The 72,089-nt window shown below is 43.2% G+C and overlaps 1 protein-coding gene across 1 annotated transcript; it reads left to right on the top strand.

Moving 5' to 3' along the window:
- Positions 1 to 18,338: 18,338 nt before the first annotated feature.
- CD96 (CD96 molecule) lies at positions 18,339 to 68,363 on the top strand. The gene is given in 15 exon segments (XM_074983518.1): positions 18,339 to 18,432; positions 22,061 to 22,492; positions 27,319 to 27,431; positions 29,518 to 29,743; positions 33,135 to 33,190; positions 38,469 to 38,559; positions 38,912 to 39,094; positions 40,631 to 40,678; positions 43,225 to 43,269; positions 44,511 to 44,585; positions 57,951 to 58,025; positions 63,576 to 63,656; positions 64,261 to 64,350; positions 66,234 to 66,357; positions 67,060 to 68,363. Coding segments are annotated over 15 exon segments (1,842 nt in total). The 3' UTR covers positions 67,169 to 68,363.
- The last annotated feature ends 3,726 nt before the right edge of the window (positions 68,364 to 72,089 follow it).

Below are 72,089 nucleotides of genomic sequence, written 5' to 3'. Positions count from 1 at the left end.
ACTCCCCCCCATGCCAACCCCAGCGAGATCATGGGGACCTCGCCCCAACTGCACCCCTACCTCCCCCTGCTGCCGAACCCAGCCCAGCCCTTATGGGGCCCCAGGACATGTGGGGGTGAAGGGCAGGCAAGGGAAATGGGGATCCAAGCTATCAACCCCTGTCAAGGGGGTACAGCCACCTGCCTCATCCACGCCCCACCAGGGCACACAAGGTGCATGCCTGGGGCCACCATGCCCCTGTACTTAGCTCCACCCAGACCCACTTAGCTGTTCCTCCTCCACCCTGTACATAGTTCCCTCAGTCATGCAGAGGCAGACAGTTATGTTCCAGTAAACAATTTATCGTGTTTAATCCTCTGTGTGTGTGTGTGTGTGTGTGTGTGTGCAGGGTGGGGAGGTCGCTGTGGCTCCCACTCAAAGGCCTGCAGTAGGGCCTCCCACACCTGCACCCCATCCTGCTGGACCTAGTAGCGGCCGTGTCTACACTAGCCCCAAACTTCGAAATGGCCACGCAAATGGCCATTTCGAAGTTTACTAATGAAGTGCTGAAATGCATATTCAGCGCTTCATTAGCACGCGGACAGCCACGGCACTTTGAAATTGACGTGCCTTGCCGCCGCGCGTCTCATCCTGACGGGGCTCCTTTTCGAAAGGATCCTGCCTACTTCGAAGTCCCCTTATTCCCATCAGCTCATGGGAATAAGGGGACTTCGAAGTAGGCGGGGTCCTTTCGAAAAGGAGCCCCGTCGGGACGAGACGCGTGGCGGCAAGGCACGTCAATTTCGAAGTGCTGCTGCCGCCCGCGTGCTAATGAAGCGCTGAATATGCATTTCAGCGCTTCATTAGTAAACTTCGAAAGGCCATTTGCGTGGCCATTTCAAAGTTTGGGGCTAGTGTAGACGTAGCCAGCATGGGCAAGCAGGGGGCTGTTTGTACCCGTATCCTGCCTTGGCAGCCCATCGCTGCACAAACAGCTCTTGCTTCACCTCCACAAGATTGCACAGGGTGCAGCAGGTCCTGACTACTGCCAGGATGCTGTGGAGGCCCACCTCCAGCCTGGTGTGGAGGCATGTAAAGTGTCCCTTCAAGAGGCCGAATGCCCACTCAATCATATTGCGGGTCCAGTTAAGCTGCTCATTAAATAAACATCCTGGCTAGGCCGTGTGTGCCCTGTGTATGGCCTCCTCAGCCAGGCCTCCAGAAGCTAGGCTGCGTCTGCCATGATGCAAGGTGGCACTGTGGTGTCCCCAGTGGGGAGGTCCCCCTGGGGGATGAAAGTCCCTTCGGCCAGGTGGCAGCCCAGCCTTGTGTTGTGGAACACCCCGACTTCATGGGCACGGCTGGACCAGCCCATGCAGATGTCCTGGAAGCGACCGTTGGTGTCGACGAGAGTCTGCAGGACCACAGAGTGTTAGCCCTTGTGGTTTACATAGGCCCCACCGCTGTGCTCCAGAGCCCAGATGGCAATGTGTGTGCCATCCAGGGCCCCGAAGCAGTTCAAGAAGCCCAACTTGTCAAAAGCCCGTGGATCAGATCAGCTGCCCCAGGAGCACCTTGTTGATGGCCTGGAAGACCTGCAGGCAATGGGGGGGCACACTTGTGAGTGTGGGGTGGGGTGCGGCATGTCCGCCCTTCCCCGCCCCGCCCTCTGCATGGCAGGCATTCCTGAGACTCTCGCACCCTGCCCCCTGTGTGCTCACCCATCCTCATCCCTGCCCCCGCCCCGCCTCTGTCTGCAGTGGGGGGGCTGCACCCCCAGTTCCCAATGGTGCCCCTTGACAGGGTGCCCCTTGCCCCTTGGCCCCCGCATGTGGTGGGGGTGTGACCCAGACATAGCTTACCTTGTTGAGGACGGCCACCAAAGTGGCCCTGATGACTTCTGAACTGATGGCTGATGGATTGGTGGCTGTCCGGTGTGGCCTTTTCTGAAGCGGGAGTGCCGGCCCCGTGCAGTTCTCACGGTGCTGGAGGGCTTGGGTGAGCCAGTGGCACAGCTCTAGGAATGTCCCCTTGGGAATTCTGAAGTTCTCTAGCTACTTGTCATTACTCCAGTCCTCCAGCTCCTGCTTGTCCCACCAGTCGCTGCTTGTGGGGAAGCCTCCCAAGTGGCAGATGACCTGGGGGGCCGGGTTGGAGATATCGTGCCCTAAGGATGACCTCCAGGAGGGTGGCTAGTGGGGTGGCCACCTAGAGCTGCTGGTGCACAGTGTCCAGGACTGCAGCCAATGTGCCAGCCACAGCCTTGACTGAGTGGGGAAGCTGCTCGGGGTCCAGGGGGACTCAGGGTGCCTCCTCCGCTCACTCTCCCTGCGTGCCTGGGGACACGTAGCTGGCCCTTGGCATGTGCAGGCTGAAGCTTGGGGTGGTGGGCCCTTTAAAGGGATGGCAGGCAGCGGCCCTGGAAGGGCTCATCCGTCATGTGACCTTGCTTGTGGCATTTCCTGCGCCTGTACTTTCAAAAGAGTGCCCTGAGACATGTGTACGCTCTCTTTCGAAAGCATTGTAGGGGCCATTCGAGAGGGCAGGTCGAACCGTCGGTCCCCGTTTGCCTGTGTGGATGCTCCGTTTTGGAAGGCCGTCTTTTGACGTTCAGTTTTGAAAGCCATCCTTTCTAAAGAGAGCTGTAGTGTAGACACAGCCAGACTGAATAAAATTGAGGGGTGGTGGGGCATGGATTTACAAGTGCATTTTCACTCAATGCATACTGAACCAAACTGAGGTGAAGGTGCTTCTCCTTTTGCTTGGGCAAATTAGGACAATAACACCAGCACCTACCATTGTGGAACTGCTCTTAGATTGTGGGTGCCGGTGCAGATCCTCAGGTATCTGTGGGAGGGGCAATAACATGCTGACTGGTGCTTCCAATTCATTTTGAGGATAAAAAACGTGCTGCAGCTTTTACAAGTGCTGTTTGTTCCCTGCAGAAAAGGTAACCTAACTTCAGAGAGTCTGATAGGCATGGAAAATGTAAAATTTCCCAACTGTGTATTTCCAACTGCAACCAATATTTATCTAGGTGGGTGAGTACAGGAGTCAATTTTAGCCTTAAGCTGCCGTCATTTATGTAAGTCGTTACTCAGGTCTCCCCGACACGCAGTTTACTTTGGCTGGTGCATCACAATGAGTTGAGCTGATCTTTTGCTCTTCCTCTTGCCCATTGTGTTTATTACAGCCATGCATCAGGCTATGTCAAGGGCATGTTTTACCAGGTACATGAGAGGAATCCAGTCTGTCATTTACTCTTTGTCTCCAATATCGGAGGGGTAGCCGTGTTAGTCTGGATCTGTAACAGCAACGAAGGGTCCTGTGGCACCTTATAGACTAACAGAAAAGTTTTGAGCATGAGCTTTCGTGAGCACAGACTCACTTCATCAGATGCTGGTCTTTGTCTCCAGACTACTTTGAAATTTGGAGGTAGGTAATATTTTGTATATGATACAATTAGGTGTAGTCAATATACAACCCAACCAAAAGGTGAAATGAAAGGCTAGGGTGACCCCATTTTCAGGGTATGCAAGTACAAGGAATGGAGCGCCATTACTGCTACTCCTCATTCTGTCATATGTAACTTCTATTCACTGGGGGAAACAGGTTCTGCTACGAAAGGTCGCCACTTCCTAAGCAGGATCCCCAGTTTATTTTGTATCACAGATTATGATAACATTATAAAACTCCACCCAGTCACTCTGGGTCAGAGTTCAGCTTGTTTGGTCTAAAATCCTGTACGGTAATTCAACCTATGTTCAGTGCTAACTGTCTTTTTTGGGGGATGAGACCGCAGATGTCTTCATTTGTTAAATGGAGGGGGCGATGTATAAGACACACCAAGCCTCTGCTTCAAAGATATGCAATGCAGGAAATAAGCCCTGTGATTTGAACCTCAGCTCTGGTCACAGAAGCTATAGGTCCTCAGCTTATCCCTTGGTTTACTGTCTTGCTCATAATAATAATAATGAATAATAAAGTTTGTCATAAAACATGCACATTGACCATCTGTGATAATAGACTTAATGAGGCTCTGCCTTTAGCAGATTCTCAGTGATGAGTTAATTGAGGGAATTGTTTATAATCTGCCTTTAGAGTCCTGATCTTCTGTTCCAGCATAACTGAGCAAAGGCTGATTGATTTTAGTTTCTTGAAAGGAAATAGCTGCACCCTCTATCACCTGGCAAGCCACCACTTGGCTGCTTCCCAAAGACACAGGACTAACATTTGTGTCCAGACAAAACACCTTTCTTGTGTTTGAATGTGGGATGTGAAATCCTGCTTGCTAAAATTCTGGCAAATACATGGCCAGACCTGTCCATGCTCCACTGAAAATCGTTAGTGACAGCCATGTCTTGATGTGATTAGCATGGCATTCACAGGATTCCCTTCACCCTAGTTGGACAAGAAAGCTGTTCTGAGAACCCCACGTTAAGGTCTTGTCTGCATTAGGATTTCCAGGTGTGGAAGTGTGATGTGTGAATCTGCACTGATTATAGGGCATTTTAGTGTGGTTGAGACTTGGAAGGGGAGTTTTGGATGTGAGTAGTCCCAGTGCTTCAGTTCATGTGTAAGTGGAAAACAATACAGTAATGGTAAAGTCTTACGTTAAGTGAATTTCCTCAGACTTTCTGGGCTAGCTGACCACTAACCCAAAAGGAAGAGTCCAGAAGTTTGTCATGTGCAGGTTACAGTTTACCAATCATATGAGTCATGCAATAATTAACCAGCCACCTCTTAGTACTTATTGTTCACAATCTCCTTTGGCATTTCTGATTCCGTTTCCTCACTAGGCCCTTGTTACTTTCAGCAGGTGGCATATTACGCAGACACTAGTCACACCCTCATAGTTGTGGCTGACTTTTGCAGTTTAAGCAGGGATTCAACCTTTTTGCTGTATATAAAGAATGCAACATAAGCACCTTTAATTATGTAAACTAATGTAATCAAGTAACAGAGAGAAAGCCGTTCTAGTCTATATACTATCAAAACAGAAAAGCAGTCAAGTAACACTTTAAAGACTAACAAAATAATTTATTAGGTGATGAGCTTTCGTGGGACAGACCCACTTCTTCAGACCATAGCCATACCAGAACAGACTCAATATTTAAGGGACAGAGAACCAAAAATAGTAATCAAGGTGGACAAATCAGAAAAAAAATATCAAGGTGGGCACAAAACAGACATAAAAGCACTCCTGATCCACAAACCAGTCAGCCAACATTTTAATGGAGTGGACCATTCTGTTAATGACTTAAGAGTTTGTGTCTTACTGAAGAGGAATTTTCACACTACTTTGGAAAGAGAGGCTGTTGAACTCTCTTTTATATTCAAATTCGGCACATTAACATGTGGTTTGAACCAGGATGAGAATTTTCTGGGTCATTATAGGGGCTCTTTTGCATACTTGGCTTAATCTAATTCTTGACTTCCCCCCCCCCGCCCCTCTCCTCTCAGATTTGCTTACCTTGATAATAATTTTTCTGATTTGTCAACCTTGATTACTGTTTTTGGTTCTCTGTGCCTTAAATATTGAGTCTGTTCTGGTATGGCTATGGTCTGAAGAAGTGGGTCTGTCCCATGAAAGCTCATCACCTAATAAATTATTTTGTTAGTCTTTAAAGTGCTACGTGACTGCTTTTCTGTTTTAATGTAATCAATAATGATTAGCAATGGTGCTCCAGATTATATTCAACTGATTTTTCTCTCCATAAAGATATTACTTGTATTGCCTTCTGATGTTACTACTAGGAGACAAATTGACAGAGAAGATGTTAGCTAGTGTTTTGTACACGAGGGATTGTGAGGCATGGGATATACCCCCGCCCTCAATAGTTATTTGTTCAGGCTGAAATATTCACAAGAGCCTAATGGAATTGAGTGTACAACTCCTTTAAAAAGTCTTTGTTGACCTCTCTTCAATTTTGCTGGGTTCTTTCTGATCACCTAAGCTTATACAAAGGACAGTACCTTATTTTGGCCTGTCAAATCTTTTGTGTTAATTACATCATCAGACTTACAAAAGTCATTGTCTGATTGCAAAACACTACTTTCTATTCTGTAATACAGTAGACCCTCAATTTATACAAAGGTTCCATTCCCACACACCTTCACGTAACCCAAATTTTGCATAAGTCAGGGGCAGTTCTTTTCCCCCGGAGGAGCACAGGAGCACCTGGAGCTCCTTTGCAAACCTAAGTCCTGGGGTTGGGGTGGCAGCTGGGGAGGATTAAGCCTGGCAGTGGGCTGGGGCTGTGGGAGGGGGCAGCGGGGTTAAGCCTGAAATTAGGGTTAGGGATGCAGGGGGTGGGGGGAGGTTGAACCAGAGCCACACACGAGGCAGGGGGTGGGAATTGAACCAGGGCCAGGAGCGCCTGTGGCTGCTGCTTCTCCATGGTTTAGTTGCAACTGGGAGGAATCGTCCGCCCCCGGTGGGGGGTGACCTGGAGCCATGTGTGTGTGCTAAGCAGCAATCCCTAGAGGTATGTGAGAGCTGTGTTCCATATACCCCTTGTGTACTTTGAATTTCATGTAAGTCAGGGAGGGCTTGCGGGGTGGGTTGAAGCCCTAGGGGGCAGCAGGGGGTGAAGCCCAGGGTGAATTAGAGGTGTGGGGGGATTGGGAGGGTGCAGCTGAGCTGGGGCTAGCAGGGAGTTGGAGCTGGGCAGCAGGGAGTTGGGGCAGGGGTTGAGCCTGGCCAGGGGGTTGGAGCCAGGGCCACACGGGTGGTGGGTAGAGGGGTTGGAACTGGAGCCCCCGCTTACTCAAGGTCTATCACTGTTGGCAGTGAGTTTATCACAAAGAAGTCAGTGCCAGAAACAGAATTTAGGGTGATGGCTTTACCACAGCTGGAGTAGAAGAGAAGCATCTAACAGGCAGGGTTAATTTTACAGACACCTAGTTTGCTTTGGAACATGACTCTTTGCAGACTTTAATTTGCTGGAAAGCCTCTGTCTGACTCTGCTGTAGTAGTTTTCCATTGTTAGTGCTTGGTGGTGGTGGTGAGTATATTGTTTTGTTTCAAATAGCATTTGCGTTTCCAGTCAACTGTACTCTGCCATAAAGCGTTTAGAGATTTTATTGGTTCTGGCATGGGAGAAGACGATGATCCAGAGCTGACTGTGCGGTAAGTGAGAAAGCTAGTTGCTTTCACATATTACACTTGGAAATCTACATTTCACTCTAGCGGCTGAATATGTGGGTCCATAATAGCTGGAATTTCTTAGAGACCTCTCAACTTTTGATTTGTTGACCATCAATGCTGCCCATTTTTAGCTAGGTCATGAAATTTAAAGCCTCAAATTGACTCTTGGCTCTTTCCCACAATGATAATACTTCCCAGTAATGTCTTGAAAATGGCCTTTGTTTAATCCAGGAAATAGCTAAGATAACAGTGTTTCTAGTAGTTAGAATACAGGACAGGTTAGACAGGATTCCTGACTTGTAAACCTAGCCCTGTGATTTTACTCAGTTTGGAACTTTGGACAAATCACTTCGCTTTCATGCCAGCTTCCATATTTCTTCCATGAAGAAGTATTATTTATCAGCTATATAAGGATGGCTAATAGACTTAAAGGGACATTGTCAGGCTAAAACTGGCCCTAAAGCTTCTACAGGACTGAAGGCTAAATGAAATAAAAGGGTTTGTCTTTAATTCTAGTAGACACTGTATTTTTAAAAAAAACTAAGTAATTAACTTAAAAAAGCCCCTCAAATCTACTGTGTGAGCGACCAGTATACAGAGCTCATGCAGGCCAGACAGGAAGTTACATGCTATGGCAGGATCTCCGGCCCTGCCTTACTCCTGAGGGTTTGTGTGCTATCTTCAGGCCTCAGCAGCCTAGTCCCAGTCCACAGGCCTCAATGGCCTAAGTTCCCCCTGCCTCAGGCTCACGGGGTAGGGGGTAGAGGAGCTTGGGCCCTCCCCGCTCCACCAAGCTCCCGCCCAGGGCCCTGCTGGCGGTGGGTATGTGGCCCCAGCCACCAGCTCAGTGGGGATCCTCACCACAACACACTGAGTGCACCGGAAACCTTCATGGTTCTCCACCCTGGGCTACTTCCTACCTGGCTCCTGCTGCAGACTGCTACTGCGTCAGTGGCTGCCACCACTCCTGCTGCTGCTCCGTGGGCAGCTGCTGCTTCTGTCACTCAGTTGGTTGCTGTGCCCCTTCCTCAGGGGGCTGTTGTGCCCAGGCTCCAGCGGCAGCTCCTTCCCCGCTACTGGCCAGTCCCAACTGCCAGGCTTCCCCAGACTTTATATTGGGCTGCAGCCAGAGCATGCCCACCAGGGTCTCAGGGGTGGGGCCTTTTCCACTCAAGAGGCCTGGCTCTCACCCCCCTACTCAGTGCAGGGTTGGTACACCCTGTCACACATGCAGAAGAAATCTTCTTTCATGATCCAGGCCCGAAAGAAATGCTAATAAAAAAGAATGAAAATTAGATGTAAATTTTAAATAATTTTTGTTTCAGAAACAAATTTGCCTTTGGAAAATTTTTTTGAAATAAAGATTTCTAACTTTATTTGCAAAGGAAATTCAACCTAAGATACGTAACTCCAGATATGAGAATTGCATAGCTAAGGTCAGTGCACCAGCACGGCCTCATAGCGGGAGGCTGAGGAGAAAAGCTCTCACATCAACTTTCCTTGTTCATTAAAACAGTGAGGAGTGCTGTGTTTAATCGGGGCACCCTCAAATGTTGATTTAGTGCATTCCTACTAGGCATGCTAAATTAAGCCCTGGAAGATCAACCATGGCAGCATCGATCTTCTACTTAGCGTAGACAAGCCCTCAGTGTCCTACTCTTTTAAACTAAGCTGCCTCCCCAACATAAGTGGTCCTTTAATCAGTAATTCAGGGAGTTGCATTGTTGAAAGTTACCTGATAACAGCAGTTACTAGTATTTTCAGTGAAGTTCAAAACCAAAACAGGGCAGCAATGTCAGACTATTGGTATTAAACATCAAGCAACTATAAAAGGTTAGTTTACATTTTAATGAAATTCCTGCTTCAAAGTACATATTCCTTTTTTCACCTGGGAGCCTCCTTTACACAATGTTTGGAGGATGCTAGTTTGTAAAGATAATAATTCCTTCCCTCCAGCAGAACCAGTTTAGGCCCTGGCATTTCTGAAAAGGATCTCTTGGCTGCATGTACACTAGCAAGTTCTTTTGAAAGAGCCCCTGGAGCGTCTACACACAAAAAGCATTCTTTCAAAAGTAAATTGAAAGAATGTGGCGCTCATTTTGAAATCACTCTTCCTTTCCCATTTCAGGAAGAGCACCCCCTTTCGACACTCTGCAGGGCCCTTCTTTAGAAAGAATAGTCTTCATTTTCATGTCTATCAGGGATGGTTTAAACAGTACTTGGTCCTGCCATGAGGGCAGGGGACTGGACTCGATGGCCTCTCGAGGTCCCTTCCAGTCCGAGTATTCTGTGATTCATTTTCGATCTTTGGACCATTTTTTTGAAAGATCAGGAGCTGTGTGGATGCTCTCTTTTCAAAAAGCAGATCTTTCTTTTGTTTTGAAAAATCTCTGTAGTTCAGACATAGCTTTTGTGAATAATTGAATTTGTCTTTAGAGTTTAAGATTTCTTTTTTCTGTAGGACCGACTGCATTTCTTCTTTCTTCTTGGATGCTGCTTACTGTAATTGAGAAAGAAGAATTGTATTGCAGTTGAGGGTGATGTTTGCGTGTGTCTGTGAGAACATGAAATATAATGGAGAACACTGGCATGACTTCCATGGAAAAAGTCATTTTTATCATACAAAATGCCTGCTTCAGTGGTGAATGCCTCTGCAGAAAATAATTGGAGGAACCCTACAACCTCTCCATCCCCCTCCCCCAGTTGGATACACTTACTGTCATGAAGTGGATGAGATGCATTCGAGTTGGTGGAGTCGTGTTCTACTGATATGAATTGTCACTGCCATCTACTGGCTGCAAATAATAATTGGTCTTCTAATTTAAGAACATCAAACAAATATAAAATCCATATAAGAGAGTTCTTAGGGTGCTTGAAAGTACAAATACTTTGCAGAAAGAAATGCACATTATACAATCCAGTGATCCCATCTATGTGGTGGAAAGTAGTAACGATTCATAAATATAGCAACACTATGAATTTGAGGCAAAGAGTAAAAAAAATTTAGACCAAAGTGGAACATAAGAAGGAGCTCAGAGAGCAAGAAAGTAATTTCTCTACCTGGAGTTTGGACAGGCCATTGGAGCTAACGCTTACAAAAGAAGACGTCAGATCTTTAGTGACTGAACATCTGTAGTATGGTAAGTCTTCCCCAAAAGACTCTGCTAGGGAAGCCGCCTGAAGCTGTGCAGCACAAGTCCAAAAATCCACTATCTCAAGCCTTGCCCAGGCAGGCTTTTTTCTTAACCTTCCACCTTGCAGCTCGATGATCTCTCAGTGCACTTACTTGCCTTATGTTTTGCCAGCACATCTTCTAGAGCAACATGGTGATAAAAACTTCAGGACCAAAACACGAGGACTAGCACCCAAGGAACTGCATCTCCAACATGCTGTCTTCAGAGCTGTCACCTTGCAGAAACACTCTGTTCAGTCTCCTGGCACAGCCTTATTTACTTTGTAAAAAGCTCATAGGGTCTCACAGTATTATGTGTTATGATGTCAGAGAGCTCTAATTCCTGGGGGAAAACAGTCCTTCAGTTCAAAAAAATATTGGTGGTTATGGATGGCTTTCATGCTCTGAAATCATGAGTATTGCAAAGTATGCGGTGCTAAGGCTACACCTGATAGTTGAAAACAAGTTATGCATCTCAGAACTGAGGATTGCATGTACATTGGCAGTTGTTACCTTCTGATTATGATCTATCACTTCAATGGATGGGATGTTGTGCTCAGAAGAATACTTGTAATATTTGAAGGGAGGGTGGGGCAAAATGGCTTTTTAAGAGACTTCTTGGTGCTCATCAGTAAGTCAGAAAACGAATACTGCCCAGCAGCACTCAACTTGTGAAGCTTGACATAACTCCGTATCATCATTAGACACTCTCTCACTGGAGGAACAAGCTCAGAGGTCAGGCCAAATGATCAGCTAACTGCTAAGAGCTCCTGGTGACCCTTGTATGGATGCTTCCTACAACATATTAACCATAAGCTGTCTTTTCAAATTGTAATGCGTGTTTTTGAGATAAATAAAAGCCACTAATATGGCAGAGAGGTGGGAGGTTATGGTATAACCCACACAAAACTTTTCCCACATTTCAAATATTTGTAGCTGGGAACTATTCACCAGAGGCAGAAAAGGCCTCTATTCATGGATTGTTTTCAGAAGTTTAAAATTAAATTGATTTGTCTAGAACTCTTCTTTTTGCAGCTGGCTATCAACTCAGCAGTTTATCCATTCCCCTTTCCTTGTTGCAAGCTGGGGAGTGCACATGTCAGAGTACATTTTAGCTCCTCCGTAATGACTGCCAAAAACTGTGGTCTTCAATACATATTGTTGGCTATACAGAACCCCATTACTTCTTGATCTACAAGTCTGTGGTATTCATCAGAGCATAGTGATGACATTAGTATGGTGGTAGCACAACTTTCTTAAGAATGGGGTTGTGATTTAACGTAAAGAGAACAAGAGGTGGTACTAGAGTTGCAAACCATGTCACTGATCTGTGTTTAGGAATGGGAAGGCCAGAGTCAGACTTAGGCTATGTCTACACTACAAAATAATATCAACTTTAAGTCATTTATCCTGATTTTACCAAGTGCCTGTCTTCACTGTAAATTCCATTAGCTCTATTTGGCCGTGTCTACACGTGCCCCAAACTTCGAAATGGCCATGCAAATGGCCATTTCGAAGTTTACTAATGAAGCACTGAAATGCATATTCAGCGCTTCATTAGCATGCGGGCGGCAGCGGCGCTTCGAAATTGACGCGCCTTGCCGCTGTGCGGCGCGTCCAGACGGGGCTCCTTTTCGAAAGAGCCCCGCCTACTTCAAAGTCCCCTTATTCCCATGAGCTCATGGGAATAAGGGAACTTCGAAGAAGGTGGCGTCCTTTCGAAAAGGAGCCCCGTCCGGACGCGCCGCACGGCGGCAAGGCGCGTCAATTTCGAAGCGCCGCTGCCGCCCGCATGCTAATGAAGCGCTGAATATGCATTTCAGCGCTTCATTAGTAAACTTCGAAATGGCCATTTGCATGGCCATTTCGAAGTTTGGGGCACGTGTAGACGTAGCCTTTATGATGCACTAAAATTGACATAATAAAAATATCATAATGTAGTAACCTGATGGGTGTAGCATTCAATTCAAATTTAAAATTCCAAAGAAAGAGTAGTGAGGAAATGCCGTGTCTTTAAATTGAATTCATTAGCCTCCAGACATATCCTGTATGTGATCCACAATGCCCCACAGTTCTCTGCTGGAGCCTGTTCCATCACCACTGCTCTCAAGTGTAGAGGAATTAAGCAACAGGAAAACAGTTTCATTTTGGCACCTGGAAGCCGCTGGCTTTGGAGTCATGAGAGGCTGAAAAATCTTCTTTCTTTTTGTTTGCTAGTAGCATGGCTGTGGGGTCGGTGGTTCTGTGTATACCTCTGCTAGCTGCTTTTTTTTCTGTGCTGCCTGGCACTAGCTGCTGCCTCCCCATCCCCCCACAGCACCAAGTGTCAGCTGGGCTGGGGTGGGGGTTGTGCTTGTATGATAGGACGAGAAAATTCTTTTCATCTGTTTACATGGTGTCCCACACTCCCATCCACACCCCTCCCTCCCTCCCTGAGAGGTACCACACAGTCTGGAACTTTCCCTCACCCACATCACATGGCAGCTAGGCTGTGGATGGGGGTTGTGCTTGGATGAGAAACTTCTTTTGAGCCGCTTACATTTTGCCGTGACCCCCACGCCCTCTCTCTTCCCTCTCCCTGGAGGCATCACGCAATCTAGAACTTTCCCGTGCCCAGCTGCGTCACGTGACTTGACACTAAACCACTAAATGGGTGTTCTGTGCAAGGTGCCAGGCAACTTGTGCATGGTGAGGGTCCTGTAGCTGGCCAGGGGAAGTGTCCCTGGTAAGTTATGTTCTCTGGGCAACAGAAGAAAATACTTTGTCACTCGAGTGGCTGTCCTCTCAGGGCAAATTCTTGTATGGGCTTTATCCAAAGGCCAAGGGTCTGGCTGTAGTCATCTTTTAGCCACCTGGGGGAAGTCTCCCTTGGCAGTCACGATTTTCGGGTGCTGGCTATAGCTGGGCATCTTTTAGCCTCCCCGAGCTGTAGCTGTTTCAATCATTCAATCATTGAAGTTTCAGTGTAGCACTCGTGTGTACCTAAACAAATGGGTCTTCTTTGCCAGGGGTGGCCTCATTCTGCCAGGATAGTGGCCGTCTGGCGTAGGCTTGGGCATTACAGTGCTTCACCTTGGGGTCTTGGAGTAGATTCTCCAGAGGTCCAGAAGGTTCTGCACCTTTTGCCAGTCCAGGAGGGACCTGCCTCTTGGTGTTCAGGGCTGGCTCTTGGGCTTTTGAGACAAAATTATTGATCTGAGGATCTTCTTTGCTGGGAGGTTGAAATCCAGATCCAAGCCTGCAAAGATCCAGTGCTTTTACATCCCTGTCAGTTGGGAAACCCAAAATCTTTTTTCTAACCATTCCTAAGCGCTTTACTACCTCTCTCCTCCCCTCAATTACAAAAAAGCACATCTTTTATACAGGCAAGCCTGATCCCGCCTGGAAAAATGGACATTTGGTTAACATGGCAGGGGAATGAAGGAAATAAAATACAGGAAATGAAATGTGGGAAGATATAATCAGATACCCACAGCCACTTGTGGGGCATTTTTTTCCCCATGCTGCCCCAGTGAAAATAGCCAGAATGCTAGAGGGCACAGAGAACCATGGGATAGGTTCCTACAATACACTGCTGCAGCTGTCAATTTAAGCTACTTGTGTGTGGCAGCAAGAAGTCAATTTTGTGGGGAGCATGTGGGAACTGAGGATGCTCGAAAAGCAAATAGATAAAATCCAGCTTTAATAACTCAATTTTAATAAAAATCAATTTTAGCTCGTAGCATAGACACAGCCTCTGCTGGGGTGCAGTTTCACTGAAGGCCAGTTCCAGTTTGGTAACGGGGCAGATATTGGCTTCATCTGAAGGTATTCAAGCTGCTTCTGTTCTGCTGAATTGCTGCCATTGCAGAAAAAATGCTCTAAAGCTGAGCAGAAGAAAAGGCTCAAAACAAATTTATTCCACTTGAAAGGGCATTTCCAGAGCACTGGATCTTGAGCAGTGTAGTAGGAAGAGGACCTGAACCATAAGGGTCTGTATAACAGGCCAGGCAGGAGACCTGAGGTCTGGGCTAAAATAGTGGTAAGAGCTTTGCTAACATAAAGCACAGTTAAGTTGTGAACTAGAGGCAGGAAAGTCACTCAAGTCATTGAGCTGCATCCATTGTCACAGGCATATGACAGTGATCCAGGGATTTAGGGTTGTGTTTTATCAGTAAGAAGGCGGGCTGGGTGCTTTGGTGCCATAATGGATCTTATTAGTGGTCAGTTTGCCTGAGGTTGCTGTAGCAGCTGTCTGTGCAGAGCTGGGATAGTATACAAACAGCCAGTACTGCTGCCTATATAAAGTGTATAAAAATTAACTGTGTATAAATAAATAATTGCTCATGGAAAGTATACAGCTCAGAGTCAACCTGTTGCCATGTAATAAAATGAGGCTGGTCCTCAGAATATATTGAGTTACTTGTTAGGCCTTATGTGCATGCAACCAGTAAATCGTTTATCTGTGTCTATGAATCTTTTCAAAGGACCATTGATACTGAATGATTGAAGCTCAAGCTTTGAAGCTCAGCTTAAACCTGCTTTTACATTATTAAACAAGCACCAAAGTCTATTTAATGCGGAACAGGCAGGTGTATGAAAAGGAATATCCATAATTAGTCTATCATGTGAACGAAGGGTACAAATCAAACTACTGGAGGAGAAACTAGTAGTGCTAGAAAATCCTTGCTTATTCTTGTTTTGGAATTTGTCTCTTATAAGAGCATGGCACAGTCCTTTCTGGAAGAGAGTACATTTTAATTAAATGATCAAAAATTGACCTAGTGTGATGGGACCTAGATTTCTGTGGTTCAGTAGTAAAATTAGTGATCCACCTTACCCCCAAAAATACAGTAATGTGAATTCATTGCTTAATTTACTGTCTCTCTCTAAACACACACACGCAGTTTTCTCAGCAAAATGACTGGCCAAGTATTCTAACACAGTAAAAGTATCCTAATTACTAGTTAGTAATTAAATCAGTGTTTTATAATACCATATCCCTCAAACAGCCATAGTAGATGGAGAATATGTCTACACTAGACGGTTTTGTCAACAAAACCCGGGGAGCATCCACATTTTGTCAGCTGCCTTATCCCTCTCCTCATGAGGCATAACACCTCTTTTGACAGAGATCTGAAGAGAGAAAGCTGGTCAGGATGTTCCAGGGGACCCTCTGTCAACAGACAGGGCTTCTGAGACACCAGGCAGCCCCCTCTGCTGTGCTTCCAGTTGGTCATTTTGCCAGTAGACTGGCCAGGAAGTGTGTCTGCTCTCGGACAACAGATCAGATTGCTCTTGCAATCTGCTTGGCAGTTTGGCTGAGATCTGTCAACAGAAGTTTTGTCAGAAGAACGCCAGGGTTCTGCAAAGTGAAATTAAGGGTTCCACGAGAAAATTCCATTACAATGAAATTTTGTTATTTTAAAAAAATTAATATTTAAGCATTTATGAATTTTATTTTTTTTTCCATTTGTGTTCGCTGTGATGTGTCCCTGTGTAATGCCAGTTTAGCCAGAGAGTGGGGATGATAATATCACTACTCAGCCCTGTGCACATAGTCAGTGGTACAATTGCGTGTTACATACCACTGTAAATCCCTACACTCACTCTTAGGGAGTGTGGATCACGTGGGTGACAGAATATGAGTGTAGTATAGCCATGGGATTTCTTGTATTTAAAAATTTAACATGACATATATAAATTGATTATGATCAGGGATTGGCAACTGAGGCTCTCGAGCTGCCTGCGTCTCTTTAAGGAGTCATTTGTGGCTTTAGATGCTGCCGCCACCGAAACAGTAGAACTAAATTTAATTGCTTTCATGTCCAGCAGGGCAGCTGGAGGGATCCAACCTTTAACCAACTAAATTTCAGTGGCGGCAGGGCAGGGAGCCTCAGAGAGCCCCTCACTTGCAAAGTAGTTGGTGTGTGTGCTCTGAGCAGAGGTTGGGAAGGGGAGTCAATGGCTAACCTGAAGGGGATCCAGGCAGGTCCAGGGGTTCCTGGTTTGTCCTTTCCTTTCTTTGGCTGCTACTGGCCTGTCATTTTGCCATAGGAAGCTAATGAAATCAGCCCCTTGAGACCAGAGTCGGAGAAGCAGCGGTGGCTAAGGTAGGGTTTGTCTGGCATGTTGGATAAGGTGACAGGAGGCTGTAACTCAGGCAGAGTTTGTTTAGACTCGGTTAGGCTGGGGGGCTCTTTGGGTGGATGGGTTAGTCCCGGGAGCCAGTTATGGGGCTGAAGTGGGTTAATCCTGGAGTTGCAGCAGGGGGAGGGGGTTTGGGGCTTAGCATTTGTTAATTATTATTCTTACTTATTTGTGGCTTACTTTTTGGCTCCTTTAAGACTGTTATTAGGGGTTCTGCAAAATTTTTTCAAGTTTAAAAGGGTTCTGTGGCCAAATAAAATTGGGAAACTCTGATCTAGACATAGCCATATTGAAGAGCTACTTGCAGCCCCTGAGCCTCAGTCTTAGTATCAGATCTTGTTAAACCAGTGCAAACTCTAATATATGTGTATGTAAACTGCCTTGAGCCTTGCTAAAATTGTATTTCTTTTTATTGGTAATATATCAGTTTAATATATATTATTTACAGAGAAGGGTTATGACAGTTTACATGCTCTTATGCTATGGATTTGCAGCAGTTTAGATAGATTTAAATTAGTAGGGAACAGAGCCCAAGTGTCCCCATTTGTAACAAATGGCAAAAATTACCTTACCTGATTACCTTACCAAAATATGTATTAAGCAGACCAGACATGAATTGTTGAGAGGAGCACTAAACAATAGGGATGTTGTACAAACTCCCAGAAACCCAAAACACTGTTTTAAGGAGGTGCTTCAGCAGCAATAGTACAGCTGGTTCATGGCTTTGCACATGTGGTGGGGAAGTCCCGTGGGATTTTTGCTTCTGACATGGTGAAAATGGAGGCAGGATGTATACACTCTGTCTGCTCCGTCTGCAGCAGTTGTAACTTTCAGGAAGCTGACAACGTCGCTCTGCATGGTTTTAAGTTACACGGGGTTTACTATGCTAATTAAAGCATTCGCCCTCTATTCTGCAGTTTGTGATATTGTGACTAATAATTAACCAGGAAACAAATTAAAAAAAAAATCAGTATAACTGGAAATACTCCAGTGCACTATTGTGGCAGATAGCTGCACACCAAACTTCTTCGGAAGCACACGGGATGGGAAAAAAAGCGGAAGAATCAACACAAAGGATGGTTCACTGGTAATAGATAGAAGGGGTTATTTTATGTAGCCCTGTAAAAGCAAATAGACCTTACCAAAACAAATAAACATGGACTCTGCCCCGAGGAGCTTTCTAAAAGTCCTTATCTCATAAGTCCTTACTTATTGGAGTAATCTTTGCAAATTAGAATAGTACCACGGATTTCAACTGCATTATCAGCATCCATAATGTTATTAGCTCACATGACGTTGAACAGAGTGTTCTCCTGGTCCACACTGAGTCCACACTTTGCTGTACTTCATGTTAATTAATTTTATGATTCAGAGGTGCTCATCAAGAGTAAAATTTGTTCAGCTCAGTCAGACCTGACAGGTTGAAGTAACTCTGAGAACAAAATTCCTGTCTGCTCAATGATGGGTTATTAAAAATGTAGTATCCTCCTTGTAAGTTACACTGTACCCCTGCTACTGACACTGCATGATACACACTTCTTAAACTTTTGGGTTATTTTCATGAAGCTTACATTTATCTTAATAACTATGTCTATTCTTTCTACAAAGTACCAGGTTGTGAACATGAGCTGTAGAACAGATGTCATTTTCAATTTATGGCCTAGATAGCATTTTCAGAGAGCATCTAAGGTTTACATTTTGAATAACAAGCCATGATCTTTACAGACAGGTTTTAAAAGGTGAACTAATTTTACTATCTCAAATATGAAAACCTCAGTTTCCTGTTGACGTTGCTGGTCTCTGAAACCATGCTGCAGTGGTGTATCAGCATTGATCAGATGTGTTCTCGTTATGCAGACTGTTCTGGCTTCCTTTTACAAAGACCTTGCAGCAGTTACTGAGACAACTATGGAAATGTTAATGTAACCTCAAGAGATGAAGATGGAGAAAAGGTGGCCTTCCTGTCTGTTTTGTTTGTTCATCCTAACACGTTGTGTTGATGGTAAGTGTTCCAGCAAAAGAGTTTGTTTATGCTCTTGGGTTAAAACTTTGTTCTATGAGTTGAGCATCTTTCATCTGAAAAAAAAAAGTTTTAAATTTCATTTAAGGCAAAAATCAAATGGCTAACAGTGGTCTTATGTTTCAAGCCAAATTTTTTATTATCTACAGTCAGATACAGATTACTACTGTTAAAGGTTAGCTAGCTGTACTGACTAGCAAGCCAGCATCTTTGAGTTGTGAGCCATTTTTACATCTGATTTTATTGCAATGAACTCACATATTTTAGGAGAATGTATGTTTTAGAAATGAATGATTCCAGCCTAGTTATGAGGGATTTTTAACTTTCTCTTCTCCTCCCCTGCAAAGTGTGACCATTCGTTGCAAAACCATGATATGGATTGCTTGGGATTCCTGGAAAGATTTTTTCCCCAGCTGTGTGCTGTATTAAGGGGTCACCAGACAAGGTTGTCATTAGGAGAATATCTCTGCGGCAGATGGGAAATATGATGCCCAGCAAACACACACACACACACACACACACACCAGAAAGAGCCAGGTGACCATGGGAGCTCAGGTTAGCTGACTGAGTACTATCTTTCCCAGACTCCCAGCTACATACTTAGCCTGAGCTGCCACCTATGCTGTTGCAGACACTTTGCTGTTCTTACACTACTAGATCAAGCAAAGGTAATATAAGTATGTCTCTTCAAGCTGGGAATTACCCTACCCAGCTCCTATGTAAATGCACCCTTAGAATAAGGCATTTTAAATATTCGAATGCGACTTGAAAGAAGGGAGAGGTTCTGTGTCTATATTAAGGTAGCTTAGTCAACACCAGCCTTCTTAAAAATTACAGTTGGGCCTGAAACTACTAACCCTTCCTTTGTGTGGTCTGAAGTTTAAGGGTACTTAAAACCTTTGGCTGATTGTGTATATGAATGTTGTGGCTTGAGTACAATTTTCAAATCCAAACATAAAGATGTTCCAGGTACCTAACTGGTACTGCCATACATATATGAACATGTTTATCAATGGCTGCATGTAGATGGAGCAGGTCAAGGAATTTAACTACTTTTGTGAGGGAAATGGATTATGACGATAAAAAATGCAAAAAAAAAAAACCCTCAGTTTAATTTAGGAAACTGCCTTGAACATTGCTAAAATTATATTTCTTTTCATTGGTAATGAAAGGAAAGAACAGAGTCAAGATAACCAAAGGAAATTGGTATTACACACAAAGAAGCAATTGTCTGTATTGAATCTCAACAAAACACAGGTTATCGCAAAATCCTGCAGTATAGCCAGGCAAAACTCCCAAGAAAGTTCTCGACAGCTACAAATGTTCTGTCCTTAATAAAGATCAGGTCACTGAGCAAAGCAGAACTAAAAGAGACTTTCTGGGTCATTAAGTCCAGTCTATTGCAGACAGCCCTGTCATATTATCCATTCATAATTTATCAGGAGTCCTTTTCAAACTCTTTGGGTATTTTGCCCTTAAACAAAACTTAAACTCTTTCTTGAAGGCTGTTCCACAGCCTCACTCCTCTGATGGTTAGAAACTTTGTTTTTCATCTTTAAATGTGTCTGAGTTGCCCATGTTGCAAGCTGCTGTGAATGGGTGAAACATCTTTCAGGAAAAGGGTTTAAGTATGGACCTAAGAGCATCTGAATGTTTTTTGTTTGTCTTCTGTTTTTAATATTGAGGTAAAAATGGAGTTGTTAAAATAATTGGCAAGATTCCAGTGCCAAAATAAGAGAGAGCTGCAGCACACTTTCAGATAAAATTGACTCTCTCAATTTGGAGCTGTGTCAAGCACTTAATATACAAAAAAAGTTGACATACTAAAAGGTTTATCCCTAATTCCTGCTGGATGTGGCTCTCTGATTTGGATATAAGCCGTTAAAAATAAGTTTATTTGTGAGTTCTCTGTCTGGAAACTCTTTAAGTGATACTATCTTTTGAACGTAACAGATACTGTTAATAAGTAATAAGTAAGTAGAGATCTCAGATTAGTCTCTGTCATCATACTGGACAGATCCTGAAATTTTCATTTAGGCAACTTTTCCACTTCAAGCTTAATTTGTGCATGTTAGCCTCTACTCCCTTTTATTTTACTGTAAAGAATATAAGGAGGGGTGATACTAAAAGCTGGAGATAAGTGAACTTTACCTGACTACTCAGTTACCTTGCTTCTGTTTCATGCTTCTTTTCACTTGGTTTCATATATGATTCCTATAGTACCACTTCTTCTGCAATGAGCTTTCAGAGAACTGCCCACTCTGAACTCCTTGCAGGACTGGGGCATTAGAATGTAAATGCATCAGGGCCTGTATTTTGGCTTTATAGCTGTAAGGATAATTCCTAGAGAACTACTAACATGGCATAAATGACAAATGAGTTCACTGCTAAATTACATGTTCCCCCGTCTGCAAGGGCATTTAGGGACTGTATTATATAGAGTCATAGGACCAGAAGGGGCGTCCAAGAGTCTCTGTATTCATGATGGGACTAGGTCAATCCCTGACAAAGTTAAATATAACATAAAATTAAATTAAATTGCGCTACCGCTTTAAAGATTTAAATTGAATAAAATGACTTAGAAGTGGTAACTGCTGGGTTTGAGGAGGCACAAAAAACTTGAGAAAGAGATGTAAAAAATATGGCTGTTATAATAGCTACATTGTTTGGGAATTGTGTGGAGAAGTTTGCTGAGTATTTTCAAGGTGGTCTCTAAAAATGAGGAGAGGCTGAAATAGATGATGTAGAGGCCCTTTTTTCTGAAAGTTTCTAGAGTCTGCCAAATACTTCACATAAAAGGTTGATCAATATCTGGCACCATGGTTTGGTTAAGTGGAGTACAGCTGTAGGACACTGCTCTGTATAACTTCATCAGTTGATAGCTACCTGGGAACTTGCTGCATATAAAAATGATGCAAACCGTGGCCCTGGAAACTCAAAAAAGACAGTGGAGGTACTCTGACTTCTTTTCCTCCTGAGGGAAGAGAGAGAGTCAATTTTGATCTAGTGGCAGCTATTTTTGGAAAGAAAGCAAAAAATCTCTTGGTAAATCTTCTCAAAGCACCTCAGAAAATTAACAAACTGAGGAATAAACTCTATGCACCAGGAGGCTGCTTGCTTCAATTCTGATATATGCTGTCTATGGTGGAAAGCAGAAGCTGTCTCGCAAGATCCATGTAAAAGAATACATTTTTCCTACAGAAAGCGCAGAGTTAATTGAAAAAGGCAGAATGCAATTGCTCAAAATAGAATTAGCAAAGCAGGGTTAATAAGCCATAATGTCTCTACTGTACATGTCACTTGAAAGATCACATACAAAGCTTCCTATCTGAGTGGCATGATGGGTGCTCCCCGCTCAATCTACTTGCACCATTTTTCCCCCCTTTTCCCCTACAGTTACCTTCTGGAATCTGTACTAGTGATTTACTCTTTCCATCATTTGCTAAAGCTTTCCACTGCGCTTAATATTGCGGTTCTATATTTTAGGCCCCATATAATTATATAGCTGTCACTTTCTATGTAGTGAAAGCACCGAAAGTGTTGAGAAAATTTAAAAGATAGTTATTTATAAACATTGCTTGACATGACAGTTCTTCTGTTTCTTTTTAAGGCCACCTTGAAGGCCCCATTATAAAGGCAGAAGCAATCCATGCTCTCCCTGGCAGTAATGTGACTCTTGTGTGCAGCATCCTGAGTGGAGATGAGCTTCATGTGACACAGACACAGTGGTCAAAGACTGATGATGAACCACCCAGTAGAATAGCTGTATATCACCCTATATATGGCATTACATACTTACCTTTTTCTAAGACGTCTTATAAGTATTCAGTGACTTTCAGTACGACTCCCCACCATTGCAGGGTAGATCCTACCGAGACCTGGAGTCCCCATGATGCCAGTGCAAACGCCCTGCAGTGCCATCAGTGGAGTCTACATTTGCACAACGTTAGTCTCTCACTCATGGGGCAGTATGAGTGTAGCTTTGCTACCTACCCATATGGGACAAAGGCTGCAGAAATTAATCTTACAATCCAGGCAGAAGGTAAGTGACATGAAAATACCTCTTGCTTTTCGATAACACTTAAGGGAAAAAAAACAGAACAAGTCCATGTGGTGAATAATTTTGTTTGGCTACATTCAATTTGCTCAGTGATTGCAGATGAGCACTTGTGTAGTCCTGCTGATGCCTAAACAGGTTGCTCTGTCTGATTTACCTGGTGTCTGACAGTCCAGTATGCCTTGCCTTACCATACGTAAACAGTGCCTCTTGAGGAACAGAGCACAATTTTATTTATGTGCAGGAAATTGGTGAGTGGAGGGAGGATGGCTGATGTATGTTCCTTAAGGAGGATAAAGACATAATAGACAGAGAAATGGGCCTGACCATGCAGCATGCTTGGGGTGGAGGAGCTCTCCTGAAGAGAGCTAACTCACAAACTAAAGTCTGCTGAACCTGCCAAGTTTCATCTCTGGGCGATATGAGGTCAATGAGCTCCACCTCATTTCTTTCCAGCATCATTAATGTGATGTTTATGAAACTTGGTCCAATTTGCTAAAAGGTTAGGGAGCCAGGATCAAATTCTTGATTTGGAAAAAAAATGGCTTCTAATAAAATGAAAAAAGTGAAGAAATGTGCTATTTTCCTTTTATGAGAGAATTTAGTTCCCTATTAAAATCAGCTAGGTTTTCCTGGTTGCTTTAAAAAACAATTGAAATATGTGATTTCAAGTATTTAATACTACAGGAGTGAGAAAGGGAAAAGGACAGTAGGACTCTGATTTATCATTGCTTGGGCTCTGTGTCTCTTGTACTTTTTCTCCCATGTGGAAAAATCATGTGCTGACCTTGAGGAATGTCTAAACAGTACAGGGAAGTTGCAAATAGTAACATGTTTGTCCTCTTGTAGGGTAGAGAATAGGCACAAAACAGAATGGTAGAGGCTGCATTAAGAGACACCTACCAGCCTTAAGGGCAAAATATTGTTGACTTGAATGGCTAATTTGGCCCTACATTAGATTCCTTCAGCAAAGAGGCACATAGGCCAGGAGATGCAAGCTGAAATCCAGAGTCTCCCACTTGGGCTACGTCTACACTATAGCGATCTGTCTACAGACGTTACTGTTGGAAGATACTTCCAACAAAACTTCTGATGATAGATTGTGGGCACACATGGGAGTGGACCAGTCTGTCAATCCAACCTGTCAACAGAGAGTGACTAGACTGCCTGGCCACTCTCTTGATAGAACAGCCAACTGGAAGCACAGCAAACAGGGCTGCTTGGTGTCCTGGAAGCCCTGTGTGTTGATAGAGGGCCCCTCAGAGCATCCATATTGGCTTTCTGTCAACAGATTCTGTGGAGAAAGGCATTGTGCCTCCTGGGTGAATGGCAGAACACTGCCAACAGAAGTGCCACGTTTTATTAATTTTCTTTCGACAGAGCACCTTGGAAAGTGGATACTCTGAGTTTTGTTGACAAAACACCAGTGTCATTGACAAAACTCTCTAGTGTAGATGTAGCCTTGGAGTTGTTAGTATGTAGGCACTGGCTTTGAGTACTGACTTGCTAAAACAAACAAGGACAAACTTGCTCAGAAGTATGAGTTGAAATGGCAAATGTTGGTTTATTAAGAAGGTTCTGTCTTAACTTGTGGGCACAGGACGTTCATTAGAGTCACTGCACAGTCTCCTCTTCAGCGAGCTTCTTGCCCTTTGACTAACAGAAAAAGACAGAAAGTAAACCAGTGAAGAGAGGTGAGACTCTCTAAATTATCTGAGTCATGAATGAGGGAATTTTTCCCATATTTAAAGAGAGATTATAAACCTACCAGACACTGCGAAGAGCACTCTGTACAACAGCCAACCTGCACACTTGACACCCAGGAAGTTCTGCTTCCATGCCAGGGATATGATACAGGCCTACAGTGTGGAGAGCCTGGGTTGGAGGCAATGAAAGGACCCATGGTATAGAGACTCTAGAAGAAATCCACAGAGACTTTAACAGTCTACACCCCACTATCAACTTATGCCTCGATTACTCCATGCAAGAGATACATTTCCTGGACGCTACAGTACTTATCAAGGATGGCCTGATCAGTACCACACTGTACCAAAAACCTACTGATCGCTATACTTACCTACACCCTTCTAGCTTCCATCCTGCACACATAACTAGATCTATTGTTTACAGTCAAGCTCTTAGGTACAATCGCATTTGCTCTGATCCAACTGACAGAAACCAAAAACAACAAGAACTTTACCAAATATTTATAAACCTGAATTACCCACCAGGAGAAGTAAAAAAACAAATCAACAAGGCCAGACGAATACCCAGAGACCAGCTACTCCAAGACTGGCCCAAAAAAGCCAAGAACAGAACACCATTGGTCATCACCTACAGCCCCCAACTCAGACCACTGCAACGAATTATTAAAGACCTACAACCTATCCTTAATCAGGATGCCACACTCCAGAAGGCCCTGGGTGACATGCCTGTTCTCTCCTACAGACAACCTCCCAACCCTATGAGGATCCTCACAAACAGCCACAGTCTATACCCCAGGAATAACGGTCCTGGAACCTTCCCTTGCAACAAAGCCCGCTGCCAGCTTTGTCCACATATCTTCTCTGGAAATACCATCACTGGACCTAACCAGGTTACTCACAGAATCACGGGCACTTTCTCATGCTCCTCTACTAACATCACGTATGCCGTCATGTGCCAACAATGCCCGGATGCTTTGTATATTGGACAGACTTCTAACTCCCTTAGACAAAGGGTCAATGGGCGCAAAACAGACATCAAAACACTCCAGATCCACAAACCAGTTAGTTAACATTTTAATGGAATGGGGCATTCTGTTAAAGACTTAAGAGTATGTGTGTTACTGAAAAAAGCCTTTCACACCGCTATTCAAAGGGAAGCAGCCGAGCTGGCTTTTATATTCAAATTCAGCACATTAACACGTGGTTTGAACGGGGATGGGAATTTTCTGAGTCACTATAGGGGCTCGTCTGCATACTTGGCTTAATCTAATTCTTGACCTTCCCCCCCACTCTCTGATTTGCTCACCTTGATCATTTTTTTCTGATTTGTCCTCCTTAATTACTGTTTTTGGTTCTCTGTGCCTTAAATATTGAGTCTGTTCTGGTCTGGCTATGGTCTGAAGAAGTGGGTCTGTCCCATGAAAGCTCACCTAATACATTATTTTGCTAGTCTTTAAAGTGCTACTTGATTGCTTTTTGTTTTGATAGTACTGCCTCAGAAGTTGACTTTAAGTTAATTCTTTGTGTTGGGTTTTCTTTCTGCTTGAAAGAAATGAAGCTGCTCTCCCTGTTTCTTGTTGAGGCAGACCTCCCCAGCACTTAGCATTTCTACCTAAATGGGTTAAAACAAGGACAACTGTAGCTCATGTTTGGTTTGAAACTGGCTTTTTATGCATCAATGCCTCAAGCCACCAGAGCAAACCAAGCATTATTACTGCATTTATCAACGTGGCTATAAGCAGACGTATATTTGAAGGGGGAAAAACTTGCGAAGGGTGTACATACAGATCTTAGCAGACAGTTTGTTACTAGAGAACTGAAATGAAGAACTGCTAAAAATAATAGAGCTGTTGACACAGGATTCTGAGAAAGAAGACAAGCAGCCTGTAAAAATACTTTGTCAAGAAATCATGTTTTAGACACCTTTTCCTTTTTGCCTACTGTCCTTACTTAAACCTATCTTTCTGTAGCATACTTAATGGCATATAACTTACCTGCTGGCTTGCCAGAACAGTTTTGCTGTACTAACCGGTATTTTGCAAAACAAAGCAGCAGAAATGTAGCACTTTAAAGACTAACAAAATGATTTATTCGGCGATGAGCTTTGGTGGGACAGAGCCACTGATGAAGCTGCAATGACAACTGATGAAGTGGGTCTGTCCCACAGAAGCTCATCTCTGAATAAATCATTTTGTTAGTCTTTAAAGTGCTACATTTCTGCTGCTTTGTTTTGTTGGAGTACAGACTAACAGGGCTACCTTTCTGTTACTAGGTACTTGAGAAGTTAAAGTTTCACTCTATTTTCCCCTTTCTGGATTGTTGTGTGAAGCAAATCAGTGCCCTTTTGTAATTCCGTGATAGCAACTTTTACCATTGCAGAGGTCCTTCTGTATAGAAATACATACAAAAACTTCCTATTTTGAGTTTCCTGCAGAATGTTTTGAGGGCTGCAATTCAGTGTCTTTATGACAAAGGCTGCCTGCAGTGTGTATTTCACTTCCAGAAATAAAGGTTGTCATTGCAACCCAGAAACGCATTGCTACAGAAAGTCCACATAGACAAATAACCTGTGCCTGGGGGAAAATAGAGAGAATACTTAATTCACATGAGATTATGCAAGGCTTAATAGATGTTTGTAATGCTTCTTGAGATCCCAAGATGGAAAGTACCAAAGATGGACAAACTAGTGTTAAGATTCATTCCAGTAGAATTTTGAGATTTACGAAAGTGTCAGATGGAAGAGAACAAACTCGGTGTTTTCCCCCCATTGCCCAGTTTCCCTTCTCAGACTAACTCTTGATTATGCAACTAACAGAATTTCTTTTGCAAGCACTCTACGTACAATATTCCTGTGGAACTCAGTGGTACATTCAGGCATAGGGTTACTTTCAGAATTGGAATCGTGGCTTTCAGTTTGCAAATGAGTCTGTAAAAGATTATTGTGCTTTCAAAATAATTTTAAACTGATTTTTTTTTACCCACAAGTGCCTATTCTATGGAATTAATAGCATAAGGAACAGCAGTCAATGCATTTATGTTTTAAAGCACACCACACACTTTAATAATTTTCTTAATCTTTCTTGCTTTTTACTCCATTTATACAAGATGAGAATCACTATGCAGTAGTGGAAACCCTATTAAACCAGACATTGGAAATTCCATGCTTTCAGAACATGACTTCCATAAATTTATCCAAGTATCCTTTGAAATGGCTAATGGTAAGTATAAATTTCCTCCATCATTTGTTAAAAAGTAAGGAATAAATCATAGCAAATAGAAATGTTATGCTTTCCCAGTGGGGATGAAAATAGTTAAAGGTTGTTACACAAGAGGAATAGACACCATCAGTACCTGAGTAAACATCAGACTGTGACAACAGGGAGGGTAGATATGCAATGTTGCATAGTCAACATGCAGCATACCTATCACTGGAAACAGCAACAGAGAGGGAGCTGCGCTAGTCTATATACTATCAAAACAAAAAAGCAGTCACGTAGCACTTTAAAGACTAACAAAATAATTTATTAGGTGATGAGCTTTCGTGGGACAGACCCACTTCTTCAGACCATAGCCAGACCAGAACAGACTCAATATTTAAGGCACAGAGAAATAGTAATCAAACGTTGACAAATCAGAAAAAAGTTATCAAGGTAAGCAAATCAGAGAGCAGAGGGGCAGAATACTCTCTGATTTGCTCACCTTGATAATTTTTTTTTTCTGATTTGTCCTCCTTGCTTACTGTTTTTGGTTCTCTGTGCCTTAAATATTGAGTCTGTTGTGGTCTGGCTATGGTCTGAAGAAGTGGGTCTGTCCCACGAAAACTCATCACCTAATAAATTATTTTGTTAGTCTTTAAAGTGCTACTTGATTGCTTTTTTGTTTGGAAACAGCACGTTAGAGAACGACAACAACAAAACGACATGGATCTAGTAGTTTAATTTTTCACTGAATAATTGAAACCAAAACATAAGTTGGGAAGGGAAGCAAAACAGGTAACCAAATGACAATATTAAAAAAAACAAAAACAAACTATGCATTATTGTTTTTTACATTAGTTTAATTCTTGGCTAGTTGAAGCTTTCCCAAATGTCCATCATCATACAGGATTATCTTTTCCCAGTTATTTGATAAGTAATGTGTCTGGTGATTTCAGTGAGAGTGAGGCTAAATTAAGATATTTTTGCTTACTGCAGTGCTAACTTTCAGTTTAAGAAGGGAAAGGGCAGGGAGAACAAAATACCCCAGAGATGCAGATGACTGGGCTTGTGAAACCTCCTCCCAAACAAGTTTTGAAGATTTTGGCTTGGAGTTTGGCAGTTTATTTTTGGAATTCCATGTTACTTTTCTCAGTAATCTTTGTATTTTTGTCATCTTTATCTTGTTGGATTGCATTAAGTAATTCAGAGATGAAGATCAGCAGACTATATCCTTGACATTGCTCATTATTTTCTATACCTTGTTTGCTCTTTTTGAGGTTTATATGTGTTGACATCTGTTATTTTTGAAATGAGTAAATAAATTGAGTGCCTATTTAATATGACCTTCAAAAACAAGCATAAATTCTATTTTCTCATGGCTCAGTCCACTTTGGGCTATTGGTTTGAATCTCCTCTTCTTCGGACAACGTTAAATCAAAAATTAGCAATTTTCTAGGGCAAATCTGCACATTGTGCTAATTTATATTTAGTGATGTTAATTTAAGATGTAATTTGGAAAAAAGATACCAAAAGTTCATAATTACTTCATGTACTAAAATATGGTACATATTGAGATTGTGAGCATATGAACACACAGAGAAAGGGAGTCAATTCTAACTATAGGTATTGCTTCTAGCTCTGTCATACAAAAGTCAATTGAAGATGATGGCGTTCAGCTTTTAAGTTAGTTTGGTGCAACTAGAAATAATAATATTAATAAGGATGATAAAGTATGTCTGTAACTTTTCTTCAGTCTTCATTGTGCTAATGTTGCCCAACACTGTGTGGAAGGGCAACTGCAGATGAGAAGGACATTGTGTAGTTTGTGTCAAAGCCACAGGACTATATTTCAGGAGACTTGACCATAAACTAGTAAACCAGGTACTCCATGTCTATTTCCTCCATGAATAAAATGAAGACCATGGACATTTTCTGAGGTACTCTAAGATCCTGGAATTGAAAAGGCTATGTAAGTGATAAGCATAAATGTTGCAACCATAGGCTGATCTCTAAGGCTTTGACTCAAGAATGATGAGAAGGAAATGATTGTTATGGAGGGATGCCGGAGCTGGTGATGGGAAGAAACATCTGCTTATATTTTAAACAGGGGGAAAACGGACATGAAGAAGCAAATCTTACAATCAAAGAGTTCTACCAGCAGGATATGAGTAAGATGAATAATCTATTATATCAGGAAAGAATTCAGCTAGCTCCAGACAATGCACTAAAGATTTCCCCCATCAAAATCGTTGATGACAGCAACGTGTTTTTTTGCCATGTGATGTACCACCCTGAAAGAATACTGACAAGCATCACCAAAGTGAGAGTATTTGGTAAGAGGTTTATGATGACTTTACCTTTTTGGCACGATAAAGACCTTTGATTCATGCGATGTGAGCAGCCATTTTGTTCCTGTGAATTACTTCAGAAAATAAACCCAGGTTTCTTAACAACCACTTGAGGACAGATTTCAAAAGCTGGCAGTAGCACCTGCAATACTGAGGAAAATAACTGTGGAAAGCATCATGCTGGGTGTGCAAATGGACACTCAATGTGCAAGCAGTTGTGCAGAACATATGTCTGTATGTGTAAATTTGCATGATAACAATTGGAGATTCATGGACATTCACGGTAAATCCCATTGTGCCCTTGTCAACTGAGAACACACAGAATTGTAGCCTTTACTGGCTTCTGACCAGTTCAATTATAAATCACGCAGAAGATTTAGTAAATGACTAGTGATTTTGGGTACTGCTTGTATCTTATGCCTAACCTGAAATAAATTAAAAGGGCCTGATTTTCAGAAAATTGCTGTCCACCCTCTGAAAATCATCAGCTGGGCACCTGCAAATCCCATGTTACTATTTTATCAAACCTTGGTCTGGTCTGTGGTAAATACAGTAAGACATCTGCTTTAAAACAGCGAAATACAAGTGGACAGCATTGTTTGCTATGTCAAAGACATGGGGAAATGTGAGGTGATTAATCTGCTTATGGTAAACTTGGGTCTTTGAAGGTACAACTCCAGGGCTGCTAAAGTGAATGAGCATTGAGAGGAGGGGCTACCAACATGTTTATTGTATAACCACCTGCTCTCAGGAGTTTTCAACACAGCTCACACTGTGCTGAAGCTCAGACTGCAAAGATTCAGCAGGGAGCAATATATTTAATAAAGGAAATTCTTTTGCGCTATTAGACGCAAAGCAGAGAGACCCAAATATGTAAGTTGATGGTCTGACATTTCCTCTTGTGCCCATGTGAGTCAGAAAGGGTTTCTTGGTTTAAAAAGTGACCTTTGGCAAATAATTACTACAGCCTGGATAGTCACCTGAGTACTGAAAAGTATTAAAACTGCTGCAATTAGAATAGTCCCTTGTGCTTCATCTGCCAAGTGAGACATTAGTACATTTTGCTTGTTATTCATGTAAACTTGTGTCTGGGTGGTTGTGCTCAAAGACAAGTACACAGACAAGTCAGCAGGAAATGGGATGCAGGCGGAAGCAAAGCAGACACAAGCACAAACCAAAAAATCCGGTCTTTTGCTATGCTCTTTGAGGACAACCTCAGTCAAATCCCATCTGCCGGACTGGAGGAGTATGGCTCTGTCCCATAGATAGTCTTGGGAACCCTTCCCCTCCTTACCCTAAGTCAGTAGAAAGGTTAGAGGGAGTTTCAGAGCCTGATTTGAGGTCTCTCAAGTCTTAGTCCCACATGTTAAAAAGGCAAACCACAGACCAAAGGGACTGCAGCTTGCTTCTCCTTCTCTTTGCTCGTATTTAATATTTTATCAGATTAATTGGCTAGTGTTCACTCTCCTTTCTTCTCCACTATGTTGCATGTGTGTATGTCTACATAGTTTTATTTCCTGGGTGCAGTTTTGGTGTATATCATACTGTGTGATACACTCTCTGCCTACCTGTTCTCATTTTATACATCTCAAGTGGAGCAGAAGGAGCAGAGCTTTAATATAATTATTCCTGTTAATACCCTGGTGTAAGAAAGTCCCTAATAAGCATTGAGCTAGTATAGCAATAAACATCAATGAATAATTTTGGGGATTGGGTTAATAGAAGAATTCTTGAACAAGATGCTTAGCAAACCTGCCTTTTCTCCAATTGAGTGCTCTATAATAGCAAGAACTGTTGTTTCTCAAGTCTGAACTTGCCTGATAGATCAGTCAACTAAAAGCCCAACACCAGGAATCTCTGTCCTACATATTGAATTCTGACAGGTCCTGAAACACCTGTAAAGATCCTAGAAAGCTAAGTGGATGCCAAAATTAAAAGAAGTTAGACAGAAAAAAATTAAATAATCTAGTTGCACACCAAATATAATTTACTGAAAAGGAGGAAACAGCACATCCAGCAACAATCATGAATTCTGGAAAAAATGTACCCGGCTGTGGTTTAAAATAAATAGATACAAAAAGAATGGGCAAAAATGGCTATAACGTAATAATTACTGACCAAATCTTCATGCAATATTCAAAACACAGGTATCCAAACTGTTTGTGAAGTCTGAAAAAGTATGACTGTCTTCTTCCCAGCGCATTGTTATTCATTCTCCTGTACTGCCTAAGATAAAGTAAAGGTTGGAAACAGAATCTTTGAAAGCATCAGTCTCTGAGTTCAGTATCTGGAGGCAATGTGAAGAACTCCTCCAAAAAATCTCAACAACCCACAAATAAGAGCTGCTACACAACATAAGCAACACCCAAAACCTTCAAACTAAAACCTGTTTTACTCCAGATAAATGTAGTTAGCAAACCTGGCAACTCAGGCCAAAGATTCCAAAAGTAATAAGATGAGACAAAAGAGAGCCACATGGATGAACTAACCTGACTCGAACAGAACAGCTTTTTGTCATCCTGAAGTGCCACACCGATGTAGGCAGAATTCCTTCATAAAGTGGTGCCATGGTTCTATCCAAGCAAACTGAGCAAACATTTTGGGATAGAGAGCAAAGGCAACACAGCTAAAACTGGGAAAAATGTAGGCAGGAAACCAGAAGAACCAGAACTCCCAAAAGAAACCCAGGGTAACCTACCTATATTTCCAGTCCAGTTTTTCAGTTGAAACAGGGCTACAGAGTTAAGGCAAGATTGAGATAAGCATTGATTCTGGGGGAGTTTAATCCAAATCTTTTGTGGTTCATCAGTCACGATCCACAATCTGTCTGAAGGGTCTGTAGCTGAACAAATAAGTCCTTTGACATTATTGGTGACCTGAACATTAAGTGGTGCTAGAAAGTGCTTTCTATTTTTGAATGATTGTTCAGTGACCTGTTGTTTTTAGAAGGAGAAAACATTTAGATGGGCTTAAAAACATATGTCAGCTCATACTAGTATTGTCACCTGTACTCAGTGAAACAATGCATTTAAGGCAAAAAAGGTGCCTAGTCTTCCTCCTCCTTAGGCTATGGCTACCATCATTCTATATATAATGTGTTATGAACTGACGTCTGGGTACATGTGTCTCGGATACCAGGATAATAACATGATATAGTACAGGTTGTAGGCTATACTGGATGTAGCAATTACAAGTGTCAGTATCTACAGCAGTATTTATCGTGCACCACCCAAACATGTATGAAGTCATTATGAAGAAGCACAAGTTGATCTTAGCTTTATATTCCCTAAAATTAACACTGAGAGTCATGTGAGAAGTTAACTTATTGTGGTGATTGCTGCTAGTTTCATTAACAAGTATTTCATTTGCTTTTAAGCCATACCAGAAATCTCCATTGAGCTCCAAAATAACTCCAATGGCACCATGGGGGAGGTGAGTGATTTTAGAGTTTACAGAACATTCAGGCACCCGGGTAAGCCATATAGATTATTTGAGTACAGTTGTTCATACTTTTTTACCTGAAGTATTTTTGAACCATCTTATTGGTATGGAACAGTGTGCATGAACGAGACATAAAACACTATTGCCTGTTACTAATTGTTAAAGATCCCAGAGTATATTTGCTTTACCACACCTTCATATCCATCAATGAGGGATGCAAATGCACTTGAGCAGGTCCAGCAGAGACCAATGAAAATAATTAGGGGGCTGGAGCACATGACCTGTGAGGAGAGGGTGAGGGATCTAGGCTTATTTAGTTTGCAGAAGAGAAGAGCAAGGGGTGATTTGATAGCAGCCTTCAACTTCCTGGAGGAGAGCTCTAAAGAGGATAGAGAGAGGATGTTTTCAGTACTGACTGACAGCAGAACAAAGAGCAATGGTCTCAAGTTGCAGGGGGAGAGGTGTAGGTTGGATATTAGGAAAAGCTATTTCACAAGGAGGGTGGTGAAGCACTGGAATGGTAGATTCTCCATCCTTAGAGGTTTTTAAGTCCCAGCTTGATAAAGTCTTGGCTGGGATGAGTTAGTTGAGGTTGATCCTGCTTTAGGCAGCGGACCAGACTAGATGAGTCCTGAGTCCCTTCCAGTCCTATGATTCTATGAGGGAGTTGTTGAGGATGATCGATGGGGATATTGCTAGCAGTGATGGTCATAAGAAATAGAACAAAGGAAAATTCAGGCTATTTATCAGGAAAACTGTCTGTATAGGAAGCTAATTTAGAGGGTGGAACAGCATGACAGAGGACTGATGGAAGCTCCCAACATTACTTGAATAATTAGCTACTAATAGTTTATTAATATTGATTGATGATAGGAAAAAATGATATGAGGCAAAATACCAAATACCTGTGTACTGTAGGGTCAGTTCTCTGTGGCCTACAGGGTGGAAGAGTAGGGTAGATGAGTGTGAGCAAACTCAGAGGTAACAAAACTAGTAAGCTCATGAAAAATGCACCAAATGCAATCCAAATCTTTTGTGAGTGGGCCTCTTGCGCCAAAGAAGCATTTCAGTGAGCTCACCAAGGGTGTGTCTACACAGCAAAGTTATTTTGGAATAATGGTCGCTATTCCAAAATAACTTTGTGAATGTGCACACAATGCAACTGCTATTTTGAAATGGCGGATGGCTTATTTCTAATCTAATAAACTTAATTTTACTATGAAGGGCAACTATTCTGAAAAAGATATTTTGGAATAGGGGCTGTGTAGAAAGGGAACAGGGGCTACTTCAAAATAAGCTATGGTACATTCAAGCACTCTAGTCCAAAATAGTCTCTATTATGTGAGGATGCTCTATTTAAAAAGAGCTGAGTGCTGTTTCGATACACATTTTGGCTGTGTCTACACTATCAAGATCTTTTGAAATATTTTTTGAAATAAGGAGGATCTTTCGAAAAATCTCTTGGACAAGCTACACACAAAAAGCGTTCTTTTGAAAGTAAATTGAAAGAATGTGGTGCTCATTTTGAAATCGCTCTTCCTTTCCCATTTCACGAAGAAAGCGTTCTTTCGAAAGAAAATGTGTGTAGATGCTCCACTGGGCCCTTCTTTCAAAAGAGCAGTCCTCATGGCACCTGATTTTTCATTCCCTGGACCATTCTTTCGAAAGCGCAGGGGCTGTGTGGACTTTCTAAAGAGTACATCACTCTTTTGATCCACTTTTCTGTGTGTGGAGACACTCTTTTGAAAGAAGTTCTTTCGGAAGAAATCTTCTGGAAGGGCTTCTTTCAAAAGATCTCTGTAGTGCAGACCTAGCCTTAGTGTGTGGATGCACTGTTTTGAAATAAGCAGCTCCAGGAAATCTCTTCTGGAATAGCTTAGTTTGAAATAACGTTGCTGTGTAAACGTAGCCCTAATTGAAAGCACTTTAGAAATTGGCATGAAGCTCAGTTTTTTTCTCAAATTTTAAGCTGAACCCTAGGTCCTTGCAACACCTATGTATGTACCAGTAACAGAAAACTCATAACTCAATGAATCTGCGTCTACACGTGCACGCTACTTCGAAGTAGCGGCACCAACTTCGACGTTAGGCGGCGAGACGTCGAAGTCGCTAACCTCATGAGGAGATAGGAATAGCGCCCTACTTCGACGTTCAATGTCGAAGTAGGGACCGTGTAGACGATCCGCGTCCCGCAACGTCGAAATTGCTGGGTCCTCCATGGCGGCCATCAGCTGGGGGGTTGAGAGATGCTCTCTCTCCAGCCCCTGCGGGGCTCTATGGTCACCGTGGGCAGCAGCCCTTAGCCCAGGGCTTCTGGCTGCTTCTGCGGCAGCTGGGGATCTGTGCTGCAGGCACAGGGTCTGCAACCAGTTGTCAGCTCTGTGTATCTTGTGTTGTTTAGTGCAACTGTGTCTGGGAGGGGCCCTTTAAGGGAGCGGCTGGCTGTTGAGTCCGCCCTGTGACCCTGTCTGCAGCTGTGCCTGGCATCCCTATTTCGATGTGTGCTACTTTGACGTGTAGACGTTCCCTCGCTGCACCTATTTCGATGTTGGGCTGAGCAACGTTGAAGTTGAACATCGACGTTGCCGGCCCTGGAGGACGTGTAGACGTTATTCATCGAAATAGACTATTTCGATGTCGCAACATCGAAATAAGCTATTTCGATATTGGCTGCACGTGTAGACGTAGCCTGATTGTGTTAGGCAATCACATTCCCTTCTGTTATCAGAAGGAGACAGGGAACTTGGCTTCCCACACAGGTAAATTCCAGAAAATCCAGTTGACTGTATGAACTGCAGGCACAAGCTTGCTAGGAGTAATATTGCCTAAAGACATTGAATAGCATTTTTGCCATGTCACTGCACGCAGATGGGCAAAAGCAGCTGTGGAATGCAAAATGTCTGTTTTTAAAAGAGTCTGTAAAACTGGAATTCCACCATGCACTTGGGTTGTTCCCAGTTATGTAACAATCCCTTTGGTTGCTTGGTTTTTATAACCTGCCAGTGCAAGTTTAAACAGCCCTTTAACCACTCGAAACTTCTCTTGGGCTCTGACCAGCTCTGGCTTCCCCAAAGATTAAATTGAGGGTGTGCTTGTAGAAGTGAGGAAGTCCCACTTTTACATAATCAGTTTGAAAAAGTGCATCCCATGGCTTAAATTGTCACATTCACAGCCTAATGGCAGCTCTGAGTTTAAGGCATGTCTCTCATTTCCCTAACCTCTGCCCACAAGAATGTAGCTGGAGTACAGGGCTTACAGTATCAATAGAGGGATGCCGCAGGAAAGAAAAATCACAGATGTGAATGCAGCATGTTCAGAATCTTCACCCAAATTTTACAGCTCAGAGCATATTTATTATAGAGCAAATCAGTAGCCCAATGACCAGCCGAGGACAGCATAGGCATGAAATCCATCTGCATATTTTTTGTCCAGCCAGATGTAGCAGTAAGATCAGTAGGCAACTGAAATACAAAGTTCAGTGATCATGGAATCATAGGACAATAGAGCTGGAAGAGACCTAAAAAGCCATCAAGTCTAGTCCCCTGCCCAAGGCATGACCAAACCCATCAGATCAGCCCAGCCAGGGCTTTGTCGAGCTGAGACTTAAACACCTCCAGAAAAATCAGTTCTCTGAAATGCTGTTAGCAGACAAAACCTGCACAAACCACATGCATCCTGCTTTACAATTAGACACGTCAGACACAGAGCATAGAGCTGTCATCATTTCCCTGTGGCCTATTTTAGTGCTGAATTTTCAATACCATAGTCTCATTTTCAGCAGGAAGCTTGTGTTCAAGAGGTTTTAACTCCTCAGCAAAATATTGAATAACTTCTTCCTCTGTCTTAGCCCCTGCACAAGGAATAAAACTCATTCTGGATGCAGCCCAAGGCAGTGAAGTATTGTGTACTAGATTAGCAAAGCTGCACACTTCAGGTGATGTGTTCAGGTGTCCCCACCTCTCCTGCTCCCAGCAGCCCCCTGCTTGTTGTGAGGGTGGCACTGAATGTCTCTGTAATCTCTGGAATACATCGGCTCATTTATGTGGTCACTAGTTCTGTATAGCTGGCACATCATTGTGCTGGCCAGTCTTTCTGTGAAACTATCAGTGTATTTGAAATAAAGGAGATTGTGCCCAAAACTCTGCTGAGGAGCCATGAAGATTTTTTTAAAAAGTGGATTTTTTTTATAGGGAGAGTGAGATAGGAATGAGATCACAGTCATCAGGCCGCTACCAGAACTGGACAATAATGAATTTCTCTCTGTGATGGGGTTCAGGGGTCCCAAATCTCTGCACCCCGTCCGCAGGCAGGAGTGACTCTCACTCAGCAGGAGAGCAGCGGGTTTATTAGCTGACAGGATACAGAATTGTACAGAAGAGTCAGTACAGCAATCAGGGACAGCCAGTCCAATCCACGTTGGGGAGAAGAAGCCCCGAGGGGCCGCTGGAGCCGGGGCCTTGCCCCCTCCTTTGCCTCCCTCTCTCCCAGCCCAGACTACCCACTTTCCAAATCCCAGTTCCAATTCAAACACCTCAGGCTCCACCTCCTCCTTTGTCTGCAGTACAAAGTTGTCACCCAGTCACCAAGGTTACCCTCAGCAGGAGCCCCGCACCCTCTGTGAGTCACTCACGTACACACATGTATCCCCCACTACATCACACAGTCCTCCCAACCCGGCCCAGATTTCATTCAAAGATCTAAATTGAGTGTGAGATGCTTATACATCCCATTTAGAAGTCTCGCGAGCTAGATAAATCAGACCATTCATGTAGCAATAGTATGAACTAGATAAGAAACCTCATCATCATAAAATGGTAAATGGTTCTTGCTAAATGGAAATGGTTAATATGTTAGTACAGGTTGAACCTCTGTAGTCCTGCAACATCTGTAATCCAGCATGATTTTAGTTAGCTGGGCAACCACTTATCATGGGTGTGGCCAAGCTTCCTGTGGTCCCATAAAGTTTGTTTCCAGCCACCAGTCCTGGCTCTCAGTGTTCTGTGCACTTATTTAGCTGTAATTTATCCCTAAGTGTTTTCTGAGAGCCCAGTAACCAGTGGAAGCGTTGGTAATGCTGCTAGACAATATTGACCTCCCATGGTCCATCAAATTCTCTTGTTTGGCACTGGTCAGATCTCAAGGATGCCGGATTAGAAAGGCTCAGCCTGTATAATTTTTATTATTAATGTTGGTAATGAATACATCAGTAATGCAAATCTTGTCAGAAATGTTTGGATAAATAATTGGACTTATTCTTACTATCCTATAGGCTAGTCTTACCTGTATTGTAAGGAAGGCATTTCCTAAGCCAACCCTCACCTGGTATGCAGATGGAAAGATTCTTAAAGACCAATTCAGAGGTAAAGTTGATTGGAAATAATCTTGTAAGGAGCTAAAAAACAAAAGAAAAGCAACTGATGGTACCCTGTGCCTGTCAGGTGAAGGGTAGTAAGTATGCATTTCAGTGTGGAAAGAACATCGCTACAACCAGTGAAGAGCAAGTGAACAGAAGTGTTGTTTACCATGAAACAATGTCATGGAAGTGACAACTTGGTACAGCCGCATTTATCTGATTAAACCTTTGAACCAGATCTGAATTAAGAAACTTAATACTGTATAAATTTGTTTCTCACAGCTAGCATTTGGCTCAGCTCTGATTCATGGGACAGTGCATAAAGGGAAGACTAAAGATTTTTTCCATCTTACTTTCAGGAATACCTATTGAAGCTGAAAATCTAACATATGTTGAAGGTTTCTATGAACTGAGATCGATATTGAAGACACAAAGTACAAACCAGTCAGCCACTAATCTGACTTTTTTGTGTACGTGTAGTTTTCCCTTCCTGGGGAACAAAATGAGGACTATTTCATCCGAAGAAATAGTAGTTTCCTCTGGTAAGTCGTCATCCTGAATTTTGATACATCTGAAATCTGAACTGTTAAGAACAAGAGTGCATTGAGCTTTCTGAAACTTAAAGTACTAAATACACACACAAACACACACATACCAGGCTCAGGGAAATACCATGTTGTATGAATAGAACTTACATAGATAGCTGTCAGGCAATAGACAGGTAAGGTAAGACATAAACCGTGCTAAAGACAGGTAAGGTAAGACATAAACCGTGCTACACCAGTTTAAAAAAATGTTAACTTTCATGTATGTGGAGGGAAACGCATTCTCTTTACTGTGACATCAGTGCCTGCTACAGTCTGGTGCTAAATATAAATGGTCTTAGCTACAAGGCGCCCCAGAAAGTTATTAAGAAACATTCTTCAGTGTGCACTCCTGGGGAAAGGCATGCAGGCCTACAGTGCAGCTGTCAGGAAACTCAAGCCTTTCAGAGTAGAAGCCAGAGCATGTGCAGTCAGAGTAAAGGGATGAAAAAGGCTCTGAAGATAGTGAAACCAAGAAGTCAGACGCATGGAACCCTCTCCACATTCCATTAGCACCATTTTCATACAGATCTAGCTCAAAAATAACTGGAAAGATTTTTTTAAAATCTTCTTTTAGCAAACACCAACAGGGCTGAAAGACACTGCGGGACCTGGGTGGGAAGGGGGGCCTGGCTGTGGGCCAATGGCATAAGGGGCGGGGCCAAGGGCGGTCAGCCCATAGCATACCTCAGAGTCCAGTGCAGGGACCTTTCCGCTTCCCTCAGAGCCACAGGGAGCAGCAGAGCAGCACTGCCACAGCATTTCAAAGGGGCCGGAAGCTCCAGCTGCTGCCACTGACAAAATGGCAGTGGCTGGAGCTCTGGCCCCTTTTGAAATTTTGGGCCCCTATGCAACTGCCTCCTTGGCCCCCTCCCTTTCAGCAGGCCTGGCTAACACCAAATATCAGTAACATCAGTCCCAAAGACAAGATGTAAAAATAATAGAATGAAGCATTTGCAAACTTGACTGCAGGGTTTACAAGTACAGGGTGAACCTCTCTAATCCGGAACTCTCTCTTCTGGCAACATCCATAATCTGGCACGATTTTAGTTAGCTGGATGATAATTTATTATGGGTGTGGCCAAGTTTCCCGTTGCCCCATCAAGCTTGTTTACAGCCGCTAGTCCTGGCCCTCAGTGTTCGGTCCTGTTATTTAGCTATAATTTATCCCTAAATGTCTTCTAAGAGTCCATTAAGCAGTAGAAGTGCTGCTAGACAATACGGACCTCTCATCATCCAGCAATTTGTCCAGCACGAATTAGGTTTTGAGGGTTCCTGATTAGCAAGGTGCAACCTGTGCCAAGATAACGGTCCTCTGTGAAAAGATTGAGGATTGTTTTAAAAAAGGAAAAATTTCAGTGATATTGAGATAGCTGCAATGCAAAAAGGTGCATTTATTTCGTGGCACAAGATCAGTAATTATTTGTATTAACTTATTATAAACACGAGTTTAAATGTCTTATTTAAGAACTGATTTTATTTGGCTGTTTCCAGGCTATGTACATAACAAAGTGCCACTTCCAGTTTTTACATCCACAAAAGGTAAGATAAATTCTTCTTCTTCAGTATGTTGAGCATCAGATTGTTTGTTTGATTTTCAGCTGATGCATCCATATATGGGCACAAGTTTCTAATGCTCTGTTTTCTTTCTGCAATAGTAGACACTCAAACTTGCCCTGGGACTTTGCATGCACTGAAAAGCATAGTCAGAATGTTATGCTTTTGTGCAATTATGAGAGGTTCAGAAAATAACAAAATGAGAAAAAAATATGTTGCATATAGTTGCACCACTTTTAGCTATGCTAGATCACTGTACACTCATCCTTGTACACTATACCAAAGGGAGCCAGGTCACTCTTTGAATGGAAGGTTTTTATGAAACAATTGAATGGAAGGTTTCTATGAAACACTTGGGTGCTTCAGACAGTTAGGGTTGGCATTTGAACAGGTGGCGCTCAGTATTCAACGGATACCTAAGAGCATTAGATGGCTACTGTGCTACTAACAGTACCTCATTCAGATTAGATACATCTGTGATTATTGAAGAGTTGATGGTACATTTCACAACAGTACTCTTGTTAATTCCAGTATCCTTTTTGACCAAGGTCTTACTTTCTATGTCTGTAAATTCTGCTGATCGTTTCACTATTCTTCACTTCCCTAAACATAGATACTTTTAAGTAATATTATTGGAGCAAATATTCTTTTGTGTTCTGCACCAGAGGTGGCTACATTTCAGTGAATGATCTGCAGCATGTATGTATGTCTATGTTTATGTAGATCTGTATGTACATGGAAGACTCGGTGCATATTGACCCTGGGGAAAGGAGTGTCCAGTGCTCAGAGTAGACTAATGGTGTGTGAGACAGTGACTATTTAAATGGACATGAAAAGTGGTGCTGGTTGGTTATTGGTGTAATTCAGCTGTATCAAACTGAAGAACATAATTATGACCATACTAGGTCAGACCGATGGTGCTTCTAGTCCAGAATTCTGTTTTCTGACAGTGCCCAATGCCAAATAGAAAGGGACTGAACAGAACAGGGCAAACATCCAGTGATCCATCCCTCATCATTCAGTCCCAACGCCTAACAGTCTCAGCCTAAGTGACACTCAGAGCATGGGGTTGCATCCTGGCTAATAGCTGTAAATGGACCTTATCCTCCATGAACTTATCTAATTCGCATTTGAATACCTTTATGGTTTTGGCCTTCACAATATCCCTGCCAATGCATCCCACAGGCTGTGCTGTGTGAAACACTTCCTTTTGCTTGTTTTAAACCTGCTGGCTATAATTCTATTGGGTGAGCCCTATTTCTTGTGCTATGTGAAGGGTAAATAACATTTTTGCTCAACACCATTCGTGAATTTATAGACCTTGATCAAATCCCCTCCTCAGTCATTTTCCCTCAAAGCTGAATAGTCCCAGTCTTTTTAATCTCCCCTCCTATGGCATCTAAAAAAGAGTTCCAAATGAAACAAGAAGAAACTTTGATGTGCAGCTAATGTCTCCAATTAGCTCATGTATAGTGGCTTTTTTTCAACTACAATGCAGTGTATTCTGCAATATATATCAAAATTGTTTCAAGACTTTACTCCTAGTTGTGCACCCTTATAGAACCCTAAGTTATTCGTGTCCCTCCTTGGTATGCACTAGACTTGTACAAAACCTACAGAGTCCAACTTACTGTGGGCACATAACGCTAGAACCTGCAGTGGTTTTTGGTAGGAATTGTTAACAGCACAAGCCTTTCTTCAAGATTCTTGTTATAAAGGAAAAGAATCCCTTTGCAGCAGTTGGTCCTTTTCCTCCCATTTCAGGGACTTCATACTTAACTGAGACGTCGCCAGAGAATGTAGGTGGCCTACTCCCTTCCCAGTGGGCTTCTCTTTGAGATAGATGTGGTCTGTCCCTGCAAGACCTTTTAGTGTCCCAGAATACAAAGGAGAAAACAGAGGGCACTGATTCTAGCTGGACAAAAACATCAACCCAAATGTAGAACAGACACTGAAACCTGGCCTAAAGTTTGCAAAATGGATGATATTACTGTTTGAATCTCTGTCGCAAAACTGACCACAATTATTTATGTATTAAACTGCTCCCCCATAATCACCTGTCAGTGACTCTTCTACTCATGCCATTCTTTCAGCTTTTTCTTGTTTGTGTGTCTCTGCATCTCCTGGTCATCCTCATTTCTCCAAAAGACCAGCGCAAGGGTTTGTAAATTTCCATGTGCCTTTGGAACCTTTCATGGTTCTAGTCTCAGGAACAGAGTAAATGACAGGGCTGTGCTGGAAAAAAAAATCTATTTAAAAGTCCTTGTTGGATTTGGTTGCTTACAGATCCTGGAATTTCAACATTTCCTTCAACAATCATGACTACCACCACAGGTAAAATATCTCATCCATTTTTCTGCTAATAGATTCTTATTTATACTTGATCTATGAGTAAGCCTCATGAGTACACAATGAGGCAAGAGTGAGAATCACAGTTCAATTTGTGTTCATGCTGTAGTGGTACATAGTAAATGACATGGTTGTACTGAAAAAGCTATTTAAAAGTCCTTGTTGGATTTGCTTGCATACAGATCCTGGAATTTCAACATTTCCTTCAACTACCATGACTACCACAGGTAAAATATTCCATCTCATTTTTCTGCTATTAGATTCTTCTCTGGACATGGCCTGTGTTTAAGCATCAGGTACAAAATGAGGCAAGACTGAGAATCAGAGTTTAGTATGTGTTCATGCTGTAGTGATGCCCACACACGCTGTGAGATGGTGTAATCCATGGGGCGGGAGAGAGAGGGTAGTGGTGGGCAGGGGGTGTTCAGCCTGGTCCTTCCCCCACTGGCTAGGTTCTTAACTAAGTCAGAGGAGGCACGACACAAATTTGGGGAAAATTCTCAATCACATTCAACGTTTTGTGGTGGTTGTTGTTGAATACTGAATAGGATTGTTACATACATTTACTGAACTAAAAGTATAAATTAAAATACTTTTAAAAATGGTATTAATACTGCAGATTATTGATATAGTGGCAAAAAAGGAAGAGATGGACCTGAAGTTAAACCTATCACAGCACTCATACATCATAACTGCCTGTCTTTACTGTTAATAGGAATCATGTGTTCTGTATTCAATGTACTAATGAATGTATCAGACATGTCACTACATGACAGTTGGTAAAATTAGTTTCATGTGCTGTTCTTAGATGACACAAGATGAATCCACCAATAGTTGCTTAGAAGTTTCAATTGATTATGACCTCACCATTGTAGTTTTATGGATATGTAACCCACATGTGTTAGCATGGGACAAGTATAGTGTTACAAAAAGGAATACCTTTCTATAGCAACCGCTTAACAGAGCCACTTAATAATGTGCTAATGTGCTCACACAAGCATAGAGAAAATGATATTTTCATTTGTATCAGTTATTGTGTCCTCCCTTTTCTTTTGGAAGGGATTGGTAAACATCAGGTTTGTTTGGTAAACCAAGATGTCCAGAGTAAAACTGCAAAGACCTAGCTTGACTAGACTGGAAGTAGGAATAAAGAACATACAGTATTCACCCCACAAATAAACCTAGCAAACTAAGAGACTTAAAAACAGCACATGCAGCTAGCCTATTCAAAAAAGTAATTGTATCTTTAACCACAGCCCTCCTTCTCTGGCTGTCTTGTTAATTTGCTATGCTTACTTAATATATCTGCTCTTGAATTTAAACAGACTTGAGGCATAGTCTCAAACTGTGTGTTACCACTGGGCTTAATATAATAGCCTTGACCTCGGTTGGTTCCTCAAGGTGCTATAATATAATTAATTAAGCATCCCATGAGCTAACTGCCTTATCACATATTTTGTTTAACTAGGACTTCAAACTACATCTTCAACTTCTGTAGACTTCACAAGTCCAGTAACTTTCAAGCCTGCGTCTACTGTACACAGTAAGTCTGAATCAGGCTCATTCTTGTCTCTGAAATATTTCTGTATTTCTGCTCAAATGTAAGAAAAAAATTAAATACAAACAGACAGACACTAAATAAATGACCGTCATTTTTGGCAAAAATAAACTTAACTTGAATTTGACCTTAGATATAATCCTGTATCATGCTGTGTTACAATCTGATAGTCTGCAGTGTAGCTGGTCCAATAAAAGGCATGACCTTATCCATCTTGTCTCTCTAATCTGGTAGTTGGCAGCTTAAGAACAAACTGATGTGAGAAATAATGGTAATTATGTAGTAACAAGTATTATGTTGGTTTCAGAAAATAGGATTTAGAAAGTGTATTGACCAAAAATACTGTGTGCGTATATATATATTTATAATTCAAAGCAGGATGAAAAATTGAATTACGTTACAGATACTGAAACCTCAAACCAAGTATTGCAACATCAGAGCATACACCAAATGCTTTGAGAAATAATAAAAAAAAAAAATTACAATGCATGATTCAACTTAGTCATTCCCGATCTTCCCTCTGTGGCATTCTCAGTGGGTCTTGCAGACACTGGCTTTTGAAATATCAATCCGCTGGAGGCAGAGCTGGATAAAATTGTTCACAACTTTTTTTTTCTGTTAAAAATGTACAGATTCAGTTAGTCAAAGACATTTCATGAATGTTTCTAAAGTGCTTAAGTGAAAAAAATATTAAACATTTCAAAAGGTTTCACTTCTACACTTTCAAAATGAGGCATTTTGATTTCCTGTTTGAAATTACTTTTTGTTTAAAAATTCCTTGCATTTTACTTTTTAAAAAATCAAAAGTTAAAAATACTCAAAATCAAAACAAAGCATTTCATTTCAGGCTCAAATTTTTTTGTTGGGTTCTAAACCATTTTCCATGTTTTTAAATTTTATTTTATTTTATTTGGAATTGCCATTGAGCCAGAAGAATCTGTTGTTTACCCAACTCTAACTGAAAATGTAATGCAGGGTTTTATGCAAGCTTCCATGGAGGGATTATCTCACATCAAGGCTACGTCTACACGTGCAGCCAACATCGAAATAGCTTATTTCGATGTTGCGACATCGAAATAGTCTATTTCGATGAATAATGTCTACACGTCCTCCAGGGCCAGCAACGTCGATGTTCAACTTCGACGTTGCTCAGCCCAACATCGAAATAGGCGCAGCGAGGGAACGTCTACACGTCAAAGTAGCACACATCGAAATAGGGATGCCAGGCACAGCTGCAGACAGGGTCACAGGGCGGACTCAACAGCCAGCCGCTCCCTTAAAGGGCCCCTCCCAGATACAGTTGCACTAAACAACACAAGATACACAGAGCTGACAACTGGTTGCAGACCCTGTGCCTGCAGCATAGATCCCCAGCTGCCGCAGAAGCAGCCAGAAGCCCTGGGCTAAGGGCTGCTGCCCACGGTGACCATAGAGCCCCGCAGGGGCTGGAGAGAGAGCATCTCTCAACCCCCCAGCTGATGGCCGCCATGGAGGACCCAGCAATTTCGACGTTGCGGGACGCGGATCGTCTACACGGTCCCTACTTCGACGTTGAACATCGAAGTAGGGCGCTATTCCTATCTCCTCATGAGGTTAGCGACTTCGACGTCTCGCCGCCTAACGTCGAAGTTAACTTCGAAATAGTGCCCGACGCGTGTAGACGCGACGGGCGCTATTTCGAAGTTGGTGCCGCTACTTCGAAGTAGCGTGCACGTGTAGACGCAGCTCAAATGTCACAGGACACCCGACAACTCTGACAGTTGTATGACTAAAAAGCAGACTAAATTCTCGGCCTCTTGCATGTGGTTTGGCCCTGATGGTTTGATCCTTTCTAGAATCAAGTACCTCTCCAGTAATCCAGACACTACCTTTTAAAGGATTGTTTGCTTTATGAAGTCCAGTTGCCTGTCTCTCCCTTTAGCAGCCTGTATGAGCTAGGATTAGGCAGCCATTTTTTCTCCTCTTGCTGGCAATAGGCTGTAGACTTACGGGAGCATAACAAAATCACGCACAAGTGAAACAGTAAAAGATAAACCATGTGCCGTGGAATGACAACCTAAGCAAGCACGAAGAAAAGTCTGAGCAACAAACTAATCTCATTTTCCTCCTCAGCACCACACCATAGTAATTTCTCACAAATGAAACTACATTTGTATGTTACAGCACAGCTGGTGTGCATTGGACTTCTATCATCTTAGTCATCAGAGAAGGATAGACATGAAATGTCTGTGATGGCACTTAGTACATAGGGAAAAAGGGATTGTTTTTTTTTTTCTAGATTTAGCTTCTCCTAGTCATATGGCTCCAGTGCAGACAGTTTGAAATAGTAAGCTGTTTCCATGACAGTATTTATCTTCTTAATGACATTATTTACACTCATACATTAAAGCTTTTCAGAAGGTATCAAGGTTGCCTATCCCACAATACACCTTCTTTAGTTCCATAACTACCTGTAATATCAAACTAATTCAGCAAGAACTCTTATCTTTGGCTAATTCCACCTCTTGGGCCAAATTCAGCCTCCAACAGGCTAGACCAGCCCTGTGGAAGTCAGTGAGAACTGTCTCCACTCTCTGAAGAGATGAATCTGGCCTTAAATATATAAAGGTGCTTTTAGCATCTTTACACACGCAGGTTTACATGTGCTGGCAAAAGGCCTACCTTCTTAATTCTGTTATGGTACATATTCCTCGAATTGTGGCATCTGGCTATGCCAATTATTTTAGTGTCAGAATTCTTACCTAGCCTTTGTAGACAGACTTTGACAATCTGGCTGGGTGTTGACACCTGAAGAAACTGAGTAGCTTAGTACTAACGTACACATATATGAGTGATATGGAAGCAAGTGAAGAGCTGCCAAATGAAATGTATGATCTTGATAGCTTATCTTTCTACCTCTCTGAGACTACTGACCAACTGAAGTTAGACTGAGGCTGTGTCTACACTATGAGGTAAAATCAAATTTAAAGGAGTTAGCTCAATTTTAAAACATCACTGTTAATGCTATTAGCTCAATTTATTGAGCCATAATATTGATAACAAAATGTCGATATTACGTAATGAGTATAGCAGCAATTTTGAATTTAAAATAGTGAATAAAGTCTAGTGTGGAAATGCCATAATTTGAATTTCTTACCTGTCAAAAGTGCCCTGTACATATCCCACAAAGTTACGCGATGACCCTCCATGTATGGCTGCTTCCTTGTACACTGTTCTCCATCCAGGTGCACAGGAAGAAGGTCATAAGAAGCCCATGAGTTTTCAATTAAATCTGAATTGGAATTGGAATTGGAATTCAGCAGTGCCCAGCCCTGCAAATATAAAAGGCGCCCATAATGAAAAAAATTTCTTTGTCCATCGCATCGCACTGCATTGGTAGTAATTGTACTGGGAACTACCTCCTGCAATCATGAGCACTCAGAGTAGTGATCTGCCTAGTACTTCTCAGGGTTTCAAGAGAGCTCCAGCATGGACCCACCATGAGATTCTGGATTTCTTGCGATTTGTGGAGACCAATCACTGGTGAAGAGACTTCGGGTGGCCAAGAGAAATGCGGCAATCTATGATCAGATGTCAAGCGAGACGACTGCACGAGGTTACACCCGGGACTCAGTGCAATGCTAGGTGAAGGTGAAAGAACTCTATCAGGCCTATCAAAAAGTCTAGGAAGCCAACCATCAGTCAGGGGCAGTTCCACAGACCTGACACTATTATCAACAGCTGTACATTTATGGTGAGCGATCCCACCACAGAGCCCGGTTTTAATTATGACACTTCTGGTGGCCTTGGTATGGAGTTTGGGGTGAGCCCACAGGAGCTGAGTGACCCAGAGGAAGAGGGCAATGGAGAGGAGGAAGGGGGCAATGAACAGGGGACTAAGGAAGTTCTTCCAGAAAGCCTGGAGCTCTTTACCATAGACCTGGAATCAGTCCCTTCCACGGGAGTCCCCTCCATGCTAGTCATCTCCACGCCGGTCCCTGAGCCACCTGTACCAAGCTTTTTGGGTGAATATTTATTCTGCATATGAGAAGCAGGTTGGGGGTGGGTATAGGTATGGGGTGGGTAGGGGTACAGGTTTGCTATGGTTCTGTGTCCTTCAGAACAGCATGTTAATATTTCTTGGGATGGAGTGTGTCTCCTTTTTGGAGAGCTCTTTGAAGGCCTCATCCAGGAACTCTTGTATTTTTTCATGAGGTTCTTAGTCAGTCCTGACTTGTTGTGGCTTCCACAGTAGCACACCTTGCCATGCCAGGCAACCAGATAGCAGTCTGGTATCATGGCACCACACAGCATGTGAGCAAATTTTCCAGGCTTTTGGCCACACAGCATGAGCAGGTGTTCTTCTTCCATACCTCTTAGTGTTAGGAGGGTGATGTCTTCTTTGGCAACTTACAGAAGCATGGAAATTTGCATCAGATTTTTTAACATGTTTTCTGCCCCTTTATATTTGCCTGCAGCAACTGTTTCCCACCCCCCAAGCCCCACCCCCCAACGCAGTTTGCAAGCTCTGCAGGGCTTCTCCCCTCCCATGTCCCTTTCCACCCAGCGTTTCTTTTTATTTTTCAGGAATCCCCCACATGCCGTAGCTATCAAGCTCTGTGGAGCTTCTCTCCACCATGTCCCTTTCCACCTAGCGTTTCTTTGGATTATGTATTGTATTTTTTCACATTCATTTTATTTTAAATCAGCCCACCACCCCCAATGCAGCTGTCCATGTGGCTGTAATCGAACCCTTCCCCACCATGCCCTCTCCGCGGCATAATCATTGGAGTGAATTGCTCCAGAAATGGACGAAAAAAACTTTTCCCTGCCCCAGGTCACCTGCCCAGGACACTTGGTCACTTCCCCTGCTTTGCAGCCCTCCACTTCCCCGAAAAGCAGACAATTGCTTATAGCTTGCTATGTCCACAAAGCAATGTGCTGGATAAGTGATGGCAAACCATGTATTGTGAAATACACATACTATCCCATCCTTAATAAGACTTTAACGGCCTTCAAAAAGGAAACTTTCCCTGATAGTAGACACAGAGACCCATTCATTCCATTTGAAAGCACATTGTGTGAACTGTATCTCATTTATGACCTTCACTTTCTAGAAGGAATGGAAGAGAAAGAGGTGCAAGCAGGATGTTATCCTGCAGCACACGGAGTGGAATGAAGCAGAACACACTAAGATGAAAATGGGTTCTGCTCAGTGGTGTCAAAGTCAAGCAGAATTTCAGCAGAGAATGCTTGATTTCCAGCAACAGCAAGTGGCAAAACAGAGTGAGGCCACAGCAAAGCTCATAATGGCAATTATGGAGCAAACTGAGGTCCTGAACTCCCTGCTGCTGCTGCTGCTGCTGCTGCTGCTGCTGCAGCTGCTGCAAAGGGACTCCCAAAACAGCACTGCAAGAGCTGATACCTGCTGCCCAGAGACCCCTGAAGAAAGATCGCCCACTTCCCTGTCATCATGCTCCTTGAATGTGGGGAGGGAGGGCAAGAACAGCCTGTCACTCCAGCCCCAAAGGCCACTGCAAAAGGCTATTCAAGGACCCTTGAGAAGGCTTCTTTTCCCTTCCACTTAATCCTCTCCTCCCCACAAAATAAAATCATTCCTTTGAGTTGGGTATGCTTTTGTGGCATGCAGGAGTCACGGGGAACACAAATCATAGCTGGGGTAGGAGGAGGGCTGAAGGCACAATTGCCCACTGATACTCCCAGGTCCGCAGCAGACACATGGCACAGAGAACTCAGGCAGGTTGAGGGAGGGCTGAAGGTACAGCTGCCTGCCATGTGCATTCTACGTACTGCAAGTTAAGCTTCTACCACCAAGAAAAAAGATTTCCTTCATTAAGATACAGTATGATTTATTTGCATTGTGTCAGAGAAATACATGGGTATTGTGTGCTTTACAGATCATTCATGATGCTATGTTTTAAAGCAGCCCATATTGCTATTGCCTCCACATGGTTACTGGTGGATGGTTGTGTAGGCAGCTGCAAGTAATCCCTGACTATGTCCTCTGCTTTGGAATTCCAGATGGACAGGAAAGTCTCCTGCCTGAATTCACATATTGTGTGCAGAATAGCACACCCTGTAATAACAGTGGGGCCATTAGTTTCAGAAAGGTCCAAACAGGTCAATAGGCATCTGAACCTCTCTTTTAAATGACCAAAAGTCCATTCAACTACCATTTTGCGCCTCTGCTGAGTCTGTGATTCAAGTTTTCCTTGCTGGGCTCCTAGGCTCCTGTGTAGGACTTCATAAGTCAAGGGAGCAGAGGGTAATCAGGATTGCCCAATATAACAATAGGCATCTCCACATTGCCAACTGTGATTTTCCAATCAGGAAAAAAGTCCCATCCAGGAGCTTTCTGTAAAGGCCAGAATGTTGGAAGAAGCATGTGTTGTGACCCCTCCCTGACCATCCAACGTGGATGATGGTGAAATGACCTTTGTGAATTACCAACCACTGCAACTCCATGTAGAAGTACCTCTTTTGGTTTACATACTCAGAGGCCAGGTGGGCCAGAGCCATGATAGGGATGTGTCTTCCATCTATTGCCCCACAGCAGTTAGGAAACCCTGGGACAGCAAAGCCATCCACTATTGCCTGTACATCTTCCAGGTTCACAGTCTTCCTGAGGAGACACCGACAGATTGCATGGGCCACCTCCATCACCATGGACCCCACTGTAGATCTGCCTACCTCAAATTGATATAACACTGACCAGTAACTCTCAGGCATTGCAAGCTGCAAACTTCCACAGTGTAAGTGTCACACATTTGAACTGTTAAAGTCAGCCTCATTCTTGTGTTGCTGCACTTCAGGGCAGGGGCCAGAACATCACAAACTTCCATAAAAATTGTCTTGCTCATGCAAAAGTTCTGAACCCTTCACTGGTCATTCCAAGACTCAAAAACAATGTGGTCCAACCAATGTATGCTGGTCTCACAAGTCCAAAACCCGCCACTCCACTGTCACCAATGCAGCCAGCAGCTCTGAGTTCTTGACTGCAGTTTGCTCTTCCAAACGATCATTGTCGTCATCCTCCTCCTCCTCCTCCTCATCATGATATTGAGCTATCACTGAGCTTCGTAATTGAAGGCAAAATTGCATGACAGCCAGTGTGGTTGCCAAAATGATGTATACTATGAGTTGAAGCATTTGGGGACCCAAGCTAGTGCTGGAATGACACAGCAGGAAATGGTGCAATCTCCAGTTCATTTTTGCATTGTTACTGGGTGCTCTGAATTCTGGGACAGTGCTTTGCATTCTGGGATTCAAACATGAAACACCCACAAGCAACCTGGGCTAAGGCACTGTGGGGTAGGCACCCAAAATGCACTGCTCACACTGTCAAACTTGCACAGGGCAATGGGGGTGTGGAAATTTGACACAGAAAAAAAGTGGGTCAAATTTCAAGAAGCTTTGTGGACACAATTCGAATCCATAATAATGACATTAAAAATCAAATTTATTAAAAATTGAATTTATCTTGTAGTTTAGACACAGTCTCAGAGAAAATATTACCTTACCTTCCTTGAGTCACAAAAAAATTGAAACTTTCTTACTTGCTTTGCAGTATGCAAATATAAGTAAATTTGCCACCCAAATAGGATGTAAGCTATACTACAAATATAAATGAATCTGCCGGCCTAGTTAAAATGGGTTATAACTGGCTCAGGAAATATTGGTTAAAAGCTGTGGTGTCAACAGGACTTCAGCATATCTCATCTCCTGTAAACAGTGAACAACTGTGTTGTAGTTGGTTCTCCAGACTTGTTGCACAATACACAGGGGTGCTGGATGTCTGAGTAACCCAGTTCTCTTCATAACATTGCTCATACCTCTTTAATAACTCACACTTCTTTTCACACCAATGTCACTATAGGCTTCTTCAAAAGATCCTTTGGGAGGCAGCTTATTTACTGAGCAGAGGATTTACCCTTTAAATCCTCGTTAGCGTAAAAGTTGCTTGATTCAACTTATTTCACTGCACTCTTAATGAAAATCCAGGAGACAGCTGGCATAAGGGAATTGATACTAGCAGAGAGTACACGCAAATAGACCAGAAGGCTGTAAGGGGACAATATTGGAGCTCTTGCAACTGCACCGTTGTCTATGCTTAGCTTTCATGTTAATCCCTTGTGTGCAGGAGCTAGAAACACATACATTTTCAGTGTTAGGTAATAGCTGTGTCTCACTTTCTCAGGCTTGCAAACAGTCTCTGATGGCTTAGCGCCATTCTTGCAGGATCAGACAGGTGTCAGGAAGGATTGACATTTTTAGCAAGTCTGAAATAAGCCCTCTGAGAGGATTGCTTGCTATCTGCTTGAGTTTCAAGGTCTGATAAATAGCTGGTTCAGCTTTAGAGTATTTACCACTTTACTTAATTCCCTTTGAACTGACAAAGGGAGAATCAGAATTGGCTTTTCAAGAGGGTCCTGATGCACCTTCAGAACATCGTCTTGCTAGATCTGGATAAAACATAGGTTTGTTTCATAGACGTTCATGAAGAGAACCCTTTTCCACAGTTTTGATTCCCATAGGATTGGCGTCAGGTTTGAACAAGACTTAGTAGCAGTAGGCATCCTTCAGCCTGCATAGACTATGGATCGCGCCCTTTAAAGTTTCAATTGAGGACTTCATTTACAGCGTCTATTGTGACTATGAAGACCCACATGAGAGTGGCAGTCCTTGCTGCATCTCTTGCAGATGTAGTGGGTGTCTGGCAAGTCCTTATTGTGCTTTATGTGCGCTCGCTTCTCCTCTGCTAGCTGTCTGATCTTCATCTTGCCCTTCTGAAGGCCCTTGTGTAACCCCTGCCTCCATCTGCCACGGTCGTCTGCTAGTTCTTCCCAGTTGTCCAGCTCGATGTCTACCTCTCTGAGGTATCTCTTGCAGAAATCTTTGTAGCGCAACTGGGGGCGTCCGCGAGGTCTTTTGCCAGAGGCTAGCTCACCATACAGGATGTCTTTTGGAATCCTTCCATCATTCATCCTGTGGACATGGCCAAGCCAGCGGAGTCGACGCTGCCTGAGGAGGGTGTGCATGGTTGGGATTCCAGCTTGCTCGAGGACGGCGGTGTTGGTCACTCTCTCCTTCCATGATATTCCAAGGATGCGCCTGAGGCAGCGCAAGTGGAAGATGTTCAGCCTCTTTTCCTGGAGGGCATACAGGGTCCAAGTCTCGCTGCAATAAAGGAGGGTGCTGAGGATGCAGGCTCTGTAGACTTGCATTTTGGTGTGAGTGTACAGCTTGTTGTTATTCCACACTCTCTTGCTGAGTCTGGACAGAGTTGTGGCTGCTTTTCCGATCCTCCTATTTAGCTCAGTGTTCAATGACAGGGTGTCAGTGATGGTGGACCCGAGGTAAACGAACTTGTGGACGACCTCTAACATATAGTTGTCAATGCTGATTGATAGGGATTCAGCAACATCCTGACCGAGTACGTTTGTCTTCTTTAGGCTGATGGTAAGCCCAAAGCCCTTGCATGCTTTGTAGAACTGATCCAGCAGTTTTTGAAGCTGGTCTTCTGTGTGAGACACTACAGCAGCATCGTCTGCGAACAGCATGTCTCTGATGAGGACTTCTCGCACCTTAGTCTTAGCTCTCAGCCTTGCAAGTTTAAACAGTTTCCCATCAGATCTTGTGTGCAGCAAGATGCCCTCTGTTGAAGATCCAAAAGCATGCTTCAGGAGGAGTGCGAAGAAGATCCCAAACAATGTCGGAGCAAGCACACATCCTTGTTTGACGCTGCTCCTGATTCTGAAAGCATCCGATAATGTGCCATCATATTGGATGGTTCCTCTCATGTCTTTGTGGAACGACTGGATCATCTTGAGTAACTGTGGAGGACAGCCTATCTTGTGGAGCACTTTGAACAGACCATCCCTGCTGACCAAGTCAAAGGCCTTGGTCAGGTCGATGAAGGCTATGTAGAGTGGCTTTCTCTGCTCCCTGCACTTCTCCTGCAGCTGCCTTAGAGAGAAGACCATGTCAACGGTAGACCTCTCTGCGCGGAATCCGCACTGCGATTCGGGGTACACCCTCTCAGCAATCTTCTGGAGTCTGCCAAGGATGACGCGAGCGAACAGTTTGCCAGTGACGCTTAGGAGGGAGATTCCACGGTAGTTGTTGCAGTCGCTTCTGTCTCCTTTGTTCTTATACAACATTACAATGTTAGTGTCGCGCATATCCTGTGGAACCTCACCCTCTTTCCAGCACAGGCACAGTAGCTCATGTAGGGGTTCCAGGAGTGTGTCCGCAGCACATTTGATTACCTCTGGTGGTATACCATCCTGACCAGGGGCCTTTCCTTCTGCAATGCTGTCGATGGCTCTCTTCAGTTCATCCACAGTCGGTTCTTGATCCAGTTCATCCATTACTGGTAGGAGCTCGACGGCATCGAGGGCTGCGTCAACCACAACGTTCTCGCGTGAGTACAGCTCGAAGTAGTGCTCAACCCAGTGCTCCATCTGTTTGGCTTTGTCAGCATTGACTTCACCAGATTTGGATTTCAGAGGCGCCATCTTGTTCTGGGTGGGTCCTAATGCCTTCCTCATACCCTTGTACATACCTCTGAGATTACCAAAGTCGGCACAGGTCTGGATGCTGCTGCATAGCTGGAGCCAGTGGTTGTTGGCACAGTGCCTGGCTGTCTACTCTACTGTTCTTCTGGCCTCTCTAAGTGCTTGCTGGGTACTCCGACTCGGTGAGCATTTGTACTCCAGGAGTGCAGTGCGCTTCTTTTCAATGACTGGAATCATCTCATCGGAGTTAGCTTTGAACCAGTCATTCGTGTTTCTAGCTCTTCTTCCAAACACCGACAGGGCCATGTTGTAAACTGTATCCCTCAGATGTTGCCATTTGGATGTCGCATCAGCGCCCCCAGGGCCGCTGCGCAGATTTTCCTGGAGGGTCTCTCTGAACTTTTCAGCTTTCTCCAAGTTTGCCGTCTTACTGGTGTCAATGTGGGGCCTTCCAGCAGGTTTAGAGCGGTACAGCTTCTTGGGTCTCAGCTTGAGCTTGGAGCAAACCAGCGAGTGATCTGTATCACAGTCAGCACTATGATAGCTGCGTGTCAGAAGGACGTTTTTGAGGTTATTACGCCTAGTGATGACCACATCTAGTTGATGCCAGTGCTTCGAGCGTGGGTGTCTCCACGACACTCTGTGCTGTGGCTTCGTTTGGAAGAATGTGTTTGTGATGCACAGATTGTGGTACGTGCACAGTTCAAGGAGACACTGTCCATTGTTATTCATTTTTCCCACACTGAAGTGTCCTAAGCAGGAAGGCCATGAGGCCCAATCAGCTCCAACTCTTGCATTGAAGTCACCCAAGATGTACAGTTGTTCATGAGCAGGTATTTGTGCTACACCAGCACTAAGCACATCATAGAACTTGTCTTTTACTTCTGGTGTGGTGTACAGGGTTGGAGCATAAGTGCTGATCAGGTGGACAGGACCGGCGCAAGTTTGAAGCATGATCCAAAGAAGTCTTTCTGATCAGCCCATGACTAAATCCACCATTTGTAGAAGGGTGTTTCTGAAAGCAAAGCCAACACCATGCTCTCTGGGTTCTTCTTGGGCTTTATCCTGCCAGAAAAAGGTGTAGTCCTTCTCCTTTAGAGATCCTGAATCTGTGAGTCGCGTCTCTTGCAGTGCAGCAATATCAACTCTGAGCCTCTTCAGTTCCTCGTTGATGACAGCGGTCTTTCGGGTGTCACTGATGGCCTGAAGATCTTCAGTCAAGCCGGTCAGCATGGTCCACACATTCCAGCAAGCAAGCTTAAATTGTTGATGTTTCTCATTTCTTGTTGATTTTCTTATTGGTTTGCCTGGTGCCCAAATTTCAGTCACTTGTCAGGTTCAGGAACCTTAAGCCTCGTGCACCCAGCGAGGCAGGTGAACTGTGGCGGGACAGTGCCCTATTGGCTGGGGGCTGCCCAGCTTGAGGCGGGCGGTGACTGTCCAGTGAGATGCGAGGATCTCTCCCACTGTCGAAGGCAACCCCTGGTGCTCGTTCTCCACGCCAATCTAGCAAGAGCTTATAACCAGTAACTGTTGCCTCCCGTGTTGATGCAACGCTGTTCAGCAATGCCGGAGTACCTCTCCGGGCGCGAGCCTGGGCACTTATTATGGAGACTCTGGGCTGCCCAGACACCAGTGTCCCCCTCTCGGCTTTACTGATATAGTCCAAAGGAGAGGATAAGTTCCATGTCTGGTACCAGCTCAGCTGCAGGAGTTGCCGGGACAGTGCCAGAAGTTGACACCGCCTTCGGACTCCACTCTGGATTTTCTGTCAGGGTTTACTCCCTTAGCCTTTCTCCTTCCCAGGATAACCCACAAGGCAGTAGGGTGTGGAGAATGTGGTTAAGGATCCCGCTACTTCATACGTCTCTGTCACCACGAGTCACCATAGCTCCCTGCACAGCAATAACCTCATATCCCCGGGACCCTCCTCCCCACCTTTCATTGCCCTTCCCCCCAGCTACCATCACCATAGGACCCTCCCCAACCCACTACCCCCCATGTGCTCCCATGTCCACCCTCCTCACTGCACTGGCCCCTCCCCCCCAGCTGCTCTCAGTGCCCCCAGGTCCACCTTCCCCCATCACTCTTCAGGCTCTTCTCCTCAGAGACTCCTTTTCCTGGTAGTGCTGCCTTGCAGGGCACAGGTGGAACACCATGCCTGAAAAGGACAAACACGGGGCTCCTCCCTCGGCAAACTCCCAGAGGCAAACTCCCTTCCCTGTTAGCTGCTGCCCCCTGTTTGCCTCTGGGCAAAGCGTCCTAGAGGAGCTTGAGTGAGTGTGGGATTTGGGGGGCTGTGTGGTGAGCTGGTGGGTGAATGTCTGTCTGTCTGTGCAGCTATGTTACTTTGCAGAGAAGGACAGTTTGATCAGCTGCCTGGGTGCCTGAGCTTGTGCTGTGCAGAGAAGAGCAGTTTGCAAGGTGTGAATTGGGGGAGTTCCCTGCCAGGTGAGCCTTCAAGTGCTGATTAGACTGGAGGCTTTGAGCCAGGCCTGACCAGCTAGCAGCTCTCTCTATCAGAAGGGAGCTCCCAGCGAACAAGGTGAACAAGACTTAAAACTCAATTAATACCCCCATATTTTTGTGAAACTCAGACTGGGTTTCTTAGAAATTTTCACAAACATGAATCACCCTTTCATGAAACCCATGCTGTGCTTCGTTTTGATGACAAAATCCCCAAACTTGCTTTGGGTTTCTGTACAGAAAGACATGTCCAGTGTCTGTGAGTTAACCAAAACTGTTGATATTAGATGAAATAGACATTAATCATGCTCCAGGAAAGGCATGCATATTTTCTAGCACAACTTTTGCAAACTCTGTTTTCCAACAGGCCAGTTTGATTCTACTACAGACATACATGGCTATACCAATGCCACAGCCTTTGGTGAGACTGAAACAACACAGCGTAAGTAGATGACATGGATCTCTCTAGTTATAATTTTCTTGGTAATATTTCATTACATAAAACAAAGATTCCGGATCAAGGCGGATGGAAACTGCCTAGACGGCAATGCAAACATACCCCTTCTTGGCCTTCAAATCCAGAGGGACCTAGGAATCCTCCCCAGTTGCAAAGAGTAGGCCAGTCTCAAGTCACCCATTGAACTGTTGGGTTTTGTTCTGAGTGTTAACACTTCTAGGCTATATCTACACTAGCCCCAAACTTCGAAATGGCCATTCAAATGGCCATTTCGAAGTTTACTAATGAAGCGCTGAAATGCATATTCAGAGCCTCATGAGCATGCGGGTGGACGTGGTGCTTCGAAATTGACGTGGCTCACGGCCGCGCGGCTTGTCCAGACGGGGCTCCTTTTCGAAAGGACCCCATCTACTTCGAAGTCCCCTTATTCCCATGAGCTGATGGGAATAAGAGGACTTCGAAGTAGGCGGGGTCCTTTCGAAAAGGAGACCCGTCTGGACGAGCCGCGTGGCCGTGAGCTGCATCAATTTCGAAGCGCCGCGGCCGCCCGCATGCTAATGAAGCGCTGAATATGCATTTCAATGCTCCATTAGTAAACTTCGAAATGGCCATTTGCGTGGCCATTTCGAAGTTTGGGGCTTGTGTAGACATGGCCCTAGTGATAGATATTAAGATATGGATTCTAGAAAATAGTCTGGTGCCCCTAATTTATTTCATATGCATCATCAGGTTGCAATGGTTTTCAGGCATTAGTCAGGGAAAGACCAGTGACCTAGATGCAAAAGATTTACTAGTTCGTGATCATTCTCTTGAGCCAGCCAATCTCTAGTATTAATATTTTCATAACCTGTAATGTTTGTAATGCTAAGGCGTGAGTGCTGCCTCACGAGCCAGGAAAGAAAATTCCCTGTGGCATGTTATTTTGTCTGTAATGGTTCACAAAAACATATGAGGATCAGACAAACTAATACTGATTGTTCACACCAAAATTCTTTCTGCACGTTTCTGAATGTTACTTTGTGTTCAGATAAAAAATCTGATATTGGATGTACATGAGACTGCATTCTTGACAGGAATTCCTAACGAGATATTTTTGCTTTCCCCTTCACAAATGGACTTATTTCAACACACTTAGAAAAACTTGGCAATTTTTTTTTGGCGGGGGGGGAGTCTTATAATAAAAATATTTTTCTTGAAATGACCTGGGTGAACAGATGGCAAATAAGCTCAAACCTTCCCTAGTTCACTTCCTTCAGGCTGATGGACACAAATTTATGCAAGTTGCAATTGGGCAAACTATGTTCGAAAACAGGTAACATCACTTTGTGCTGCTTGCTGTGACCGCTGCAAAATGTAAATGCGAGGCCACAGGCTCCAGTCAAAAGTTGGAACTGAATTAGAGATAATCTTTGTAGTTAATATTCAGATCTCATGTTTACCTAGCCCTCTCTACCTCCACCTTAGGCATTTTGATTTAAATGCCTGTAATTGATCTCTGTGGATTTAACCACCATGAAAGAGACTCATGCAGCACATGGGCAAAATAACTTGATGATGATGATGATGATGATGAAGATGATATACATAATAAACACACAAATATATATATTAAAGAGCTTCTGTGTGTATGGTCATGACAAGAAGTATTGAGTACTGGAACAGAAGAACAAGGTATAAGATTCCCAAAAGCAATGTGCAGTCCTTGGTTTAAATCTAGCTTGGGACAGCAGTGACATAAATTGTTTCCATATCTCAAATCATTGACAATCTGTGCAAAATGGGTCATGTTTCAGTTTGATTGTCAGGATGAGACATCTCCAAAGTCACCAGCTCATGTGGCATTACTTTGCAAAGTTTTGTCTTAGCAGAGAGAGCGAATACTGAAACGGTTTCTGAGTTTGAACTACACTTTTATCACTAATGGTGATCAGTGGTTTCATAAAAGGTTTGTGGCTCCCTGATCAGACACTTGACAGGATGCTATTTTTGTCATTGTATTTAGGACTTGAGTCTCCAGGCCTGCCACAGCAGAAACTGCTCTCAGCACAAAAATCCAAACTAAAAATGTTTAAAAATAATGTGTGCCAAAATTTTAGAATCCAGGCAGGTCCTTGGGCAGAGATAGAACACTTAGGCTGCATCTGCACTAGGATGTTGCTTTGAAGTTAACTTCGAAGTAAGGGGCTACTTGGAAGTAGCCTGCAGAATGTCTACACATTCTTTTCCTTTCTTCGAAGTTAACTTTGAAGTAAGGGAGCCCAACTTCAACATCCTTACTCCATTCCTGAGAATGGAGTAGCACCCTACTTCAGAGTTTAACTTTGAAGTAGGGTGTGTGTAGATGCCCTGCACTCCCTACTTTGAAGTAAGGGGTCCACCATGGTGGCGTTCCCCCCGGAGCATGGAGACATTCTGGCCAGCCCAGGCAGGGCTCTATGGTCCTTGCTGGCCACCTGACAGGAAGCAGCTCCCCAGCAAACCCAAGCAGGAAGCTGAGAGTGTGCCACAAGCAGGGGCAGCATGATCTCCCGGTTGGACTGCCCCTGCTCAATGTGTCAGCCAGTGCCCGCACCTGCTGTCCTGCATGGCAGCACGGGAGGGCCCCCTCAACACCCCCCGCTGAGGCCCTGGGCAACACCTCTGAGGGTGCGCAGTGCATGCGAAAGGCATGCTTCCTGCTCAGCCACCCCACACATATGTCCAAGAAGCGGCACCTCACATCCCCTAGGGCCTGGAGTACCACTGAGTGGTACCCCTTCCTGTTAATGTAGGCGCCCCTCCTGTGGTCCAGAGCCTGGATTGCCATGTGGTTTCTGTCCAGTGCACTGAAGCAATTTGTGAGCCCCAGCTCCGCAAAGGGTGAGGGAAGTATCCAGGTCCACGGGGTGATGACATGTAGCAGGAGCACCGTGTTGATGGCTCAGATGACCTGCAGGGGTAGAAGGTAGACATGTCCATGAAAGCCAGACCAAGTGGCTCCCCTTCCTCTTCCCCTATCCCAGGCAAGCCCCCTGCCCCTTCCCTGCTCCCTGGAAGGGCCCCCCCTTACCCAGTAGCCCCCTCCTCAGGGTGGGTCTGTGATGTAAGCCAGGCTTACCTCTAGCAGCTCTGCTCCGATTGTGGCCTTACCCATCCCAAATTGGTGGCCTGCAGACTGTTGGCTCTCTGGGGTGGCCAGCCTCCACAGTACAATTGCCACCCTCTTCTACACTTGGAGTGCAGGCTGCATCCAGAGGTCCTCGAACGTCTGCCAAGTCATTTGAAAGTTCCTCAGTCATCACTCATCATCCCAGTCCTCCAGCACTAGATGGTCCAACCATTTAGTGCTGGTGGCAAAGGCCCATTGGCGCCAGATCATGAGGGGCTGGGGAGGGGCAGCAAAGCCCGGCCTGGAGGATGGGGCCCATGTGACCAGCCCAGCCGTGCTGCTGGAAGATGACGGTAAGCAGCATGGCCAGCAGGTTGGCCACAGTGGTCAGGAGATCCTCCTGGAAGAGGACCTTGCCAGACATGTTTTCCTGGTCTACTCCCAAGCACCCAGTCTGCCCTGCTGTGTGCAACCTGGCAGCCTTGAGCACATTCAGGCTGGGGGTGCTGGGAGCAGCTTTAAGGGGTCGGCTGGCTGCAAGCCCAGAAGGGCTTGTCAGCCATGCAACCTCTGCCTGCATCATATCCTGGCCTCTTATTTCAAAGTAGGGGCTGTTGGTGTGTAGACACTTAACTTGGAAGTAGAGGGAGCCTACTTCGAAGTAAGGGAGGGGTGCTTTTTGTGTGTAGATGCTCTACTTTGAAGTTGCTTATTTTGAAGTTGTACTTTAAAGTAAGGAACTTTGAAGGTATTTTGTAGTCTAGACACAGCCTGAGGGTGCGTCTACACAAGGAACTAATTTCAAAGTTAACTTCCAAGTTAGGCACTACTTTGAAGTAGCCAGCAGAGAGTCTACCTACACTTTCCCTTCTTCGAAGTTAACTTTGAAGTAGAGAGCCCAACTTTGAAGTCCTTCCTCCATTCCCGGGAATGAAGTAATGCCCTACTTCGAAGTTTAACTTCAAAATAGGGTGTGTGTAGATACTCAACTTCAAAGTTGCTTACTTCAAAGTTATTTTTGTAGCATAGACACAGTCTGAGAAAGTAGGTGTAAAATATTCAATATATTAGTGGAGAACAATGCTAAACAATGGATAAACACAACACGAATGAAGAAAAGTTTCATCAGATATTTTCCTTTTTGACCAAATCTGTTAATCTGCAGTGTGGTGACATTTTAATAGTATTACTTGGTTTCTTTCACTTGTGATTTGTTTTGTATATTTAGAGTATCAGAGAGGTAGCAGTGTTAGTCTGTATCTTCGAGAACAACAAGAGTCCTGTGGCACCTTATAGACTAACAGATACTTTGGAGCATAAGCTGTCGTGGACAAAGACCTGCTTCTAAGGTCTTCTTCTTCTAAGAAGCAGGTCTTTGCCCATGAAAGCTTATGCTCCAAATTATCTGTTAGCCTATAAAGTGCCACGGGACTTCTTCTTGTTGTTGTTTATTTAGAGTGCCACTCTTCAGGGTAGGGAATGTCTTTTGATTGTCTTTACTTGGATTTTAGCACAATGAGGCCCTGATCCCAGTTGAGTCCTTTCCATGTGCTGCCATAATGCCAATAGATAATACTAATAGGAACAAATAGGTAATGCTGTTCCAGAAAGATTTCTCAGTGGATGCATCTCTCTGGGGTTTTGTTTCATGCTCATTCCCATGGGAATTCAGTGCTCACACTGTTTGGTGTGAACTTCCATCTAAAACATGAACTGGATTTTAAAAAGCTTTACAATATTTGATTAACTTATGAAAAATGCACTGACTTCTTTGTTCTGGTCAGAATCAAAAGGGACATGTCATGGAAGTCTCGTGAAGATAAGCCGTTGTTTTTCTTTTACCTATTCTTTTAGCCATTGTTTTTCTTTTACCTATGGAATTATTTAATCTCCTACAGGGTGTTTGTGTGGCTCTTGTGGAATTAAGAACTATATTTTGCCAATTCAGCAGTGGGGCAAACAGCCAGCATGGACCCTGGGGTAGAATTAAAATGGGAGGGAAGCCTGGCTCTGCTCCATGCAAGGGGCGGGGCCAAGGATGGAAAGGGTGGAGCCAAAAGTAGTTGCCCTTAGTGCCACCACGACTGCAGTGCTGGGCCCTCCCCAGCTGCACAGAGTGGGAGAACAGGAGTATCGGCACTTCAAAGGGGCCCTAAGGTTCAGCCGCTGCTGCTGGAGTAGCAGCGGTGGAGGCAGACAGAGCTGCAGGCCCTTTTTAAAGGCCAGGCTCCAGAGCAACTTTGTGCATCCCCAGTTGGTGGGCCTCCAGTTAAGTATAACACTGTAATTCATGTTTGAGTCTATTAAGTCACTGCACCTACACATTTTAGGCTGTTCTGCTATTTTGTTTACTGCTAGAGTCCAGAAGAGAAAAGGATATAAAATAGAAAAACTAAGCCTAATGTGGCTTGTAAAGTAATTTCTGAAAATGGATTGTTTTTATATAGGATCGAGTAATTCTACTACGGCAGCCCAACACAGCAACGTGAATACAACCCTCTCCAGGGAAAATGTAACCCTGCCTCCCTGTAAGTGCTGGGGCGATCTCGAGTGCATGCAGTTCTGTGGTTAATTATTTTACCTGTTGCTTTGGAATAATGATCAACTGAGGAGGCAGAGACAGAAAAATGACGATAAATCCTAAGTCAAATGTGTGTATTTTACTGCTTGGTAAACCTAGCAAGGATGAAAAGGGGCTTTAGGTGGTGAAAGGTGATTTTTGTAGTTGTGACACCATTGTTGGGGGATTATATTACTGGCTCTGCCACTAAACTCACTTTGTGACTTTTGGTAACTCCTTTGATATTACTTGGTCTCAATTTCTCCATCTGCACAGCAGGTGAAATGGTTATCCCTCTCCCACTTTTGGGTGACTGAAGTCAATGTTTATGAAGTTTTCTTTTTTTTTTTTTTTAATTATAACTATTTGTACAAAATCTTGTTTATCTTATTTATATTAAATTTAGATTTTAGGTCAAAACTTAAGTTGATTTTGTCCTTTTGAAAGAAAGTGGGATCTCAGCTTCTAGCAGTTGATTTTCAGGCTCTCATGAATATGGTTAAATGACTTGTAAACATCATAGTGAGCGAAATCAAAAATACTATTTTCATTGTATATCTATGTCTGTTTAGGCAATCTGTCCTCCAGCACAAGGACGTATCCAGTTTCATTTACTAAGCTCAGCGGTTTATCAACTGTAGGGAATTTGGATAATAGTACTGGTAAGCCACTCATTCACAACTCTCAACTCCATCAATGTCTGTTGGCAAGTAAGACCTTGAAGGAATAATTCTCAGAGTATCAGTTAGCTGTACTAATAATAGAAATCCAATCAACAACCAAAAATGAACAAACCAGTATGGAGATCAAAGAGCAGTGCATGTCTCCACAGTGCAGATAATCATAGGTGCTTTTGATATTTCCATCCTGGCCCATCTTTAGCAAAAGACCATACCAAGCACATTAGTTGTGGGCAGCCACCAGTAAAAGGAAGATGATGTTTGTTTGAGAAATGTCATACATTGCAATTTTTAAAAACATGACATACCTATAGTATTCCACAGATGTATCATTGTGTTACTGGTATGTGCCTCACTTTCCGCCTCCTTTGCTTACTAGAGAACAGAGGACAGAAAAAGGAGCAATGGTCTCAAACTGCAGTGGGAGAGATCTAGATTGGGTATTAGGAAAATCTATTCTCCCCAAGAGGGTGGTGAAGCACTAGAATAGGTTACCAAGAGAGGTCATGGAATTTCCATCCCTAGAAGTTTTTAAGTCCAAACCTGACAAAGCCCTGACTGGGATGATTTAGTTGGGATTGGTCCTGCTTTGGGCAGGGGCTTGGACTTGATGATCTCCTAAGGTATCTTCCAACCTTATGATTCTATGTAATGCCAACATGGTTTCTGTGCTCAAATATCATGAGTTTATTTCAAATCCATTATGATGCAGTACTTGGCATTGTTTGTGGGTAATGTGATGATGTAGAGCATGTGGTTCTGCTATCACTGGCAGGAATATCTAGATGTTATACCCTGGTAACCATCATACAAACTAGTGCTCCAAAATGTGTAAATGAAAAGTTCCAGCAAGTTCCTGGTCCTACTAGTAGCACAGTGAGCAGAGCTATTGCTGTTGTTGGGTGAAGGAAAAACAACACTGAGTTAAAGCAACAGTTGGAGAGCCAAGCTATGAAGTTCTCATTTGCATCGTACGAGCGTGAGTAGTAGCTGAATTGACTCGGATTAGCACTGTGATCAGTTGTTTAACAATGTGAATAAGTCCACATACTATCCCATAGTAAGTAGAAGAGGGACTTTCTTGATGCCATCCTTCATAACTTGTTGTTCTGTATTCAAGCCCAATTTTTTGCTTTATGTGGTACCTCTCCATTGTTGGAGTTGCCTTAAATTCTGAGCCCTCAGTTAGCACAGTAAGACTTAGTAGTAATTTAAAGAGCTAGAGCTTCATTGAACATGCTCAGCGGTATTGGAAGTCTTGTAGAATTAAAGAAAGTCTCACACAGCATGCATAAACCTGGAGCAGTTTCTGAGGGCTATGTCTGGTTAGCCATATGAAGAATCTTTTCAATATACAATCTCTACCTAAAAAATATTCATATTATTTTAACCAATTGGAACAGACACAGTGCAAATTTAGGAAAATTAGGTCTGTGTCCCTAAGTTTAGTGCAGATCACAATCTTAGTGACAGGTTTCTGTCCATTTCCCTTTCTCATAGCATCTCTAAATCACCATGTCGGCCAAACTTTTCCTGTTTGAGTGCTTAAAAGAAAATTCTGAAATCAGTAGTCTGATTTTCCCTAACTGTGGTGCATTTGCAGCTTCAATTAACTTGTAATCGAATTGTTGCCTCAGCAGCCATGATACTAAATTATGTGCCTAAATTAGTATTTATGTGCTGAAACTGAAGCACCTAAATTAGAGAATGCTGGCAATCCAACAAAGGTTAAGGTTGCTGCATAGATGTGCAGCTGAAGCAGTTGCCTGCTTAGTGAAATCAAGTGCAAATCTCTTTTTTGGAAGGATGTTGCTTTTCCTCATGAACTGTAATTTAAATTATAGTTTTTTCTATGCCTTTTTCAGGCACCGTGGGGAATCCAAGGAATGTGCACTTCTCCTGGCCTGTGGTGGTAGCACTCTTGCTTCTGTTTTGTTCTTTTGTAATAATTTTAGGAATCAGAAAATGGTGTCAGTACCAAAAGGAAATGTAAGTATTAGTATCAAAAATAGTCAGGAAAAATAGAGATATTAGTGTGAGTTCCAGCCCAGAGTTTCAGAATGAAGTTCAGATAAATATCTTACTTTGAGAATGTGAATAGAAATGAAGAAATGCAGACGTACTGTTGTGTGAAACAGATAATTGAAGCTTAAACTCATGCACTGTTAAAAATGCTTCAATTTAACATCCCACATTTGTCCCTTATTAAATATTTGGGGCAATATAGAGATAGTAAACTAAACCACTTTAAATATACTCTGACTATTCTGAGCTTGAAATTAACTGCAGTACAGGTATATTTATTCTTGGATTGTCAACCTCCTGGGGAGAGGGCTTTTATTTTGAGGCTTGTAAGTCTCCATTCTCAGCTGTAAATCTTTGTAAATATGTCTCTATATAGGAGGTTGCTTTCTTATTCATTACAGAATTTCAAGGTATAAAACGTGTGTTGTACATGGAGGTGGAAAGCAGGGATCACGAGAGTTCACATTAATGCCCGAATATGGTTTTGAGCTGAAGAGTAGAATATGAAGGTTCAAGAACTATAAACTCTACAGAATATTAGAGGAAAACAAGGCTGAAATTCTTTCTTACCTTTGGCCTTCTGTCTTTTGCCACTTTCCCTAATAATTTTATATTGATTTTGACATCATTAACTGTTGTGTTTTCAATGTCTTTTATTTATTCTAGTATGAACAGACCTCCATCTTTCAAACCCCCGCCACCTCCGATAAAGTATGCGTCTATGATCGAATCTGACGGAACTACTCCATCCTGCCATGAACTGGAAACTTTGTAATGTTTCTTGGAGTCTTCCTGAACATTCTCCAAAGAATATTAAATCTCATGGCCCCATAAGCCTTTTCAAATGCAGATTGCTGGAGTTCAGTATGAATGACCTACATTCAAAGTTAAATGTCTACATTGACAAAAGCAAAGCATTCCTGAGTATGCTTTCTCATACTTTTAGAGACGCACTCATCTGACAGTCTAACCACAGCAAGTTAGAGATTGCAGGGGCCCAGTCTGGAATGGGTGATCAGCTGGAAATTTGCTGCCTTCATAAGGGCAGTAGATTAGTGCATGTGTCACTTTATTAATCTGCCTAGAAAAAAATATTGAAGCATTTTCTCTTAGTATGCCTATAATGATGATCACTGGAAGCATTTGGCAGACATCATTATGCCAGTGTGTTGGTGACAGTTTGGAAGCTTTTTGACATATGCATGAACATTTTAACTATAATTTTTTAAATATACAAATATCGATACACGATGAGGTTAGTCAGCACTAACCCTAAAGAGCCAGAGCATTCATTGTAGGTCAATAGCCCAGATTTATCACCAGTGACATCCAACAGGGACTAACTTGAAAAGACTGAAGGGAGAGGACACTGCTGTTTCCTTCTTACATGATTTACTGTGAAGACGTGGCTGTATGCCTTGAAGCTGCCAGACCAAGGAGAGGTCAGGCTATCCAGTACACCATCTTGAGTGGGACACAACTGAAAGGGAGGATAACAGAAACAGGGACTGCTTTCAGCAACAATAGCTATTGAAAATAACTCTTGCTCAAAGACAAAAATATTTTCTGGAGTATATTTATATTTGAGATATATTGACTTCAGTGGATAAAAAGGAACACATTTCTTCATTTTTTTACTATTCAGCTGTAAATGTGAGCTGGGAGAACCTTGCTGAGAACTGGTTCCACTCTTTGTATTTTTTAAATGTATTTTAATATTGAAAACAACTTTCAGACATGTACAAAATCAGACTTCAACTGGGAACTGTGCAATCAATGTAAAGAAATGCAATCCTATAAAAGGCTTGTTTCAGACATGGTAAAGTTGAAAATGATATACAGGTTTAATGATGAAATATATAGTACTTTGTGCAACAGAAGTGAAGGATGAATGTCTTAGAGTGTTCAAATGCTGCTGTATTCCTCTTGGCAAAAAATAGGATTGCTTTTTTGACCACTGAAATATATCTAAATCAAGTGTAAAAAATAGATGATTAACTGCACAGAATCATTTACATAAAATTCAAGACAAAAATGAGAAAAATATCATATCCACTTAAAACTAAGTAGGAAAACTATAGAAAGACGCATAGTACCCCACACTGAAATTCAGCTGGGACACTACTGAGAGCTTAGTAAAATAAAACTTAGCAAGGACTTTTCAAAGGCTGCGAGGGGTCATAGCCATGATTTTAATGAAGGATCCGAAAGATCTGTTAACCGATGGCCGGGGGTGAGATACCACGTGTGCCCTCACTTCATCTGAGTCTTTAACTGCTAGGACAGACAGTCCCTTCACCGCAGGCAGCCAGGGAGGCTGACGGGTGCCCCAAGAGCCTGCCCTGTGGAGGCAGCATGACTCAGCACTCAGTTCTCAGTACGCCTCACCAACGACCACTCTAATACAGCCGAGAAACTGGCTGGGTTCTTTTATTTGTGTTCGGTTTGCACAGTAACAGGAGGAGTCAGGTTAAAACTTAAACAGTTACTATTTAATTGATAAGGAAAAGCTTAAGTCTTATGGTTACAAGGTTTATAGTTTCACTTCTTTAGTTACAAGCAGCTAGCATACAACAAAAGTACTTTAATTCATAGATCTATTATTAAATAGGCACAAAAGCAAAAAAAAAACATAGCAGATCTTATTCTCACCCATGTGTTACCCGACTTTGGCGTGGCCAGCGTCTATCACTCAATCCCTCGGGAAGAAGTAGTACAAGGAGGGCGTCCCCTGGGAGCTCAGGAGGCAAAGACCTTCCTGATCGGCAGGCATAGGTAATTGGAGCTCACGTAGAGGGGGCTGCCGGACCCTTCTTTATACTCCTTGGGTCACATACACTCTTCCTTATCTTTAAAGATGCCAATTGTGTTAGATCGTCTCATGATGCTAGTTCTCACAGGGAGTTTCAAGGGCTTAATTCACACCTGTGAGGTGGAGATAATTTAGACATTCTTTTCTTATGGGCGGGAGATTCCTCTCCTGGGACGATGTGTAGGCATATCAATCACCGGTACTAGCCAAGGGCAGCCTCAGGCCCTGGTTGTCTGCTAGCCCGTTTGTCTTTTGTTGTCTGGTTTCGGTCCGTTCAGGGTCATGATGAGGCAGTCCGTGTGTGCTCTGAGGCATCAAAGACTGTGCTTGAGATTAGCACATCTGTGCTCTCAGGCATTCCAAGACTGGGCTGTGTCCTTTTGCTCCTTTGTGCTCTGAAGCACGTAAGAGGGGCAAGAAGGAGTAAAGCAGGGGGGGAATTCTGTCTGGCTACAAGATGTTATCACCAAGTCAGGATGTCATCTTCATAACTAACTTCATTTCTGGAACCACACTGGGTTTTTCTTGGAGGTTTTTGACCCAGACCTATCTGTTAGAAGGTTTACTATAGGACCTATTGCTGCCATATAGTGGATCTTTCCCATGACATAAATTTGCACAGAAATACCTGTGGTGGACTCTGTGCAATCTTCTGCTTTCCACTTCTCTCAGCTGGAGGAGTATTTGTTGTTTTGATCATCATTTTGCCATTTATCATAGAAATGCTTCCACAGAGACATGTGATCTTCTAATATGCCTTGGAAGTGCTCAGACTGTGCTTTAGACAATCCTTTCACGTGCCTGTGTCCATAGCCAAATTACATAAACCAAGGATGCTCGGCCTTCAGCTCCCAGGAACGCTGTTCTAAGCACTGTGAGCTGCCTTTTCCTAAGGATGCAAGTGCCTGGGCAAGTCATGGGTGAGAACTTGGACAATGCTGTAACTGGATAAGCTCAAGTGTTTCTCTCTGGAAACAATGACTGCAATACAGTGTGTCCAAGTCCTCAGCTGATTCAACCCTCCTGCTCTATTTGAGATGTTGCCAGATCACGCTGAGAAGAATAAAATAGAATTACTCCAGGTTGGTGCCAGTGTCAGAACCAAACTCCATCAGTTCCTTGTATCCTAAGACATTCTGAAACTTAATATGCATTTTCCATTTTTTCTCTGTTATCTATTTTATTTTCAAGGCTCATTAGTCTCTTGGACAAAGAGAAAAATGAGAGCCATCACAAGCCAATAATTCCATTTATGTGCATATTCTTATGAACACAATGTTTTCCCTTATATTTCTGCCCTCATAATATGAGTTTGGTCTGTGTCACATCTCGTATGTTACCCAGTAAATCTTTTGTTGGGTTTGACTTGCAGATGGAAAAGAAAATATTATCTAGGTGTAATGGCCCCTTTTCACCAGAAGGTGGCTCCTTAGCTGCAAATTCAATTCTCTGGTGAGTGCTCATGAAAACTTAGGCACTTATCAAATTGTTAGCCTTTAGGGCACCACTGGACTCCTTGTTGTTTTTAATAAAATGATTAACATCCTTATTAAATTTTTGTTGGGCACAGGTAAAATAATTATTGAAAAGGCAAGTATGCAAAATATTTGATGCAAAACTGATTTCTAAAACAAATGAATATGAAATTCATAAGATGCACAATTTGCTCCAAAGCCCAGATAAATACACAATGGACCCTTCAGTTTTAATAAAGGAATGGGTTTTTTAAATTCATTTTCTAGAGTCTGCTTTCTACTACTGTATAATGCATTTCTCCAACAGAGACTAGTGAATGAAAAGGCTATCACAAATATCAGCCATTCACTTCATAATTCAAGACATCATTTCTGAATAAGATCAGTCAGCTCATGGCGTATGACCATTTTATTCTAGCACAAAACCACATCCTAGGAGAGAACTCAGGGCCTGGATGGCTCAGCAGGTCAGCTTTGGGATATGTAGCTTTCACCTCTGGATTACAATTGTCACTTCGGACTCGGCCATTAGTGACTGTTCAATGGCCATGTGAAATCCCCTGGATACTGAGTCTAGTAGGTGGAAAAGTGTCTACATTACCAAAATCATCCCAGAATGGACATGTCTGTAGGCAGAGCTGCAAGAGGTAAGGAGTGAATAGGCATTGATACTGAAGTGCCTGCTTGATAGTCTAGGTGGTCTGTTCCTGCCCTCACAATGGAAAGGGCACTATCCTGGACACATGCTTTGCTATTGCCCTTGGTCCACAAGATAGTTTCCCTGGTTATCATTTACTTTACCAAAAATCCTCTGTAGCAGATGTTTTTTCTTTCCCTTTTCTCATCAGTGGCACTGCTGAGCAGCTGGTGTGTCAGGAAGGAAGGGCTCATATCTTCTCAGCCCTTCAGTGGAATACCAAAGGGCACCTCAGGAAGAGGTTGATGCTCCTAGTCACTATTCATGTTAGGAACGCTTTGCTTTTAGTGAGGGTGGGGAAGGTAACACTCGGGAGAAGGAGAAAGGAAGTATCTAACTGCCAGCTCCAACCACGTGGTAGGTATTTATGTATTTGTTTTCTTTCAAAAGAAAAAAAAATTGAAGAATGGAAAAAAGATCAGAATTTCTGTTGAGCTGGAGCCAATAAAAATAAGGGTAAAGTAATTTGTTGAGGGAAGAAAACCCAAATGCACAACTGTAAAATGGGGAATAACTGGCTGGAGGATGGCACAGCTGAAGAAGGTTTGGAGGTGACAGTGGATCACAAATACAGTGAGTTAACAATGCAGTGAGGTTGTGGGGAAAAAAAAAAAGATGTATCACTTGGGGTTTATTGCCAGGAGTGTCCAATGCAAGATGTGGGACTCTGCTCCACTCAATGCTGGTGGAACCTCAGCAGTACAGTGTTCAG

This window comes from Carettochelys insculpta, chromosome 1, assembly GCF_033958435.1.
Source record: "Carettochelys insculpta isolate YL-2023 chromosome 1, ASM3395843v1, whole genome shotgun sequence".
Taxonomy (NCBI): Eukaryota; Metazoa; Chordata; order Testudines; family Carettochelyidae; genus Carettochelys; species Carettochelys insculpta.
Note: the sequence above shows the minus strand (reverse complement) of the source record. Positions and strands in the feature narration are given on the sequence as shown.